The sequence below is a fragment of the Chelmon rostratus genome, chromosome 10 (genome assembly GCF_017976325.1).
Source record: "Chelmon rostratus isolate fCheRos1 chromosome 10, fCheRos1.pri, whole genome shotgun sequence".
NCBI classification, from domain to species: domain Eukaryota; kingdom Metazoa; phylum Chordata; class Actinopteri; order Chaetodontiformes; family Chaetodontidae; genus Chelmon; species Chelmon rostratus.
Genome location: NC_055667.1, coordinates 3,808,878 through 3,877,092, shown reverse-complemented (window position 1 = coordinate 3,877,092; position 68,215 = coordinate 3,808,878). Strand labels below are relative to the sequence as shown.

Genomic DNA, 68,215 nt, shown 5'->3' with positions numbered 1-68,215 from the left:
ACTGGGAATAAAATCCCATCCTGAGTTGATGTTCCCCACTGTATCCTCAAATTACAAAGCAATGTAAAATCTCATTAAGATGTGCTGATGGATATGCATATGTCATGACTTCATCTCAGACCTGATTGGTAAATGAAATATTTAATTGGCTAATTTTAACACTTCCTGAAATAAGATCCAATTAATTCAGAGGAAAGGATCATTTCCATACATGGAGATTGCTGTGCTTTACTTGCAACATAAATGAGAATGCCATCACGTAGATGCCACAGATGGACGTAACATCAAGCCTACAAAGACATTAAACTCAAAAATGCAGAAAACAGAACACCAAATTGCAGGTACCTGTTGTTGCTACTGTATGACCATATAAGATACATTTTCTCCTGGCTGCTGGTGGTTAAGGTAATTTTTAGGTTGTAAGAAACCTGCAACAACATAGCTCCTATAATCACACTGAAGCTGGCTTGTTCACATTGGTAACTCAATTTATAAATTAACTTCTTCAATACAATTTTAAAATTTTCTTTTTGTGCCAAAAATCTTTGGTTTACTTGATATGTATTTTTGATCAGCCTGCCCTTTAACACACAAAACAGTCATGTCCTCTGATGTCCCACTGGTTTACACCTTTCGAACAACCCCTCCTTCCCTAAATCAATGCCCATTCAATGTAAAAAAAAAAAAAAAAAAACACATACTTGTTTGCTGTGCTTTTTTGGCTCAGCAATACTTTTCAACTGTGAGAAGGGTTTTGCAATATTTGGTAGCATTTGGTTCATGTTTTGGAGATTAAAACCTCCAAAATCTCTTTGGCTGTTGACCTTTAAAACTCATCACACGTTGCGGCCTCAGCGTGGTCATGAGCTCTGATTTCATTTTAAAGGACGTTCAGAGGCCTGAAGTGGTGAATAAATCCAGTATTTCAATAAATAATCAATTTTCTGTAACAGAATCTTGCTATCTATCTTTAAATATCTGGTGACCTTTCAGATTTATCTTTGGACCGCTTGGAGGGGGGGTGATGTTGAGGTTGAAAATCACTGCACAACAGTATTTCAAACTACTACCAGCGCACCATTAACCCCACAATGTTTGCCTCTACTGAGAAGCACTCGACAGCCTTCTCAAACCAAAAAGAGGACACTTCATTCACTGCAGTACAAGTTAACTAGTAGCAACAGGATGTTTAACCACTCGTGTATAAAAAGTTCTACGAGCCGTCAAGTTTTGAGGGCACTGCTTTTGCATGAAGTGTATATTGCAGTTTAAAGAGGCAAGTTTAAGTAGAACATTTAAGTTTAGAAAATTACAGACAAAAGCAGATTTAAAATGCTCATAATCTAAAAATAAACAAACACGCTCAAAGCATTTGATCAGCAAATACTAAAAACCATTTTTGTGCACGATCCTTCTTCTCCGTACTACAAAGAAGCTGCCATGGCCATTAGTCCCGTGAGAAGCACAATTACAGCACTTTATTGTTCATAAATGTTTAAGTGAAAAATGATAACATAAAACAAAAACGCACAATTCAAAGAACACATATTGAACACAACTCTTTTGGAAAAAAAAACTTTGTGGATGTCAGCATGGCGGTTACTGTCCAGTCTTGTGGGGTAAAGAAACATCAAGTTCAAATGGTGAAAATAGAACGTAAGTACAGCAGAGCCAAGGCTGATGAGCATAAGGCTGCAAGAGTCGATGAAATGCTCCTTTATACTGTCAGAGGATTGGAATAGGTCAGCGCCACTATTCTTTCAGAACAGAAATCATAAAAAAAAAAGGATAAACTTAAAAAAATAAATTCTAATCAAATTAAAAGCAAAAACAAATCAATTGTTATTTCATTTATATATAGATATATTATTTTGCAAAAAAACTAGGTTTTTTGTTAAAAAATAAACTTAAACATACGAGAAAATACCAGCCACCAAAGCGACACCTATTGTTAAGCATACCAATGTAGAACATATGAGGCTACCTTACACACAGGTAATAGCAAATATTTAAGAGTACATGTACGGCAACATGTGTCCAAACATGTCTAAAAGACTGTACAAATTTACACTACCATCTCAGTATAACTACATGAAAAATTATGGATTATCCGGTCAGCTTAAAAGCTTTAACTCACAACAACTCAATATTTTAAGCCACACGTACAAGTTCAGTGGCTAAATCAACATTAATAACTCCTTATCTCAATGTAATAAAGTATATAGAAGGCAAAAAACTTTTCTATTTGTTTGGTGTAACTTCACTGTTGTCTTTGCACATCCCCTCCAACTCGGGGAAGGAACATTAAAACTTTGTTTACAAATCTTTACATCAATCCTAGCTGCTCGTTGAGTCCTGCCTGTGAATGTCATTGGATGGCTTGTTTTGAGATTTCACTCAAGTAGAGTTCTCTCCTTATCACTCGCTCCTTCACAGATACCCAATGCAGCCGGGCAGTGTCCGTCCATTCAGGCGAGGCAGATTTGTTGGCGTGGATCAAATCTAAAGTGTCTCTGACTGTGTGAGTCTCTTTGATTTTATCAGTCAGACCTGCTGTTTGCCCAGCTGGGCCCCGTCTCTCCCGCCTCTTGCAGATGACGGTACAAACTTGGGAATAATGATTGGTAGAGTGTCTCTTCCTTTAGCAGCATGTCTTCCTGAGCCCTCTGCTCGCCCAAAGCCGTTCTCTACATGCTCCCCCTCGTCGTCATCTTCATCATCATCATCATCATCTTCATCGTCCTCATCGTCATCGTCTGACATGTCATCTAGATCTGAAACGATCTTGGACTCTGTCCTCAGCTCTATTCTCTCCTTAGCTCTTGTAAGCTGTTTGTTACCATGGGGACGTACCTCTTCCTCCCGCTCACTGTTATTCTTCTGCTCCTCTTCCTCATCACTGTCAGAGTCAATGGCAATGGGCTCAGAAAGGTCTAGAGGCATTTTCTGTGGTAAGGTGCTGTTGATTGTCTTGGTTTGGTCTCTGCTGGCACTGTTGGGTTTGGGGGCAGATGGCTTTGCTTTAGTACCTTCCACAGTTCCAGTTGGTTTTCCCTTTCGTGGCAAGGCCACACCACCATTAGCAGCTACAAGCTCCCTGTGTCTTCGGAGAGCCTGCTCTGACACCCCCATATGCGTCCTCGATGTCCGCCTCTTGCTATTTTTGCCCTCGTACGTGCCATCCTGGACGAATGCCAGCGCGTGGCTCACTTTGCTGAGCTCATGCATACTGAACCCCAGCAACACGCTGGCACTCTGGGTTTCACATTCCTGTACGCATTTCCGCCTTCTGTTGACAAAGTGACTGGAAATGTCCGACTTCCACAGCCACAGACTGGCTGCCAGCTTCTCCACCTCCCGTTGTGTGGGATACGGCGCTCGATTGAAATACTGCGTTAGAAATGCTTTCCTGGATTCGTAGGACTCATTTTCGTGTCCTTTGGGGTCAAGAGCCAGAACTACAGGTTCACTGGGATTTTCCACAAATGAGGATGGACCGTTGCTATCCCGTGGGTGGGCCCTTTCCCCCGGAGGTCCTGGCCTCCTTCGTTTTGGCGCACTAGTGTCAGAGCTATCAAAGCTGGCACGTTTGAGAACGCTGCTCTGGGCTTGGCCCACCCGAGAAGAATGAGCTGCCCGGCTGTCCTGGCCGTTCTGGGATTTCCCTACACCTCGACAGTGCACCAAGTGTAGCGTGATGGTGGAGGCAGTCATGTTACTAGTATAAACCCCCAAGCAGTGAATGCACTTGTAGGTCAGTTTCTTTTCTACCGGGTGGACTGTCTGAATCACCTGGTGCCTCTCTCTCAGGTGGTGGGCCAGCGAGTCTGAGATTGGGCCCTTGAGGATAGAGAAGCAAAGAGGACACAGTGTCTTGCCCACATCCCTCTTGTATGGCACAGATGCCTGTGGGGTACTCTTGGTTGGTGCACTGTCAGCAGCCCCTGATGGTGTTTTGAGTGAAGGCTGAGGCATTAACCTCTTGCCTGATATTAGGGAGGCAGACAAGGCTGACGGGACAGAGGTGTTGTTGTTCTGAGCGTGAAACGCCACTGACTCCTCTGGGGCGTCTCTCATGTTGTAGGTAGTGACAATCAGCTGGACATTCTTGGGATTGCCCTGCTGCAGAGTGAGGTCAAAGGTCAATGGAGAATCTGTGCGCGGGCCAACGCTCTCATCTGGGTGCGACATCCGCATGTGGGCCACCATCTTCTCAACATCATTGAAGGTTGCACGGCAGTGTGGGCAAGACAGACCATGTATCAACATGTGGTTTAACAATGTGTCACTGGGGAGATAGCGGTTGCAGTAGAGACACTTGCTGGTGAAGTTGTGGATCTTCATGATGTAATTGGCTACAGCCGGCACCTTCTCTGCTTTGTGCTCCTTCTCAAAATGAGAACTGTACACGTTCTCTGGGAAGAGCTCATTGCAGATAGTGCAGATTTTCCACTTCTGGGTATAGGATGTGCCGAGGACCGAGGAGCCGCTTTTCTTGGCTGTGACAGAGGCTACAGTAGTAGCCGCTGCCTGGACACGAGAACCCAGGGGGTTGGATCTGAGTGAGGAAGAGGCACTGCCCACAACAGGACTCCTCAGGCCACCACCAGAAATAAGCTGCTTTGCTGCATGTGACTGCTGGGGCACAGACACCTGGGCATTCCCCGGTAAGGTAACCCTCACCTGCTGGCTGCCAATAGAGAATGGCTGGGTGCTCCCGGCCTTTAGTCTTACTGCATCATGTTTCATCCCAGATAGAAGACCTGAGCTGAAGCCTGTCTTTGATGCGATGACCACTCTACCCAGCTGCTGTGAGCCAGGAGACCTGGTAGTGGCCATTACCGCACCTTTTGGGCCCATCCCAATGATGGTCTTGTCTCCTTGAGTTTTGGGGGGGATCATGATGATGGGTTTCGGACGGGGGACTATCACACTGGTGTGCCCAATCATGGCAGTCACCTGGTAGCCAATCCTCTCGTGGTCCTCAATGACATGTTGAACAAGTGCCTCGTAGGTCCTTGGGACAAACAGACACTTCTTGCAGTGAATCTGGTTACTGTTAACATTGTTTGTGTTATTACTCTCCGTATTCCCCGTGGCTCCTGCTGTGCCACCATTCTGAGTATTTGTCTTCTCTCCTGGTTTCACAATGTAGGGCTGGGCCACTTGCTGGAAGTGTTCCCGGTAAATATGCTTTCGCACTACATTGTATAAAGGGTCCCTGTAGGTGCACTTCTTGCAGTAGTACACCGCCTGTTCCACACTGTCCCCGGTCCTCTTCAGCACCCCATCCTTCATCATGATCCCTCCAGCTCCCGCCACCATTCCACCGGGGCCCTGCCGCACAGTGTTGTTAGGCATGTGGAAAAGTTTGATGTGCGTTTCCAGAGTCTTTTTGTTGCCATTGTAAGTGCAGTAGGGGCAGTTGAGCAGGATGTTGTTCTCAAAGTCCTCGCTGTGGACATTGCGGAAGTGGCTCTTGTATGCAGAGAAGTACTTGGATGAAAAGAGGCAGCCAGAGCAGCAGAAAGGCTTTGATCTGTAGTCCTGGAGACAGAGAGGTGAGACAAAGCTTAGACTTTCAGAGAATCAAACTATTTTGTTGTGCTTCTGCATAGTTTTTCTGCTTTTGTGGTGTGAGCAAAAGTCATTATTTAAAACAAACAATCAAATTAAATATTAGTGTGATAGGGCATATCTGTGTGTTACACACCTGGACTTTGGTATGTGATGGTTCCCACATGCACACATCTTCCCATGTAGTGTGCTTTATATAAACCTCTGGAGGAGTAAAGTCTTTATAGTCCTAAACAACAAGGATATTTAGATTAATACTTTGATGATGATAAAACAAAGGCACAATCAGTCAGGAGAACATTATATGAAAGATTCACGAGGCAAAGACTGCCTCTATGGAGATGTGTATAAATGATGAAATTATTTCAGTTTTCCTTCTTTGAATGAGACCAAGCTGAACTGTGTTCCAGTGATGAGACACGTTACGTAGGCACAGATTTAAGGGGTTTCTGGGTAACTGTGGGAAACAGATTTGTTGATGTGCACAAATCCAAAATCGGCCTCTGCTGTCCTGCGTGTCAAACAAAAACTGATTTGCAAAAAGCGACAAATAATTTCTTTTCTTTTCTATTTTTTTCTATGCGTCAGAAATATATCACAATCGCACTGCTTTTCCCAGCTTTACTGTCCTCTGGGACACCTGTTTACTTTATGTAAGGGCTGGAAAATAAGTCAATATTTTCAATTATGGACTATATATATACATAATGTGCAAAACAAATCATATGGAGTGTGGCTCATGGTTCTCCTGTCCAAATGAATAACATAATTAATGAATAATAATAATAACAACATGTTGCTGACCTGTCAAACAGTAGTAACTGTGATATGATTCAGACAGTCCCCTTCAAGATCCCTTCAACCCCACTTAACCCCACCAAATCTGTTTGATTCCTTACGTCTGTGCCTACGCCTCCACAAAATCCAGAGAAATGGATGCTGCTGGATTAGGCTGCTTTAAAGCCTAAGGAGCAATTTCCTCCATTACACATCTACACTAAGCAAGACATACCAGAAGAAGCATAGAGTCAATAGGGTAATCACATACTATACGTGTAATGTCATGAGTCCAGTTCATAGATTCCTATCATCATACATTCTCTGCCTTTTTCAGCAGTGCGAGGCACCCTACTGCTGAACCCTTACTTCCCGCAGTGAGCCAAATGAAAGAGCAATCTCAACTCTTAAACTGACCTTATTATTAAATCAAAACAAATTTCCCATGTGTACACCAATGCTACATGTATCCAAACAAGAAACATTCTTAAACCTTAGCAACAGATGAGAATGATGCCGGGAATATGAGTTTGAAGACAATCAAAGTCATATTTGGCAATCTCAAGGAAACTGCAGAATGCATGCGCTGTATGTTTAAGGCAAAGCTATCAACGAGCGAGTACAGTAGAATGTGTGGTCATCATTCTGGAAATACCAAAGGCATACTCACCTCTAGGTGATCTCTACAGAACTCCAAGCCGATGTCTCCCAGGACCTTCTTGACATTTTTCCTTGCTTTCCGCAGACTGCCTAGGTTATTGACAGGGAGCTGGAACATTCTGCCCACCTGAATAGAAAGAACACATACAGCATGTTATCAGCAGGTGAAGTAAAATGTGGACAGGTGTCTGTTAACTGAACCCCAAGTCGGGAAATGGACAGTTCGCTGAAGAGGACCTTTTACTTAACTCAACATCCAAACACCTACACCACATGAAATACACAATGCAATACACTGATGACTTCAACTATCTGTTAAAGTCATGTCCTCTTGGCATTAAGACATGTCTTCAACATAAATGTTCATCATAGGGTCATTCAGTCAATAGGTGTGGCAGCTACTTACTGTCACATCTGTAGCAAGAGATATATGACTAAAAGTGCTAAAATTGTTCCCCAATGCATTATCAAGTCAAAGAGTATCCTCTTTGTGAGGATACAGGCTGAAAAAAGCTCAACATTAAAACACAGTGGGATGTGTTGGTGGGGGCATGTTGTTTTATGTACCCTGAGACAATGATAAAGTCAATTTAAAGGCTCATTAGGTGCTAAAACACTGCAAAAAGGTCTGCAATGCTCATGGACTGGATTTTACAACTCTGTGAAGATATCATGGCAGCAACTATGTTATCTTTTGCTGTGACGACCGACAGGTAAACACTAGTAATATAGCGTTCATATTACAAAGTAATCTACCAGAAATATGCGCTTCTATGCATGTGATTGGCCAACACGGTGCATTGCTGGATAACTTTGTGTTGCAGCAAAAGTTAAGCCTGGTTCAACTTTTGCTGTTTATCACTGTGTTGTTTTGCCGGAGAGCTCTGCATTGGCTGGCTGATGGACTGGCTCACACTGACAGTGTGACAGAGAGCCTGGAACCAGGACCCTGAGCCTATATAACATACAATTTACGTATGCACCTTTCCAACTGTGACGTGCAGGCAAAGCTTCACTTCCCTAACGGAGTTTCAGAGTCTGGAGAGGCTTTAACAAGCAAACATGTTTCCATAATATCTTTAAGACCCCACGACCATGAAACGTAAAATGTAGAGTTTTTGACCTCATGCACAAGATGACTCACGCAGATGACACCATACACATTCCTGCCAATGACTACACAATATTCCACTGATTGATGGGAGGTGGTGATGTACCAAGACACACAGCCATGTGCCAGCAAAGGCAGGGTGGGAGGACGCTGCCAGCTTGTAAACATTGATATAAACAATACAGTTTGCAAAGGAAATGCGCTCAATTTCATGGACCTCAAAGACACACACAACGCATTTTGGTGAGAAACGCTGAATGTAAACATAACTTTTGTCTGTTTACGAGAAATCTCCAGGGCAACAAAGTCACAAGCCAGTGCTCAATGGTTAGCAGCAGAGGTGTTTTTTTTATTTCAAGGTTGTTTGGTTTTGGCATTTCTGCTATATTTTTGATGGTGACAGCTGGAGAAAGACAGGAAAGGCAGGGGAGAGAGAGGGGATGACATGCAGCAAAGGGCCTGGGATGGTATCAAACCCGGGCCGCTGCTGGGAGGACTCAGCCTTGATACATGGTACGCGCTCTACCTGACCTAAGTGACAGGGGTGCCCCCAGCTGCTTACTATTAAAGCTTGTGTACCTGCTATGAATTAAAGCTAAAAATATCCAGTGACAAAAGTTTTTTTTTTGTTACAGCCTATCAAACTTTTGATTTCACTTAAGCAAACCTCACCTGGCTGTCTGGAGTAGAAAGTAATGTTCCTGACATGACGACAGACACGTTGGTTCCTTACAAAACAGTTACAAAATACAATCAAAACACCATCCACGCATTTGTGCTACTATCACTAGCAATAGGTTTAGTAAAGGTGCCTTTTGCCAGAGGAAGTAAGGGCTGTTTAATTCACTGGCCAAAGTGATCAGATGTCTCTATTCAAATCAGAGCTCCATGTAGTGAGAGTCAAAGGTCACTGATGCACGGTGACATAAAGGCAGCTCAGTGACAACAAACAGCACAGTCCCAAACAATTCCTGTGAACACCTCAGCTTATTTCCCTTCTAGAAAACACATTGTGTGTGTCTGTGGTTCCACCAACTGTTGGCCTGGTGAAGAGCTGAGAGAACCTGAGACACCTCTGTCCATCCGCCCGTCTACTGTCTGTCTCCAATTCAGAAATGTGCAAGTCCTGGAGTGAGTGAAAGAGACACACATCCTTGCCCACTTCCCCTCTCTGTCTCCCTTTCCTGCTTCCTCCCATTACTTGTAGATGGCGCTAGAGAGGAGCTCCATTATGTAAGCCTCCCCATACTCTGCCTGCCCCCTTTTTCTCCCTGCCTCGCAATACCATCACAGAATGGCGCCTCCTATTGAGTCAGCAGCAGCCTCTACAATATGTCTGCAGTGGAGGGGGAGGGGAGGGAGGGAGGGAGGGGAGGGAAGGGAGGAGAGGAGGGAGGGATGTTGGAAGGGGAGGGACAGAAGGAGCCAGAGAGATCAGTGAAGGGGGAGGGTGAGTGTGTGTGTGTGTGTGTGTGTGTGTGTGTGTGTGTGTGTAGGGAGGGGGGGCAGCTGGGAGGAAGAGGAGGGTGGGAGAGAGAGGGGAGGGGAGTAAGTAAGCAAGGGGAGAAGGAGTGTGAGGGGAGAGATGAGAGGAAAGGAGAGAGGACAGAGTGGAAGTGGAGGGGGAGGGGAGAGGATGGGGAGGCAGGGAGGTCGGACAGACAGGATCAGAGGAGAGGGGAGGGAGGGAGGGTGAGGGAAGGAGGGGGAGAGGCTGACAGGGGAGAGAGAAAATGGGAGAGGGTGAGAGAAAGAGGGGGCGATGGATAGGCAAGGAGGGGAGGGGGTGGGAGGAAGAAAAGGAGAAAGAAAAAAGCCTAGGAGAGGCTGAGCAGGAGGGAAGGGAGGGAGAGAAGGAAGAGGAGAGGGAGGAAGGCGATAGGAGGCTCTGCTCTGCTGAGGGCTGCTGGCAGAAAACAGGTTCCCCCCTTCTACTATGTTGTGAAAAAGAAAAAACAAGAGGCCTACAAACCTTCAACCACACATTTCCCCACACTCACTCAGTCCTCTACTGGGACATGATAACCCATGTTCTGGTTGACCACTGCCGTCTATCAGCGTGCAGATGTTCAGTGGGGGGAGAAGCTGCTGGTGACATCCACATTCACACCGACAGCAGAAAAGTTTGGGATGCCTAATAGGCTAAACACCTGTCTGCACGCCCTTGGCAGTGAAGGTGGAGGGCTGTTTGCGAGGCTGTGTGTGTCTGGTTGATGGTAGTGACCGCGATCATAACGTGACACTTTGCCTGAGCAAGTGACAGCCCTCCTCCCCCTGGATCAAACACGAGGCAGGAGTGCATCACCACCCCGGTGTCACCTGTGTGAACTCGGATCATGTTCTGATCACCTTTGGGGGGGTTTGGTTGTTCAAAGGGAAACTTACAGAATTCCAGAAACGGTTCTGTGAATTTTATGTCACACGTGTCTGTGAATATGTGGTCTGTCGTGTGTCCCCAAGACAAAACTCCGCACAGTGATGTAGATGCACTTTCAATATTCATGGCATTCCCCGCACTGGAAACGTTCACTCGCAGGATCTGTCGTGGCAGCTTTGGCTGTGCATATCGCAACCAAATCGTGCGGTGTGGTGACATTTAGTGTCAGCGAATCTAATCTCCGATCAACATCTGGCAGCCTCCAGATCGATGGCTTTGGCAGGGAGCTGCCGCCGCCGACAAAGAATTGGGGACACACCGCGCTAAGTTAGCATGCTAAGCTAGCCAACTCGCACCAACAACATGGGCTGTTCAAAAACTAATGCTGCCATTTCTGCCCTTAATCTTCCACACGGGGCATTCGCTTGCATTTTACCGAGGCTGTTATAAACAAACGTACGGGAGAAGTCATTCAACTTGAGGATACGCTGACTTATAGACACACAGCGTTGGCCATATCGACAGCCAAGTTACCTTAGCTGTAGTTCACCACCACCCATCGCATCTCCGCAGGTAGCCACGGCTAACAGCAAACTATCTAGCTTTGACGGTGGTGTCCAACGTTATGACAGACAACTTTACCTGCTTTCACATCCAGTGCTCCCCTCGGAGTGAAATGTGTCACCTCAGGATGACTGAGGCGATGTATAGACACTTTCACTTCGTTCAGATATCTCGGTAATATCCTCTCGGGTGACAACTAGCTTCGTGGGGGAGAACCAGCCACCCCCGGCCGTCGGTCTATCCTCCAAACCCGATTCTCCCTCGCCGACTAGGGCTATCCTCTTCCCTCTGGTCGGCAAACGGGAACAGAAAGCCTCCGAGACTCATTACAGAATTAAGATCTCCATTCTCTGAGGTGGTGCAGGCCGGCGCATGTGCTATCGTTGGGAACAACTACCGGCGTATCCACTCTTTCAAATAAATTGCCCAAGTGTGCCTATGATTGCCTGGCAGCCGATAACGCTTTGCCCATTCTCTTCCCTGACAGACAATACACATCCAGCCTAGAAACTGCCCTATCCAAAATGGCGCAAATAAAAGGGGCGGAAGTGACATCTACTTGATTAGCATAAATAATCTCATTGTGAGATCCTCGCGAGTCCGGCTCATTAAAACTCTTGATTGGTCTGTCAATCAATTTGGCCAATTAAGCAAATGCATGTTTTTAAAATCAACAACAACCTACCTCGTCCCTCAAAAACCGCGGCTTGCCTTTGGTATCTGGGTTCGAGTCTGTGGGTGTAAACAACCCGGCGCAGCAGTGGCGGGATCTGGCCGACAGCGGGCGTCCTTTTAGACTGGGCTTCTCTGATTTGTGCGCATGCGCGGAGTGGCTGCATCTGGCGCCCCCCTCCCCTCCCCTGCGGAGGGTCGGATGCACACGGAGCCTCAGCACTCAGCTGGCGTGGAATTAACCGTTCGACCGACGGTAGGTGGCGCTGTGTTAGTGACTGCACAATTCCACCAAACTGACCGGGACTACTTTCCTGTACGGTGCCTGGTGAAGGGCAGCACCAAGAACAGAACTGTACATCAGCACTAAATCCAGTGTGACGCTGCATTTAAATGGTTAAAGTGGTGGTAAAAGTTCTCCGTCAGCTAGGGTCAATTCGTGCCCTCCTACCCCCTCCTCTGAACATCATCATCACTAATCAAAGTGAGCCAAAACCCTCGCCCCACTTTCTGTGCTTCTACATTTGCTTTGTGATAATGTGATTAAGCATGTTGATGTAGGTATACACAGCATAGGCCTTGATTTGACAGGGCCCCTGTTCATGACTGGGCCTCAGCATCACGACAAAGCAGGACTCACCCTAAGGTGTCAGTTGATGCGTTCAAGATACATATTCGCCAACAAGCCTTCAAATAAACCAGTCCAGACCACAATGAGCCTGGAGCGCTCAGGCTCCCTGGGGCATTTGCCCACCCTGCAAAGATTGCTTTCAATGGCGTAAGAAAAAAAAGTGGGAGGTTAAATATCTATACTGTCTAACTTATGTGAGGGAAGATATCCAAGCTGATACCTGTCAACGTCTACTGCCTCAGCACAGAGTATACCACACCATGTGCTGGGGAAGACCATGACCTCTGGTTAAAGCTCAAAAAGAAGCTGGTAAAATAAGTGGGCTTAAAGGTAAATATTTTTGGGTCAAACTAATTTTCAAGGTCAAGAATGAACACTTTCTTTGTGTTTGGGTGAACCAAAGGTGAGTCGGAACCTTTTATTTTGGTGGTTTACATGAGTGGTGGACATTATCCTAAACATCCAGGATGGGCCTGAGGTCATCTTTGCACTGAAAGCTCTTGAAGGTTAAAAACTTTGGACAGCACTGTGTTCGTTGAGCTGCCTTTGTTCAGAAAATCAACAGTCCCTTGCACTTCAGGTTTGACCTCATCCAGTGAACAATAAGAAACAAGAGGCAACAGTAGAAGGAGTTTAATTTTATACAAACAAACAGAGGTGTTGCAGTCAAATGTGTACTTAAACCCATCTGGCAATCATGCTGATGCAGAGTTCAGTCAGCTGTCTGGACTGGGAATGATGAGACACCATGTGCTTTGCTCAAAATTCATTGAACAGGATGATGGGAATGTAAAGCACTCAGTACCTTCAGTATTCAGGACGGCTAGTGTCAGGAAATAGCTTTATATTTAATGCTAACAGGAGAGAGATGTCTCCCCTGTCATCTGCCATCATGTCACTGTCTGACCAAAGGCGAGTGGAGCTTTCCCCACCACTGCAAGTCTGACAACTACTGTATTAAAGACAGTAACTTTAGGGGTGAAAGAATAACTAAATGACTGTGGGACGTCCAAACGCAGGACATCCCTGATCATGTCGTGGCAAAGAGTGTGAGCAGTCCTTTTGCGAATGACACAATCTCGTTCCCTCCGAGTTTGGACTCTCCGTAAACTCGATCCACAAAGGAAATGGGGACCTGTTGTTTGGGAGAAGAGAGGATAGTTTTTCAGTTCATGAGGCTCACAGCACTGAAGCTTCCCATACAGATGTTAAGGGGAAAGGTAAGGTGAACTAATGACTTTTTTCTTGCCAGATTTGCCACTTAATCTCATCCATATTTGACTAGTCTATGCATAGTGTTTTCTGGTCTGGATGCAGAAAAAGCTGTTTTCAGTTTGTTTTCATAAAAAGAGAAAAGGTTTCACGAATGTGATAGTGTGCTTTAAACAGTCTCTGGAGGTCACATCTTAGTCCACATTGTACAAGTATGATGTTTTTGAGCTAGATATGCTCTGGAGGCACAATTTTTTTTTTTTTTTTTTTTTTTTTACAAATCTGAGGGTGGTAATGCTTTTTCTGTGATTTCTGATTCTTTTCAGACTTAGAGAATCATCATTATTTAAGTTTCCTCATAGTCCATGTTATGGAAAAAAACATTTATGTGTAAAATTACATGCACACTCAGTAAATAAACCTCCCCAGCCCCAAAAAACATAAATATATGAATAAATGAATTAGGGTCTCACTTCTCCAATTGTGTAGTTGAGCTGTCTGGCGCGGACGATCATCTCCATCTGAAAGACGTACCCTTTGGACACGCACCGCTCAACCAGACTCTCCAACACCTTCTTCTTGTACAGCCTGACACCAGTGAGAAAAAACAGCAGGAGTGTGACACACACACAGCCCCATGAATGCACAATTCAAAACTCTTATTTCACAACGCTAACACCACTTACCTGAAGCTGCCTGTGAGGTCTGAAGCACCGGGTCTCAGTAACACTTGAGTCAAGAAGTTGGCCCCCCGGCTGTGAATGAAAAGAAAAGACAATCAAACTTCGGCCGCTTGCCTGCTGAAATCAGGGTCAGTGCAAAACCAGTGAGAGGAAATTGTAGACAAGGGTACTGTTGTTGGCTTGCAGTTACCTGATGAGCTTCCTGCGCAGATCCCAGCCGTATACGCCTCCGTTCCCTTGGTATCGAGTACCAGACACCAGGTCGTAGTCACCATCCTTCTGCTTTCTGACAAACGAAACGGTTTTAACTAAAGGACACATGCACAAGTTCTCTCCCAACTGTCATTTGATGCACAGTAACTAAATATCATTGGTTAAATATTCAGAATATTAGATTTGTGGATTAAAATTAAAAATACAACAAAATCATGCCATAGGAAATTTGAAGACACTTACTCAATAAATTCTGGGATAAATTTGGGCTGAAATTAGAAAACAAAGAACAATCAAACACACAAAGCATGCTGTTTTATTTCACACATTGTAATTACATGAAGGAGTCATTAAAAAACAGGCTTTAAGAAATTGTATTTCTGTGGGAAACTGTAGAGATTCTATTATTTTCAGATATTCTATTGAATAAATGATTTATTGATTAATCAAAAAAAAGCAACTGGCAAGCGAATCAATAATAAAAAGAACTGTCAGATACAGCCTTAAAATCAGTGTTCAAGTGTCCACTCACATGATGGGAAAGATCTGCGTCCATTATGAAGATGAAGTTTCCAGTAGCATGCTTCATGCCGTGGATGTAGGCCGTGCCTTTGAGAGGAAACAGGAGCTCATCAGTAGTTAGCAAAGGCTACCAGAGTGAATACACCATTGGTTTTTAAACTACTTTGAACTTACCTAGGCCTAATTTTTTCGCTCTTGGTCGTAAAAGCTGAGCCACAGAAAAGAGAGATTAAGAGTCTGGATGAAGATCATGTGCACCATTACTGTTAGACGGCATGGTAGATAGCTAAACACTGTAAAGCACTCCTATCAGCTGTTGGCTCTGTGAAGATGCCACAGGATGTTAATTCATTTTAATACATTCTACAGTATTTGGTTCTTCTCAGAAGAGGCGCATGTAGACTTAACCATTGATTGGTAGCGATTCTTCACTTACTATTTTATCCTCTCCATAAATCTTCTGCAACTGCTCCGCCACCTCCAGTGTCCCATCTGGGCTTCCATCGTCGATGACAATTATCTCGTAGTTAAACCCGCTGTTAACACAACAAATGAACACAAGGTTGTACTTTGGTTGGGTCGGTGTTGTATCTGACTGACACACACAAGTTGACAACTACGTCAAGCTACATGGGTTAGCACGAGCAAGCTAATTTAACTCGAAAACAACTCGTTTATACTGTATCTGTGACAGAATATCTTGGCAGTCAATGTTAGGAGCACTGAGCTGACACTTTCTCACTGGTTTAGTGACAGCTCATCACTGACGGGCATTATCACACCAGGAACGTTAGCTAGCACTAGCCGAGAAGCTTTGCTTGCTTCCCGGAACTCACCTTTCACCGAAATATTTAACCAAAAGCCACACTATCAAAGGTAAATTTTCCCTTTCGTTGTACGTGGGCAACAGCACGGAGTATTTGTCCCCACTGTCCCGGTTTTGGTGCGAAGTTTTTCGGCTTGCCATGGCGACGTCAACCTACTGTGGCCACACTGCTTAAAGTTGGGAGAAAGTGTCACACCATATCCTGTTTATGATTTTCAAAATAAATCTTAAACGGCCCTATTCCATCTTTTACGTCAACATCTGGGAAAATGTGGAAACATTACATTTTGCTGCATAACTAGACACAGTTTGTTCCTCTCTTGTACTAGCATTACATTTAATGCATTACATTTAACGTTAATACATAGTACTGTATAGTGTAGTATCTAGCATATTAGCATTGTCAAACTTTTCAATCATAACACACAACGTTGTTCAGGGGCTTCCTCACAGTCTCCTTACGTCCATTTGTTTTGTTTTTTATGTTGAGTAAATAACTATGCTCTGCTGGTTCAGGTATAGGATATTAATCACGTTCCCCAAGGCAGTGACTGAACATTGCTCGCTTTTGTTTTGAAAAGAGAACATTTCTCACAAAACCGGAAAGTGGACGTACTAATGAGGTTAACTTCACTAACCTGTGGTAAGTATTTGCTTACAGGTTGGAACTTCCATTGTGCTCTTCAAAATAGACACCACTGGAAACAAATCTCTCTTCACCATGGTTCCGACAAACGACTATGGCATATTATCATTACTCCTGGTCGTCAGTTTAAGCCTTAGAGCTTCTTTGCATACATTCAGGACAGCATAGAGCAAGTGTGCGGTCAAAGTCCTCCAGCAGGAATAGAACTTCACTCTATTAAACTGACCCCGACACTCAGGACAGTCAAGTTACTTTGGGAACAAAAAACACATCACATTTCATTAAACACATATTCATATGGTGTTTTATTAACAAGATAAAAAAACATATATACATACAAAAAAACCAAACATCTGTCTGACACACACACATGCACGCACGCACACACACACACACACGCACATCATCATGTAATGTTTAATACCCAAACCCCCAAGAAATCAGAAATTGTAAACCTGAATTTTCAATACGAATAGGTGCAGTATAAAATATCATACATGAACTGTATACAGTAAATATAATAAACAATATACAAACGATCATACACATGACAACAGACATTCTCACAGCATCATTTATACCATGGAACAAAAAGAGGCGTTTACACCATGGATTACGCTTTTTCATTATCTTGAGGCAGTTAAGGTTAGAATGGCAAATGAAATAGAAATGTACCACAGATGGCTAACCTACTTAGCATTGATACAGTGCATGAATACATAAACTTAGAAAGAAGGTTTCAGTGCGCATATAGTGTACATTATAAGACAGTACTTGACTGATCCCAATGGGAAAATATTTTCCTTTATGATGCTATCTATTCATCAAAACACTATTCTATATTAGAAAGCTTCTACTTATTCTTAGTTCATTTCTCTGCCTTATTTTATGTCAAAGAACACTGTAATAAGAGGACAGAGAAAGATCCTTCCTGTATTGATTCCTTTTCTCACACTTGATGAAGCTTGTAAAGCTTCCACATCAGTCAGTGGCAAGTTCAACACACCAAACCTCTTCAGTGGTGCTTGTTTTTAAGCTCCATTCCCAGTCTGTCATTGAGCTCCAAAGGAATCATCGTCTTTTCCAACAGTCACCTGACCATTGCTGCATGCTTGTTCATATCCACTCAAGGCTGGTAGCCATAATAAGGGTCTTCTGGGTGAACAGAGCACACACAAGAAAGAGTCAACAAGTAAGATCACTGTTCCACACAGTCAAGCCACACTTGTGACAACTTAAAATTTGCATTTACAGCTTGTTGAGCTGCCTCAAAGTTGCCCATAACGTAGAAAAAAAATCAATAGTAAATGTAAAAGTAATGGTTTGGTATGGAAAATGGACAACATGGACTGTCTAAGATGCTGAGGTAGGTGTTGAGTACTTCACCCTTTTGGAGATATGACAAGACTTGTGAAACTGTGAAATCCTTCACCAAACTATATTACTTTCAAAACCAAATGATTTTTTTCTTGCTTTGACTGTATTAACATCTTAGTTTCATTACAGAGAGCATCATTAATCTGAAAGTCACAGTGGACACTTCAGTGCCAGGCTCAGTGTGTGTTGCCTCCCATACATCTGGCTCATCATATGGTAATATCCCCAGGCTGTGTGTCAGACCTGTCAGATAAGATATCGGACCTTTTCTCGTAGCTAACCTGTTTGCTGAGGGGCTCTGTTGCAGCCTCCACTGCTGTCACATACACCCGGTGGTCCACTCTCGCCTGGCTGTCCAGGAGGTCCGGGGATCCCCGGGGGTCCTGGCTTACCTTCATCTCCTTTGGAGCCTGCAATTCCGAGCTTGGACTCACCTGGAGGACCTGCAAACACACATCAGTACAGGGTTATGCACTAATGATTCATTGGACACTTCATGGATTATATGACAGCGATACATGAAACAACGACTCCTAAAGAGGTACCTGCGAATCCTTTGACCCCTGTGGGCCCCTGGACATTGCTCCCTGCATCACCTTTCTCCCCTGACAAACCTCTCCTTCCTGTAGAGAAGAGACAGACAAATCACCACTGCCCAAAACTTAGAATATTATCAAACTAGACCTTTAAAATTAGAAAAAGGCAACACATTCATAATTTCTCTGACTTGTATGCAACAGTTGCTTGCCTAGCATGAACAGTTGATTTGACTGTTTCCATTTCAACAAACCTAGATGGAGTCTTACCCTGTTCTCCTGGGTATCCAGACCTGCCAGGTCTCCCCCTTGGGCCAACGTGGCCCTGGGTGCCCCTGGCGCCTGGTGGGCCCTTGGGCCCTGGTATGCCAGGCTCCCCAGGTGGCCCCACTGGTTCCTCAATAGGAGCTGGCTTACGATTTATTTCATTAATGAACATGTCGAGCTTCAACACCTCCTCTGAAAAATACACGCAACTCTGGATTAAGTATGTACAAGAGCATGTGTTTGTATCTGGACCTTTTAAAAGTTACATGGAGTGAGTTAAATGTGCAGACATCATTATTGTAACAGTCCCTTTTTTTACACGCTTGCTAACAGAGTGCTTACTATGCACTAGTTGCTCACAGGCCTGTGTGACCAGTTGGTAGATCATGGCCATAGACTGAGGTTCCCCCTGTAAAACAACAGGAGATTCATCAACCAGGGTTTAAATGACAGCCAAAGAATTATTTGGAATGAGACATACAGTAAAAACTAATGGCAAAATGTGTCCCACTGCAATGAGAAGACCTATTGTAAAATGTCAGTATTACAATAAGAAAAAGATGTGAAGCTATAACCCACCTTCTCTCCTCGTTCCCCTTTACTCCCTGGCAGACCCTGGTAAGCAAAAGATCAATGATTATGATTGATTATTTCACACAGTTTCACAGTAAATCAATAAGCATGTTGGAGACAGACACATTGAAAACAGTCTCATATAATATTGTAGGTCAATTAAAGCATCTCTTTTGCAGATAACTCCCTCTGGACCGTGCGCTCTTGACAGTCCTACCCCAGTGTCTCAATCCAAAACATCAGGTAACTGGGGCAACCACTGCATGCCATGCTTTTTTTAACAACTGTATAATTTTTGTGTGCAAAACACTCAAAAATAATTTCAGGAAAAAAAATACAACATGCAAAAAAACTAGACTGTATTTCAAAGTCGACTTTTCATTTCATACATGACCTTGGCCTTATCAATATCCCACATTATCTCTTTGTGTTCATTACATGTGTAAATACTAGAACAGCGAGAAGAAATATATCTCACTATGTTCACTACATTACCAAAAAGACAGATATGAATCATTGACACTGTTCGTTACCGTTGGTCCCACAGGTCCTGAGGGGCCTCTTTCCCCTAAAGGCCCTGGGTGTCCTGGCATTCCTTGGAAACCCTGTAAAATTCAAAAAGTGACCACATTGGGAGAAGAGGCAAAGCTGAGTTTAAATGTGGGTCCAACTTGTGTCCATCCCTTTATCAAACTGTCAGTTCTGACGGTTCCCTTTACTGCAGGTTTACTCTGAGGTTTCATCCTGTGATATAAAGTGCATACTTTGCAATATCTTGTGAGCTGCTGCTGTCTTACCTAATTAGCTCTAAAAAGCACACAATAACTTGACATTTTAAAAAATCTGCTTGTTCTGTTTACTAAAGTACATTTCATAACTTTGCCAGTTTCATAGCCTTTTGTCATTTTGTCTGGCTGACATAACGTTGTGGTGGTGGAGGTGGTCAGCCAGCTGTCAGGAATAATACTTGCTGGCTGCATATACAATACAGGTATATGAAAACATTGCAGGACAGACATGGGAGTCTTTAACAAAATATCTAACCTTTTGCTGTTAACACTATTACAACTCATAATACAGCATCACATCAAGGCCATAATGTGAAATTCTATGACTTTTTCTTTCCATAATTAGGTCAGAACAGATATACTACATCAAAAAGCCCCACTTGTAGGTCATTACATCAGACAATAAAGTAGGGATGGACAAAATGAACCACATAACGATCATTCTTAGAGCCAGCAGCGGTGCTATCTGCAAATGTATTGATGAGAAGAACTCCAGTCACATATATAGTGTTTATTTCATTGCAATCTGATTCTTACTCTTCAAAAAATTGACATTTTGGCCTGAGGGTGGTGCTAGAGGAAAGCTCAAAATGAGTTTAAAGTGGAATGGGTACTTTCTCAGTGAATTCAAGGTGTATCATCGCAGTAAATTTTCATATTTTTTGTGTGTAGGACTATATTGTGCATATTCATCCCCTGAGGACAAAAAATACCCACAGTATATTTCATGGACAGTTTTTCAAACTGTTTGTCATATTCTGACCTACTGGTGGCACCAAAGTAAAAAATGTCCAAATTCTATACATGGTAGCTTTAAAATAAAATTCAATCTTACCCTGAGTCCAGTGATGCCGGGTGCACCGATGCCACCTTCAACCCCTCTAATGCCCTGCGAAACACATTGCAGAGAGATGAGGACACATAAAGAGGAGGAGGATCAGTGCTTTGGCTGAACTGTATAAAGAAGTGCTAACATTTGCTGCTCTGTACTAGCTGGGATCAAGCAGCTCACCTTGGGGCCTGGAATCCCCTCCTCCCCTTTTGGACCTGGAGGTCCCGGTGAACCCTTCAGGGAGAGACAACAAGGAGGTTGGAGAGAGTGCAATGAGAGGCAGATGGATGGATTAAAAGACAACAAGACGGGGGAAAAAAGATGAAAAAGTGAGTGTTTTCTATTCTATTGCTGTGTTTTTGTTCACCTGGACTCCTGGTCGCCCAGAATCTCCCTTTTCCCCTCTTGCACCAGGTGGACCCTGAATGGAAAAATATGAAAACAGTAGGCAAGTAAAGTTTCTAGAATATACTAGATACTTGAGTCCTTGCAGAACAGTTTAGCAAGATAAGTACTATTGTTACTATCATGATACACAGATATGTATTTATAACTAGGAAAGTTACTCACCGCTTTGCCCTGCACAGTCATGCCTCGGGGCCCTGTGTTGCCCAGGGGCCCAAGACCTCCCTCAAATCCAGGCTTTCCTGGAGGACCCACCTCTCCCTGAAACCCCGAGAAAATGATTTGAAGACATCAAATTGATGCTTCAAGTCATGCCTCTAAAAAAAACATGCACTGTAATGTGTAAATGCCCTGACAACTTTAAACAGGAATTCATTTTTTCCCCTTGGCCCCACTCCACGATGAGTACTATAATACGTCAACACTCTAAACACCTTGAACATTTTACAGTTATGGAAAAGTTATGTGTGAAAACACAAGTGAGCACAGTCCACTGAAAACAGTTTGGGTGATTCTGCCTGATGGTGTATTTATTATCTCTTGCCATTAAGTGCACTGACAGTATCCTACGCCCTGAGCTCGTGTCTTCACTGCACTGCATCAGCTTTGAATCTATAATCATGAATCTGGTGAACTCTTATATTAACAGGTTGAGTCGGGTCCAGGTAACTTCAGGTGACAGAACCTAAATCTAACTAAGCCTGAATAAATATTTTCATTTCACCTTTTCGCCTTGATCTCCCTTCTCACCCTTCTCACCACGAGGACCTGGCTTTCCCTGAGAAAAAGAAAACAAATTGAATGTGAACATGTGGTCCAGTTGACCACACAATAATGAGTCAGCCAGTACTCAAGGCCTAATTGAGGTCTCATGCTGTCATACGGTTGGTCCAGGGGAACCGGGAGCCCCGGGGATGTCGGAGGAACAGGTACAGGAGTACGCTGGGGCAGGACAGCTCTCCTCATCTCTCTGACACACACAAACAAATAAACAATAAAGACATGAAGTCAGCCCTCAAAGCCACTAGTATATTTGCTGTTCTCTCATATAGTATCTCTCACTATTGTATAACCATTGGAAAAAAATTTGGAACTGAAAGTGCTGACAGCAACCTGATTGTGTGAAGTGTACAGGCCAATATTCTATGTATGAGTCACTTTCACGCATCTTATGAAACAGTTTTTGAAGACAGAATTAGTATATAATAAGTGTTGACTGCTGAATTTCAAGCGATCTTTTGATTGATCCTAGGAGCTATGTTGTCTGGGGCTTATTGCCCCTGGTAGGGTCTCCCAAGGCAAACAGGTCCCGGGTGACGGGTCAGACTGAGCGGTTCCAGAGTCCCCAATGATGGAAAAACAACAAGGAAGACATGAACTTTGGGTCATGACCAAAAGAACGAGATCTTGGATACAAGCGGCTGAAATGGTTTCCTCCGCAGGGTGGCAGGGCGCTCCCTTAGAGATAGGGTGAGGAGCTCTGTCACTCGGGAGGAGCTCAGAGTAGAGCTGCTGCCTCTCCATGTCTAGAGGAGCCAGCTGAGGTGGCTAGGGCATCTATATCGAATGCCTCCTGGACGCCTTCCTGGGAGGGTGTTCCGGGCATGCTCACTGGGCATGCAGGAGGCCCCGGGGAAGACCCAGGACAGGGAGGGACTATGCCGCTCGGCTGGCCTGGGAACGCCTCGGGCCCCCCCCCGGAAGAGCTGAAAGAAGTGTCTGGCAAGAGGGAAGTCTGGGCATCCCTGCTTAGATTGCTGCCCCCCGTGACCCGGTTCCCGGTAAGTGGAAGAAGATAGATGGATGGATGGATGGATGGATGGCTATCAAGAGCTAAGCAGAGGAAACCTTCACAGAAAGCACTCAGCTCACTGTGCACCAAACACATTACACCTAGAAGATAACAGAGCTGACTAGGGGAAAATGTAAATAGCAACAGACTGACCACTCCAGGCAGATCACAGCACGTATCCTCTGAAGGCCATGTGGTGTTACAGACGATCTCAAAGGACTGCAGCCCAAACTGGAAACAATGAAGAACAGAGGACACGGGCTGAGCACAGGACAGGGACAGAGCCTTCAGAATAGACTAGAACAGGGTAGAAGGAAATGTACCGGTGCGGATCCGCTGTTGGGTCCTCTGGTCTTTACCAGTTTTCCCAGCATCTCAAAGCCGTCAGTCGGTAGGTTGCCTAGTGGGCGAGCGGGCCTCTCACCCACATGCTGACAGTCCACAGACAGGGACACACTCACCTGGCTGACAGACAGGTGAACCTGCCAATCACAGGAAAAAGAGGATTGATCAAATGAAACCACGAGAGATGGAGCATGACATGAAATATCACATTATTTTGTCATATTATGCCAGGTAGTCAGATTTACTATCTTGCAATATACACATGGATGTACAGACAACTCTCACGAGATTACTCTGATCCTGATGAGAACTTAAGGAACTTAAGGAAAGTTGGGATTCTAAAGCAAAGCGTGGAGTTATAGTGAGCTCTCTTTTACGATTTCTGGGCAGATTCATGGACATCTATTTGCAATGGAAATCAGTCATAATCTTACCGTGAGGAAGTGTAAGTTACATTGATCCAAAAAATACAGCTTGCACAAAAAAATGTACAAATCTTGGTGCAAATTGTGGTGATCAGGTGCTAAATGGCTGTAAAGTATCTGAATGAACTAATCACAGTTTGGAAACCCCTGCACGAGGGCAATATACCAATACTGATAATCAGTAACTGAGAAACAAAACTTCTTCGCTGAGCATCAAGACTGTGAAATATTTAAAAAGTGACTTATTCCTACTTAGAGTAAGGTGTAGGAGACAAGGACTACTGTCCCATTATTTATCATTGTAAAAAAATCCATGTTCTCAGTGATATGTTGCGAAAACACGTATGAGTTTATTTAATTTGAGTGAAATCCATCATTTAACCAGCAACATGAGAAATTAACAGCAATCAAATACGTTTATGATGTGTGTGTGTGTGTGTGTGTGTGTTTGTGTATGTATGTGTGTACAACCACATGCAAAAAAAGCAGGAGTCTCAATTCGTGAGCTAAAGCTGCTCTATAGATATTTTGTACAATCTATGCAAAACATGTCTCAGATGGTTTTTACTACTTTTATTTCTCTACTTTTTTGTTGGATCTTTAATTCTATTTTCATGAAATCATTGATTTTTTCTATTTTGTTTGATTTTTAATACCATACTGTAAAACACTTTGAGCTGCATTTTATGTGTGAAAGCTGCTATAGAAATAAAGCTATTATTATCATTGTTACTGACCTGGGTTTCTGTATTGCAGCAACCGAAACCCGGACATGCTAATCTTAACCAACTAAAGAAATACCTTAAGCTCTCTCTAAATGGGTTTTATGTCTGTGAGTAAGAGTTAAAGTGAAGGACTGTTATTTTTATCCTTCACTCAGGTCCGAAACTACTACAGTTGGATAAATATATCACTGTGATTAAGGTACACTGAGAACAACTGATAGCTTGTCATATATAGTAAAGTGCTTTGTGGATTGCTGTTAAAGTTGTGAATGATCACATATCCAGAGTTAACATATATGTGCACATATGTGATCTAATACACACATTCTCTTACTTTGCTGTTGGTCTTTTATTAAGTTCTCATTGTCATGTGACAGCAGTAACAGACCTGACTTTACTCTGCATATGGAGTCTGTTTCAAACCACCACTTTCATCATGCTCCTTCCTCTAATTCCATGTCTCGATATTTCTGTTTTCTTAGAGAGTGCTCAAAAGTGAATGAGTGACACGTTAGATAGATGGAAACAAGAATATCTAAATTGATTGGAAGACATAGCATCCACATTTAAGTGTTTGCTAAATGGCAGTGAAGCTCTTGCTCAGTGTATATTATCTCACCTTGTGAAAGCTGCCATAGAACAGTCTGTGGACCTGCGGCTGGTCAAAGGTCAGTTCCTGCACTTCCCCCCTGTAGTCCAGACTGAAGTACACCAGATGCTTGGTCGTAGCTGTACAAAGCACAAAAATACAGCAAGCTATTCAGTGATCAAATGATTAAAATTCACATTGTGTTCTGCAAAAAACATGGAGCTCTAAAGATGGCAGTGTCTGCTGTGAGCAGTTCCTAAGTTCACACTAGTGGCACTTTTTTAAAATTACTTCTTGAAATCTGTCAGTCTGCATTTCAATAATCTTCCACGGCAGAGAAAGATGCAATCTCAGTTTGCCATAAATCCTCAGAGAGAGGGGCAAAGACAACAGAGGTCAGAAAAACCAACCAGCTTTCCTACCCTGTCAGTGGCTCTCAGCCACAAGTCCACTGTCCAGTACAGAATAACACCAATCCTATCCTTTAATTCATTTACGTCTATATATTTATGATTTTGGCTGTTTACAAAGCACGTTAACAAATGTTACTCACGGTCCAGCACCACTCCCATCTTGGGCTGGAAGTCGTTGTCAGTGAGCTGCCAGAGGGCGAAGGGCTCCCTGGGTGTATCCTGCAACATACGGAAGGCAATGCTGATGGTGTGCTCTGGAGAGAAGCCTGCAGGGTGGATGAACCTGGAAGTAGAAAGGGAAAGATGGATCTATTTAAGTCAAATGTAAAGGGGACCAACTCCATTTTTTTTAAAAGAAACCATTAGAGGTTAGATTAAAGAGACAATGATGATGACAGAGAGATGTGTGTGTTGGAAGATTATGAACTGTAAGGTTATGTTAGTAAACTGCAATCGTGTGCTGTTTAATGTTTGGACAGCTGATCCGACTGGACATTAAAAGCAACGAAAGCTTTACTTTAACATTAATATTATTGCATTGTTGCAATACTGTAGATACACTACCAATATAAACAGTTTCTAACATTTCTGAATTCTGTTCATCGCGATTATTATTGCTCCTTTACATCCGTTGTGATTTCAGTCACACCAACAGACATGTATAACATGTTTATTTCTGTTACACCCTGACACAACAACAGATCTATACTTGGTATTGTTGCAGAAGTACCCTGTTGAGTGCAGCTGAGGCGTGAGAAGAGATGTGAGTGGGGGAAGTCAGGAGCCATGTTTTGGAAAGCAGCCTCTGTTGAGTTGCCATTCTTCTTCAAATGAATTTTTTGGCATACAATGTTCACTCTCCACCGGATAGGGATTTGATTGTTTTGGCCACATTAGGAGGTTGTCATGTCACAAAGGATTGTTTATTCAACTCTGCAGTATGCATATAGCATGACAAACCTCCCAAACACAGCTGGACACAGCTGAACAAACAGCATGGCTGCATCGAAAGGCAGGTTTATTACACTGCGATCTTTATTACCAGCTATATGGCAAAGTGCAAGTCAAATATGTAAGAACAAACAAATATGTCTAGATGGTAATGCAATAGAGATCGACCGATTATCTGCGCCAATATTTTTGAGATTTGACGTATACCAGTATCGGCCTTTTTTAAGTCAAACGGGCCGATATCAAGAAATCAATAAAAACTGGGTTATTTCGGCTCAGATGCATTTCTGTCTCCAGCATTGTTCCGCCCAGGGCGCCATCTGATTAGTTAAGCAAGCCACAGTACACGGCGGAGAGGGAGCTCCCTGGAGTTTTTCCACACAAGAAGTTTTCCCACAAGGCGGCAGCTTTGGTAGCTCGTAGTACCTCCACAAGAAGTGTTCTTGTGTGGAGAAGCTCCGGAGAGCAAACACGCAAGTCGAAGGTATACGCAGAAAACTCTCCCCAAATTGTAATAAACATCCCAGCGCTCTACATCTCACAACTACTAACGTTACAGTGTGCAGCAGAATAACATAAGAGCAGAGGAAACATTAGTGGCACTCTGCTAGCTCGTAGTACCTCCCAACATGTCTGGGAGTAAGATTCAATTCAGTCTTTTTTGCAGGGAAGTACGCTGAGATTAAGGCTGACTAGCTTTTAACATAACATTAGCTTGCTAGCCCTGCTCTAAATTCTCAGCAGACTCAATGGGAGAACGTCTGTTATGTGGAGAAAAGTGTTAGTTTGCGTGAAAGCCACATGAAAAAATTTCAACTCACAACTACTAACATTGCTGTGAGCTAAAATATTAAAGTGAAGATAAGATGCCATGGGCTTTTAGTGTTGTTGGCCTAATCCCTTGCAACAAGGCTGGTGATTATATTGATATGGAAATAGTGATAGTAGCAAGAAGTGTGTGTGTGTGAGAGAGTAAAATTCAGGAGTGATTTATCTGAAAGTCATTTCAGTTATTGTGACATTTTACTTTATTTACTGTGTATAAAATTCAGGGAGCTATTTTATAAGTTTAATTTAACTTTATAAGAGTTGCTGCTGAGCTTGTTAACGCCATGTACTTTTCGTTGTGTTTGACCTTAAAACAAAGTGACGTAATTTCAGTTATATTTAAATGTTACTTTTTTAACTGTGGAAACATTTCAGGTAGCTTTTTATTTGAGTTTTTATTCAACTTTATAAGTGATGCTTCTGAGTCTAGGAACTCCATGCACTTCTGGAGCTATTTATTTTGTATTTGTTTGGTTAAAGAAACATGCTTTAGGCATTTAAACAAAGTTAAGTGTTTGTATTATTCAACATTTTTACACCAATTTTTACACTTTCACTGCAAATGAATATCGGCTCCATATATCGGTTACCGACCTCCTTAACTACTAAAAATCAGTATCGGTATCGGTCCTGAAAAAACCATATCGGTCGATCTCTATAATGCAAGGCTGCATTTATGGATATCAGTGCATATATATATACCGTGTGTGTGTGTGTGTATATATATATATATATACACACACACACACACACACATATGCGCAAAAAAATAATAAAAGAAGTAGAAGGCAAATTGAAAGAAAAGAGATGATCTCACTTAGTGCTCTGTGTCAGCTGGATGTCTCTGTACAGGGTGTAGGTGGGGAGGGTGTTGAAGATAAAAGGCTCAGCAGCCACGCCCTCCACAGATGAGTGAGCTCTCTGAGTCAGACCAAACGCTTCCATCATGTCAAATCCTGAGAAAACCAACAAATGACAGTAAAAGAAGGAGCTTTTTGTTTCAGGTAGTTCAAAAATGAGCCTTTTATAAGAGAGGGAGTTTGCAGTTATGGTTGAGGACAGCTTATCTTACCTTTAACAATGCTGTTCCTGATGGTGACTTCAGGACACACTGAAACACAACAGGGCAGTATTAAATCATACAAGCAAAGCTGAGAAACCAACAACTGAAAGGATTTTTTTCAGAATTTTCAGTCCAGACAAAAATACAGTCTCACTATGAGCTTCAGGTGCTTTAAAACAAATCTGCAATTTGACCAAGGACCATTTGACGGTTATAGATATAACACACAAAAGATGTAATCACAATATGTAGGACCATGTTGTAATAATAGGAAGTGATTTTATGATGGTCTAATTTCATGATTACTATGACGCAAATTTCAAGCACATCACCAACCAGGCTCTCTCACTGCATTATTTAAGACATAAAAATGGTGACGTACTCCTCAGTTTGCTGGGGACCTGCTGGAGTCATTTAAGGACGTAAGAATACAACAAGCCTGCTCAGCCTAAGAAATTACAAAAACAAATTAATGAGCTAATCAGACGCACTTCTACAGAAGAATGTAACTGCGATATGATTACCTTCATTGTGGATGGGGTACATTCGCGGGTGGATGGGAATTCTGGCTGGAGCTGTGGCTGAAAAAGGAACAAGTAAAACCAATCATGACACAGTTAACAAAAGGAAAAAAGACGTTTACAGATACTTGTTTAAGGATGGTGTACTGTATGCATCAATCTATACATACAATTACTTTCACAAATACTGAGTGACAAGCAGCCAGGAAATTATATTACCGACATTTTATGTATAAATAATTTAAAGAAGAAATTTACAAAAAGCAGGCAGAGGTTGGCCTTTGTTGTAAGCCAACTAACTTCAACATCTGATTCTGCCTCTGTAGCTGTGATAAGGTCAGACCTGTTGGATGGAGAATGGAGACGGCAGCGCCCTCTGCTGAGCCGAGAAGTGAGTGCACACTGATGCGAAACAGGGTCTCTGGTTCCAGATCAGTGAAACAGTGACTGCTGCTGGACTCATCGACCGTTTCCTCCTTTGTTTGCTTGTCTATACACAACGCACACATAGACAGGACACATACACATATACACACCAATAAGTAAATTAAGAGCGGTTACCCAGAGTTGTCGGTTACTACAGATTATATTATAGATTACCTTTGACAGACTGAACAACAATACGATATCCATCGACAGCAGACACGGGTCTCCAAGACACACAGATACTGGAGTGGTCTGACCTGACCACACTCACACTGCTGACCCGCAAGCTAGCTGGAGAGATAAAGAGAGAGAGAGAGAGAGAGACAGACTGATCAAACTGAAGGCCCAAAATTAGAAAGGCAAGGTATCACATTGAGCAGAACTGAGGAGCGGGCTACAGAGGTCTGGTAAGCTCACTCACTGACTCAAGTGACATCACTTGAGGACATTTAGGAGACTTCACACCACTTTTCTCACATGTACAGTAGCACTCCCCAACACCTGTAAGCAGACTTTGATGTGGCTAACCATTGCTCTTTGTACCCAACATGAATATGCTGCAATATATTGAAACATACAGGAGGAAATATAAAAGATCTTGTATCTTATAGCTATATATCATATATTTCCCCTCCAGTGCAAAGTGTGTGCCCTCTGCCTCTGCTTTACATTTAGGAACATAATATCAACATCCACCTTCTGTCATCCTGTGCTGCAAGCTAAGATGAAAGCAGATACAATGTTGAGTGATATGATGGGCAATTATACTAATAACTGAAATAAGAGAATGTTTAATTAATTGATAATATTAACACTAAACACATCTACATATTTATCGAGGCTAAATGTAGTGTATGAAGTCTCTAGTCTCACTTGATACTTTAGATCGGGGTACGGAACATCTCGCAATAAGAAAATATAACATTAAATAGTAAGCACGTCCTTCCAGGTGGTTCCTGAAAGCAACACGCTTGTAGCAATGACACGCATCATGACGACTGTTAAAAAAATAGATGCAGAATGTTGTGCTGTCCAAGAGAAAAGAAGCCAAAGTTAGGTGGGATGAGCTCACAGTGATGAAAACGATCATTCATCACCATCATTACGAGGTAGCAAGGACAAATGCTCTTGGATAAAGTTAGAAGCTCTGCCCAACAAGCAGCTTTCAGAAGCCTGTTATGACATCTGAATACGCTGCTGAATGTGAAAACTCCTTCAGGCATTTGGTGAGAGGTTTCAGGACATGAAAAGCAAACAAAAGGACCTGAACATACTTGGCATGCTGTATGTTAAATGTAAATATAATGTAACTCCATGCAGTATGCTGTTTGAGACAATTTACTACTGTGAGCAGTTCCTTTTAAAACTGACTCTTGTAAAGACTCCACTTTGCTCAAGACTGACTGACACAAACCTGAAAAACCAGCTGTGAGTAGCATCATCATCACTACAGACATCTTGACATCTTGCAAAAGAGAAGCAATTCCAGCCATCGCATTGAAGGTGAAATGGCCCGAATAGGAAAAAGGTTCCTCATGCCTGCTTTAGATGTTTCTCTACCTTTACCTTTTGGACATTAGTGCCTGTTAAGACAAAGTCAAATCATTTTTTATTTAAATATAACCTTTCTTAATCTTCCAGTGTGTTACCATTTAACATGAGAACCGCCACAAGTTCAAATTCAATGACTTTTAAGTTTCCATGTAGCTCAGCTTTTCAAACAGCTGTGTGTAGTCTTTTAGTGTGGATGACTCACTGGTTTTGCCCTGAGCTGAACCGCTGCCTCCTTCTCTGTTGCGGTACTCGGCAGTGACCAGGATGCTGTAACGTGTATCTGGCAGCAATGACTCGAGCACCACCCGCTTTTCACCACCTGGGACCAACACCTGTGGAAGACAAGCCCACCTTCTTAAGTCAAGCTGTCATGTAAAATGTACATCTGTTGACACAGAGCTAATTTGCAGTTTTTGGAATTCTCTGTGACCTCTGAGAAGGACTATGATTTACTGTCTCGCAGGATGAAGAACAAAGCAGCTGAAGAGGAGACTCCTACAGTCCACTCACAGTGTTGTCCTGGGTTTCAGCTCCAGTCAGTGCAGTGTAAGACACACGATACTGGAGAACATGAGCATTGGGAGGTACCCAGCTGACCACCATGCTGACCGCAGTCTCCTCTGAGACTGAAACACTGGATGGGCCTCCACCAGACACTGTAGAGACAAAATACAAGGAGCAGATATTTACTCACTGCAAGGAATATTCAGCTGAGTATAAATTGTTACAGCTAATGTTACTGGTGATTTAGTGATTAAGAGTAGGATTTCACTTCCAAAACATATTATCTGTTTATAAAATAGGATAACTGAATGCAGAGTTGTTGAAATGAGCTCCAAATAAGTAATACTTTAAGTGCAGGACTTTTTACTTGTAATGGAGTATTGCTTATACTAATGTATTGCTACTTTTGCACAGTAACCACAACACAGCACTGACCATAGGACCATGTAATGACTCATTTCACCGAAGCAGTGAACAGTGTCATCTGAAAGTTCATGAACTTCTCTATCCTAAAACCGACTCCTGCAGCTGAGAATGAGCAGTGGAGATGGGACACAGCCCTGTGGGGAAGCTAAGGAGGAAAAATGCTGCTAAGACAAAACACACAATTTACCCTGAAGGTGTGAGGTCTGCAAGTGAGGACACCCACAATCCACATGACAATAATAAAAGGAAAATCAAGAAATAGAAGTCCTGCTGGAGTTTCTGCTGTGCCACCAAGGTCCCAAAAGAACAGACACCAGCCTATCTGCCAAGCTATGGCCAGGACCCAAAGAGGACTGAGGGGTTACCATGTGAAATGAATAATATATTAAAAATCTTCAAATCTTCAGCCATCACATAGCAAGTCTTTATTTATATTTAGTGACACAAACTACGTTCCAGTGTTGCCATTAGTATTTCACTTATTAATTATGGATGTGTGTAACTCACAGGTGCTGTAACGTATGGCCACAGCTTCACTCTGAGCTCCATCTCCATAAAGTGCAGACAGAGAGATCTGGTATTCCTTATCATCCTCCACGCCCTCCAGGATCGCCCCTTCACTCTCACCGCTCACCCTCAGCTAAAAGAAAGATACGGGGGCAGAAGAGCAACAACATTATCACACAACAATCATTTTACATTCCACCCACCCATTAATCCACCCCACCTGTCTCAGGTCTCCTCCACTGAGAGAGATCCACTTGATGAGGTAGGACACAACGTCATCAGCCGCAGCCTCCCAGCGCACGGTGATATCACTGCCTGAGAAATTAGTCACCCTGAGGTCTGAAGGGGACGGCACCTTTACTAAGGAAAGAAAAAGATGTATTTTGTGATATTTCTTTGTTTATTTTAATTTAATGTTTTTTCTCTCCTGCGCTGTTATATGAGGTAACTGCCTTTACAGATCAAAGGAAATAAAAGATGATATCTTCAGGCACAAAAGACTTGGCGTGTGCATATGTGAGTAATTGTCTTACGTGTAGTGATGTTACTGGTGAGTGCTGCAGACAGGCCTTGTGGGTATTGAGACTGGACTGAAACCAGATATCTGGACAGAGAGGAGAGGTTCTGCACCAGCACCGAGTTCAGTCCTGTTACCTCAACCTAGAAAGAGATTTAATTTATCAATGACTGAAAGAAAAATGAAAATTTGACACTTTTCTACCATATGACCCCTGCAGGGCTCTGTAGTTTGAGATGTGTTAATTATGCATTTAAATTCTAATCAAGCTCTTATTCAGATTATTAGTGAAATAAAAGGGTCCATTTAGCATGGCCAGGAGTGCCACCAAGGGGGATTTGGGAAAGCTACCTGCTTGACGTCACTGCCGTGGTTGGTGCTGTAGATGATTCTGTGGCCAGGAACGTCCATGGCGCCAGCCACCCAGCTCACCCTCATCATACTGTGCGTGACCATTGGGAACTGAACACTGACTGGTGGTGGGAGAGGGACTGTGGGGATAAGACAAACGATAATTATTATTTTATCAGTGCCATTGAGACATTACTGTGCTAGAGATATTGATAGTAGAGAAGGAAGAGAGAACAGTGAGTTGGGAAGATCTGTCATAAACTGATAGAAGGAACAATGGTAGAAAAAAGGAATGAGAAGGAAAGAGAAAAAAGTGGAGTAAGATTAAAGAAGAAGAGGGAAAAAGTGAAACTAAGTGATGAGAATGTTTGGGTAATGTCTTACATGTAGTGGCAACAGCAGTCACAGGGTCACTGGGCTCCTCATCATAGAGGGCATAAAGAGTGACAGAGTAGTCTGTTGCTGGCAGTAACCCTGCCAGCTCCACCACTGTCTGATCTGCACTGAATTTTTCCTGCATGAATACAAAAACAAAGTGCAAATATGGAGTTAGAGGTTTGTTAATACATCCCTGAATTAGGAGGAGAATTGCATGGTAGGAGAGCAATCATGTGGTAATAATCCTGGTACCACTCCTTACAGTTAAATTATATCACGATGAGTAATTGGAACTGAGTGCTTACATAGGACTGAACTTACATCTTAAGTGGGAAGAACTAAGACAGCAGGGTGTGAGGATGAGACCAAAACACACACACACACACACACACACACACACACACACACACACACACACACACACACACACACACACACACACACACACACACACAGCACCTCACCTCCTTGGCGTCATCAGGTTCTCCATGGTTGAGTGCAGAGTACAGGATCATGTACTGTGTAGCATCAGGTGCTGCACCCCAATTTACTCTCAGTGTGCTATAAGAGGAAGGAGTCACCTCCAGGTTGGCAGGCATGGCCAGTGGCACTTAATGAGGGTGACAGGAAGAGACAGAGGAAGGACAGAGGAGAAAAGGATAAGGGAAATAAGAGGAGGAATGTTAGAAGTGGTTTGTGGTATACAAATATGTTTTTACAAACAAGCCTGTAAACTCGTAATGGGTAGGTTGAGCACATTCTGTGATTTACTGATGAAGTGTTCACAACGAGAAAGAGATATCGACATTAAATGTGATGCTGACAGAATTGTAGGTCTTCAGCTTACAATTTTTAATGTCTGTTTAGTGCGATGTTGGTTTCTTGGCCTGACAAAGAGCCAAAAATATTACAATGATATCGTGTAAAGAGGCAAAGAACATGCAACCTACTCTTTGCTTCTGTGAAACTAACCAGGAAATGTTTGGTATTTGTATTAGATAAATAGGTTAAAGGATGAGCCAGATTTTGATGCAATACTAGACATTAGGAAGTGAGATTGGATATAAACTACAATGATTTAAGGACATTTAATAAAATGTAATATTATCATACTTATTTTTTAAATGTAGCATATCTTTCAGATGGGACAAAAGTATTAAGATGTATTTCAAGTTTAATTTCAGTACTGACTGAGATTCTAGATGTGATAGACAAACAAGAATGTATGACTAATCATCATACAAATGAATCCCTGTACAATAAATTTAGCTGTGATGTCAGTCTTACATGTAGTGACAGTTCCTCTGAGTGCCAAGCCAACACTGTCTTCATACACAGGGAAGATGGATACATGGTACAGTGTCTGAGAGGAGAGGCCTTCCAGCAACACAGTGGACTCTGAGCCGGCCAATACCACCTAGAGACAAAGCATCACTGACAGTCAGACAGAGACATGCACAAAACACTCACACATTGACAGTAGAACATCCTGTAAAAATATGTGTCACTTTTTATATGAACACACTATTTTCCTGTTGCACACAAGACCCACTGTAAATTATGTCTCAGAGATATTCCGGAGCGCAGACTGCATACATACAGTATCATTGTGAGTAGAAAAATGTTTGTGGTGCTGTTGTTTCTTATATTAACGCCCTTCATTTTAATATCCTAAGAAAAAAGCAAATGCCTTAGTGAAGAGGGGACATCAGTTTTAGCATTGTCTGTGCTGAAAGGTCAGTGTTTTTCCTCTTGCAATCAAGCACATTTGTCACAGAGCTGGAATAGAATGTAAAATACAGTACATGTGGGGGCTGCTCGAATCAGCATTCTTCACAGTGAAGATTTTATTTTTGACGTGACATGGTAGTTATTCATGTAAGGCAAGGTTGCATTTCTGACCTCCTGTGGACTCTGACCCTCTGCGCTGTGGTAGACCACTCTGTACTGTTGGACTGGCTTCACAGGATTGATCCAGTGAAGCTTCACTTCTCTGGAGCCCAGTTCAGAAAACCGAAGATCAGTAGGACTCGGGTAGGAGAGGGCTGGGTCTGCTGTGGGCCCAGGCTCCATTCCTGCACAGCAACAAGGAATCAGCAAATCAGACCATACCATACCATCTTCTGCTTAACCAGGATGAAAGCTGCATTGTTCCTCCTAAATCTGAGGTTGGACTATCGGCCGAATTCTCCTCCCCAGTACCCTGGAATAGACTTTACCAGGGAGGCTGAGGAGTGTGATCCCCCGATAGTTATACTATGATAAGCTAACTTCTTTCTTCTTTCTTTTTGCACTACCATATACATTTGCACTACTACATTCTCTTAATGTGTCATTGTTTAGATTGTACAGTTTTTATTTATTTCTTTTTAATATACGTCTTGTCACAGAGGTTGAGAGTAACGTAATTTCGATTCTCTGTTTGTCTTGTACATACTGCAGAATTGACAATAAAGCTGACTTTGACTTTGACTTTAGTTGGAGCACACACTCTGTCCTTAAATAGAGGGACCACCACCCCGGTCTGCCAGTCCAGGGGCACTTTCCCCAACTGCCACGCAACTTTGCAGAGGCATGTCAGCCAAGACAGCCCTATAACATCCAGAGACTTGAGGTACTTAGGGCGGATCTTATCCACCCCTCTGTGCCTTGCCACCGCCGAGCTTCCGAACCATCTCGGTGACTTCAGCCTGAGTGATGGATGAGCTAACCTCTGAGTCCACAGCCCCTGCTTCCTGTATGGAAGCCGTGACTCCTTCTTCAGCTTGACGGCATCCCTTACTTCCGGTGTTCAGAGTTCGGAGATTGCCGCCACGACAGGCACCAGAGACCTTACGGCCATAGCTCTGAACAGCTGCGTCAACAATGGAGGTGGAGATCATGGTCCATTCGGACTCAATGTCTACAACCTCCCTCGGGATCTGCTCAAAGCTTTCCCAAAGGTGATCGTTATGGACAAACTGTGACTAGCACAGACCAATTACAGAACACCACTCGGGTTCAGATCACGAAGGCTGTTCCTCCCAGTCACGCACCTCCAGGTGACAGTGTTGCTGCCCACGTGAGCGTTGAAGTCCACCAGTAGAATGATGGAGCCCCCAGTTGGAGCACTTTCCAGCGCCCTTCCCACAGACTCCAAGAAGGGCGGGTACTCTACATTGCTGTTCGGCCCATAGGCTGAGCAAATCAGACCTCAACAAGCTATTCAAACTTTGGAAAACTTGATGCAAGCAAAGAAAATACTGTTAGCTCTGTACTCAAGTACATGTGTCTGATGAGTTGGCAAGAAAAGACAGATAGCTTACGTTTTGAAATGCCACGATCCTCTATCCTCCCACACAGGATGTGGACCAGTCGTGCCACCAGTTTGCTGAGCAGAGGGAAGTCATTGACATTGTAGACGTTCAGATCCACCGGCTCCGACGCCACCTGTCTCAACTCAGCTTCATCAGCATTCTTTACGCCTGAATAATACAAAGTCATGAAATGGTTTAACCCACTTAGTACAAAAAGCATTTAGAGATTAGAGCAAAGTGTCTCTGAGCCTATAAAAGAAACTGTACTGCATACTAATACAACATATCAGACTACAATTAATTATGCTCCTCTCAAGTCTCAGAGGCTGAATAAACAATGATTCCAGACTGCTCACAGTCCCACCGTGCACAGAAACGCAGGGTATGGATGTCATTACAGATTGCAGAAAACATGAGCCCTAAGAAACTGCTAAAAGGAAAAGGTAGTCTCTACACCACCTGACCCTCTCTTCAATTCAGTCTCACCTACAGCGATGATCTCCACACCGGCATTCTTCAGTCGGTTTGCCGCGGCAATGGCATCATCTTGAGATTTCCCATCGGTCAACAAGACAAGGAAAAATGGTGTGTCCGACCTCGCACCTGCCTCGATCCTCATGTTCTCCTCCATGACATGGAGGAGTGCCTGGCCTGGGAGATGGATGCATGGTTACACACTGACAGACATATTTTACATGCCCTCTACTGTACAGTATCGATATGTGCATATTTTCTGACCGCAGATGTAAGGGCTCAAACACTGAAACACATAACCATGAACAGGTGTTCATGTGTGTTTACCTGTAAATGTGTTTCCTCCCTTATATCTGAAATTCCTTACTGCCTCCAACAGCTGGTCTTTAGTGGTGAAGTTGTTGAGCTGCCATTCTGTGCGGGGATCTCCACTGTACTGGGTCAGACCTGGGACAAGAAAGCATCATTACAAACGATTTCATGATTTTTTTTGAGGGGCGGGCCATTAAAGTTAAAACCATTATATTCTAAGAGGTTAAACTTTTTATATCCTTGTTTTTTAGCTTTGTTTTCTGTCTTGATATTGTGTTACTATAGCGTTATTTAACCCTAACCCATATATTGACAATAAATTGAGTATTATATCACCTTCTAAGAGTAGCACAGTGACCAGTTCTTCACAAGCAAACAATGCAGACTATTTCTTTAACGATGAACAATGCTCTGTTAAAACCAATACAACCACAATCAAAAATGAAAAACAATGTAATGAGAATGAAGATTTTTTTAAGTCTTTGGGAGTTTCCACCCAAAGTACCTGAAACTTTTAGTCCCTGGAAGTACTTTTCAAGGAATGAAAACAGGGGTGGGGAACACTCAAGACTGACCGACCCAAACCTGGAAAATCAGATGTGAGTAACATCATCGTCTCTATCATTTGAGATCAGACACTCCGCCAAAGAGAAGCACCCCTGAACTAAAGGTGCCTTCAGCCCTTTGTTATTTTGACTGCTATCTAAAGACCCACAGAGATCAGGCAAATTAGTCCAGTAATGTAAAAAAAAGCGACAGCTGTTTTTACACATAATTTTGTGTCCAACCATACAAGAAATGACATCTGTGAATATACACTTCATCTGTCGTACGCTTTCTAGTGTAACTCCACGTTGATGTTTCAAAGAACAATGAAGAAAACAAATTGGTGTGCAGCTGCAGATTATTTAAAAATGGTGGTTGAAATAAAATTCTGTGGGTACTCAACCAATCACAGATGCTCAGTGCTGCAAGCCCCACCCGTAATTTTCCTGTACTTTTGGGAAATACAACCCCCTGAGTAGAGATTGTCTCAGGGGTAAAATAATGTCCCCGGAACTTGATTTAGACCCTGGTCCCTGGTTTTGGAGTTCCTAGTCCCTGTTGAAACATGTTTATCTGGAAAAAAAACAAAACATACCCATCCTACATATGATCACTTCTGGTATACCCTTTCAACAGTCTCATTCTCTGCAACATGCAGTATGAATGATGTGAATGAGACAGAAACCCACTGTGTGGCACTGTCTCTACATGAATACAACTCACAGAAGAGATGAGAGATGGCTTCACCACCACTCTTTGACCCTCACCGATCTGAATGTGGTTGGGACCGATGTGGAAGGGTGTCATCAGGCCCTCCAAGAAATCTCTGACCCGTCTGAAGTTGGTGCGCCCAATGCTCCAGGATCCGTCCACCAATAACATAATGTCTGCTGCAGCATCGCTGTCACACTCGAATGGTTTCCTGGGAGACATACCTTAATAAAAGGAAGCATGAAGCGAATAGTCTTGAACTGATGAGTGAGTACATGCATAAATTCATGGTTTTACACAGGACACAGGTGGCTCTATGAATTTATGCATGTACTCACTAACTCGGTATGAAAATACTATGTGTACATGTGTTCACATGGTGCAAACATGAACATGAGTGAGTGTCCATGCATGTGAATGTGTGTTTCCTTGGATCAAGAAGGAGAGGACACATGTGCCCTGCAGCCGAACAGGATGGCCTGTCATTATCCTTTCCTTTACCTGACCCTCCCTTGTGTAAAAACTGTCATCACATTTCAAACCAACACTTACTGCTCTCAAGCCTCTTGTTCCTTAACTCATAAGAAGAGCTACAAATGATGGTGGCCAGATGTTCTTTAAGCTAACTTGCTTAACTTCCTGAGATATCCTCATTAATGCCATTGTCATTTGGTTTATTAAAATAACAAATGTCACTAAAAGACACATTTTAGCCCCGAGTTAATGTCATGTTTTCTGACACTGGGGAGGACAGATTACCTGTCACTGGCTGGGTAGGAAAAGATGTCTTCCGAGGTTTCTCCTCGGCTACTTTGCCCTGTGTCGTCCCCTGCTCCTCCTTATTCTCCACTTTTGAACGATCCCGCTCTTTGTCTTTCTTCCTCTTCCTCTTTTCTTTGGTGCTTTTCTCTTGGGCCCCATCAGGAAGCTGAGACGGGGTTTCTATAGCTGGGAGCTCTGGAGGAGAGAGGTTAGGACAAGCACGAGGATGGGGTTTCAGTAAGATAAGTAAGGATTGCTTAGGGGAAGGACAGGAAATATGTTGTTGACATTACAGCCACCATACTTCAAAAGCATCAAAAGGAAAAGGGAAAGAAAACACAAATTCCCCATCCCAACATTATTGTTTTATGATTCATAGGCTATATCTCTTGCATTTCCTTGATAGAGCCAACATCAACCATTGCTAAAAACCTCTAGGCCCATACTTTCCTTTCCTCCTTACATCTTGTTCCAACTTTTCTTCCTGTATTCCACCTACTGTTACCGGGCTGTCATTACAGTTTGTGTATTTGTCTCAAAGCGTTGTTGTGTAGGTGTCTGTAAATACAGTATTCTGTACACTGGCTGACTTGTATGTGTGAGTTGCTAACATTTCCGTGCCTTGCCCCCTCTCAAATCATGCTATAATGACAGGCCATGGAAGATGAGAGCAAAGAAATCAACTCTTAAAAATACGCTTCAGAGAATTCTGTTGCAGGCTTTTATGTACCATACTAAACAAACTAAAGCAGTGGGTGGTTATTTCTAGACCAGCCCTAAAGTGTTTCTTATCCTATCTATCAAACAGAAAAGGCTTTAATTGATACATATCAACTGTAGAGATAAGATGTAGCATTACTCAAGAATTAATGTCACTAAGACAAAAATATTTTTTTCACATCATCAGTCCGGGTTCAAGTCAAAGGATGATCAAGGTTTTGCTCTTACTGGCAACTGAAACAGTCTTCCAGCTATGATTCAGTCTGCTGGCAATGTCTCAGCCATGTGTGGTTTTAAAGGGGTGGCTGGGACAGCCAGTGCCAACCCTACATCTGATTGGCCCTGGTTGGGTGAAAATTACCTCTTATTTTGCCATATTACTGTAATAACACCAAGATGTGTGAGTTTGTGTGGATGTAGTATTATCATCTAGTAGCATGCACTACCTGTAGTAGGAGCAGCAGTGGTGGTGGTGGGGTCTGGATAAAGAATTGTTGGCAGGCCCAGGAAAGCCTCTGTGACATCGTCCAGGTCTCCTGACCCTGAGCCGCCTGGCAACAACTTCTTCCTCTGCTCTCGGCTACCGCTGCGGATCATTTCCTCCTCCCGCAGACCCTCCACTAAAAGAAAGAGAGTGTAGCTAAGGGATTCACATATAAGTAATCAATATTAATTTATATTAAAGTGAATAACATTACTGCCAGTGGTGCAGGAACTCTAACACCTTCCAGATCTTCCAGGAAGGTATTAGGGTGGGTGCCAGTGATACAGCTGCAAGATTCAATTTACACTTACACACTGATACATCAATAATTGCAATCCAATATGAGTATGAACAATCTGCATAAATACTTTTACGTTTGTTACTTTGGATGCAAATACTTCTGTACATGAAATTATTCAAAGCAGGACTTTTACTTATAACAGAGTATTTGTACTCTGTAGTATTACTACTTTTACTGGAGTAAAAGATCTGAGCAGTTTGCCCACCACTGGTACTCAGACAATGTCCTTCGTATATGCATCAGTCACAACGGAACAAAACATCATGTGTCATGGACCATTGTTGCTGTCATTTCTGTTACCTCCTATTACATAAATAGTTGTAGATGGGTACTGATGATGAGTAAGCAGCAACTGCAAAATAACACTGCAAGTGACTGTTATTCAGAAGTGGCATTTGATCTCTACTTTCTGTGTGGAAATACTCCAGGGCCGTCTAAATGCTGATGATGCAACAGCATTACTGGACTGTTGATTATCTGGAGAACATATCTATTTGCAGATTGGATTTCAGTACAAGGTATGCGTGAGATCAGACAGATAAAACTGAACATGCCTGAGGTGAAGTCAGAGCATGCTTGCTGTATGCTGAATTACTTCTCTGACTTGACTCTGGCTTCAATGCAGTTGGCAAATCCTTGCCTGGAGTTTAGAGACAAGGTCAACAACAGCAAATTGAGGGTGAAATTGTAAGAGGTGCGTCGACACAGTAACCTGCTATCACTGGCGTAGCTGTAAATAAGTACTAGGCCCAGAGGGGGTTAAAGCAGATGATAAAGGTGAAGACGCATCAGGAAGGAATTCCCAGACTGCCATCATTCCAGCATGACAGCCAGTGTTACGGATTTCCAAGTTGACATGTTTCTCAGAGCTGCCTGGACATGCCTGACTCGACACAGTAACCTATTATCATGAGCACTGTTCACAAGCAACCACGGGCTACATCCACACATTATACAATCCAATACGAGCCCCAAGAAAGTATCCATCAGAGTCCAAAAACAAATGTCAGAAGTTAAAGAGGGAATCAGAACACAGACAGCTGTGACGGGATTCACTGTCAATGTCGTAGGAAATAACAGTGCTGGAGCCAGAGACAGACATGTCTGAAATAACCCGAGGGAGAATAAGAGTGCAAATAGGCTGCCAATTCCCATGCAGAGACTAATCCAGGAAGCGCAGGTGACGCTTCATCAAAATGTTCCTAATCTACAATTTGTTCCCTCAGAAATTTCAGTGGAACTCAACTTTGAAAAAAACTAGTCTCCTTTCTGCAAGCTGCTTGTCCTTAAATACAGTTGCTCAGTGTGGGTAGAAAGACACCGCTGACCGTGTCATTTTGCCGGTAAGGCTGCCTGTGTGAGCCATAAAGTGTTGGTGGGCAGATTTACAACCCAGGAACACACTTATGTAAGTATACACACTAAGTTCAAAGGCAACCCACTTTCATCTTGTAATCCAGCTAGAGTAGTATTTACACCCACACACCTTGAGTGTGCTTGGACACCTACTTGGTCGGAGGGGGTGGGGATTTGGAGGAACCGCTGCACACACCAACAAAGTGTAAGAATGTCAATGCCAATGTTATCTCACATGACCAACTGAGTCAACAGCAGGATCAATGGTATTTCTTTTTTTCTTTTTTTTAAATCACTGGTCAGTGCTGTATAACACGTCTCTTGCTCAACCCACACAGCACCGAAGCTTGCTTTGTTATTTCCAGTTAATCAGAATTAAAATTTATGGATCAGATAAGAAAAAAATCATGATGTGAGATAGCCCATCTGCCGAGTCTGCTGAAGGGTAACTGTACATACAGTGAAAATACATTTATGTTGCAGTTCAGCTGAAGTGCTTCATGTCTTGATGATACATTTTCCTTTGGTACACTTTGATCTCAACAAGCTGTTAAAGTCCATTAGTTGCCTTTGTCTCCCTCCGTCCTCGATTTTTTTCTCTCTCCTCAGCCAACCTTTCTAATTTCTCCCGTTCACCTCGCTGTGTTTCTTACTGGTAAATCGTCTCTTTGCGAGAAGTTTCTCTGTCGTCCCATTGAGCATGAGAACTTGGAGGGCATATTCCTGATTGGAGTCCAGTCCTGCCACTGTTGCCCGGCCCCGTGTGGTGGTCAGCATCAGCTCTGGCTGTGGCACCTCTGAAAGAGATGAGCGTTTTGGTTGAGAAATGACTGCCTGGGTCTAAAGGAAAAATCAGGGTTCCTGACATCACCTGACATCTTTTTTGCCAGGAACGTATTAGGAATAAGCAGCAGCAGGAGTGGAGTTAACTTCATTGTCATTACAACAAAAATTGATAGGAACTTGCTTTGATGAGCACATCATGCAAGACAGACAACAATCAACAAAGCACACTGATGAACAATAATGTACATAAAAGCATATACAGAACACCATGAATTTAAAAGCTACACTAAAAAGGGGACGTTCTTCTTTTGACTGGCTCAGATTCAGGCCTCCTCTCTCCTGAAGGAGATCAGTCTAATGATGTTCTGAGCCTTTCAGTGAAGCTAGAATTTATAAACTGAAGACAGAGATGGGAGGGAGGACATTTAAACTCCATCATGTGTTCTGCTGGTTTGCTGGCAATGTCAAGAGGTAGTTTCCCACATTTCCCTCTCCTGAAGTCTGTCATCATCTTTTTAGTTTTTACAATATTGAGCTGAAGGCTAGTCTCACTGCTCACGCTTAGAAGATCAGACACTTCCCTCCTGCTTGCTGACTCATCTGATCTTGTTATTAACATAAGCACTGCAGTATCATCAGCAAATGTAAAGATTTCAACTGAGTCGTCATAAGTAGTCCAATGATTTGAAGAAATAAAGCAGTGGAGAAAGGTTGTAACCCTAGCAAGCCCAAATGTGTGTTTAACCACTTGCTTCTAGTTCTGCAAGACGTTTTGTTCCAAATTTCATATTATTTCATCATTTTATCCTTAAACCTAATGTTCCTAATCAAGTTCTTTGAATTTCTAAATGCTCTTGTAATAGAATAATTAAAATACACAGTACAGCCTCAGTTATCGTCTTGCTCTGATATTATTTCACATCTCTCTTCAATTGCTCTCTCAACTTCTTCTTTGTACTGTGATAGTAAATGTCATTCTATTGTAACAGAATATTTACATTACATTTAAAAATCACTACCTCGTGATGTCTGGGTCACATCCACCTCTGCAAATGATTTTCCCAAGACATTGGGGTGTAAAAGTCTACATGTAAGCAATAAATAAGTGAGCCAAAATGTTTCATAAGCCATGTTGCAGAGCTACTGTTGGTCAAAATCATGAGGTCACCTAATTATCAGCTGAAGACTGAGATCAGCTGATTAAATGAGGTTGGAATGAAAACCTGCAGCCACACGGCCCTTTATGGAATAGTCTGGACATGCCTGGTCTAACTGGACTGGACTCTAAATGTCTCTGCTACAGTATTTCATTCTTACTTTTACAGTGGCATAGACAATACACGTATCATAATGCACAACCAGCTTCAACATCCACTGAAGCAACCTACTAGATTATGCACATTATTTCCAGTCATTGTCTGATCAGTCTCAATGTAACCCTTACAAACCTTAACAGTGAAATATGGAGTGTGTCCTTTATATCCATGCAGATAAACCCAATGTTAAATGAGCCTTAAATGCAAACTGTATTCACATTTTGACGAAAGCTAAAGCGAAGTCCCTCTTTCTTCTCCATCTAGTCCTCAACATTTTTTCTTTACTGTAAGTGATACACCCCTTCCTCCTCTGTCCACCAAATGGCAGACATATGTCTTAACCTGCAATTCTTTTTAATGCATTTTCCAGAGTGGTACCCTACACCTCGAGTCTCATGTTGGACTGAATTCTTCCTCTAAGCCCCCCTTTGTCTCTTTGGGACGTGCCTGGGCTTAGCTGCACAGTGTGGAATGGGAGATAAGAGGGTGACAGTGAGAAAACAATGTTAAGGAAGAAGTTAGAGGGGAAGGATCTCAGAATTGCAGATGTGAAGGAGGAGGGGAGGAGAAGGAGCTGCATTCTTATCCAAACCATCACCTGTGAAGCAAGACAGCCGACACGTTCACTGCAGAACTGAGATGAAAGACTTTTTCACACCACATTCATATGCTGTTTCAAACCAGAGGAGGGGGAATCAAGGCTTGTTCTTCAGACACATGCTGATATAAAGGTCAGATCAGCACTTCAATGACTTACACAATTTACTGCATCATCTCTTCTGTAGAGCATATGCAAAAGCACGGTATAATTTGCTCATTCTCTTAACTAGTTCTAACAACAGCAGACAGGTTTCTCAGAAGTTTCAGGCCAGGTTTCTCCAGAACTCCACAGGGTGTGATGTGTTTTGAGAGGAAAAAAATCACAAAGCATTTTATCTAATGCTGCGATGCAATCTTTTTTCTTTCTTATGTTTTCTTTTGTTGCTATCAACTGCGCCAGGGGGCTGAGATCCTCCTGCTTATGACGGAATGCATGACTCCAAAACCACCTGACACTTCAGGGCTCATATACTCATCAATCTCTCATGGAAGGAAAGTTATTCTGCTCTGCCCCAAATTCTTAGAGTAACAGATTTCTAGGAACCTGAGTAAATGCACTTAATCAACTGTCCAGGATATAACTTAAGTTTAATGTGGACTTCATCTTACAAGAAACAGTTACAACAGTGATAATTAGGGTCCCACGCAACTGTGATTGTATTTGTTGCACATGAAAGCTCCAATGTTGTGCAAGAATTTACTTTAATGTGATAAAAATAATAATTATAGCATTTACTTACTTTGTTGGATCTCTCACATTTGTCAGTTTGATAAAGAAGTAAGTAAATGCATGAAACAACATCAGTCATAGATAACTGGTTTTGGCTGCATGGTATCAAGTTAGATTTCACACACAGTGGGTTTCACACACATATTATTCATATTATTGTGCGTTAAAAATACATGTAATAAAATGCATTATTCTGCTCTGCACATGGTATTTTGTGTTGGTCTCTTGGTAAATAAAATACTGAAGGTCTTTGACATGATTATAATTCCAGACTTAGGGCACAGACTAGTCCTGATTATTCAGAACCATTACACAGTAAGAGGGAGACAGAAGCATGATACTTACACCTATAATTTGTCAAATTACTTGTCACTTAAAAGAGACATTAAGTGGCTCTAAGAACAAAAGGCCCTGACAAGCAAGCAATTTAGCAATCAAATAGTATTTTTAACTTGTGTGTTTTTAAAATTGACTCCACCACCTCTTCAATATCTGAGTGGTTTCTGTGAAACATGAAAAAAATTAAGACCCACTGCAACCAGGTCAGTACAGGCCTGTGGGTCTAATCAGTGTATTAATGAAATATGGTAGCCCACCAACCAATTCATTCTTTTTTCATAAATGCATCATTCCACAAGATTTGAAACGGCCTGTAGAGATTTGGGGAACAGAAATGTTGCTACCCTGGTGTGGCAACACAACACGGGAGTGAAAATCACAAATGAGCTGTGGGTGTGCATGGAAGCAAAGAAATTCAAATATTTGCTTTAATATTTTCTCCCTCAAATGTACAGAATACTTTCTTGTATAATTCCAAAGTGTCATATATCTTTACACATTGATTTATTGTAAATTAATATTTGACCTTTGATGAACTGTTTTGTTTATGTCATCAGGTCATTTTAGCAGCAGGGTAGTCTCACCTGAGATGGGCCGCACTCGGACCTTGTAGCCCTGAACAGGACCGTCTGCCTCCTTCCATTTCATTTGCAGTCTGTCCTCAGACAGGACCGTCAGCTTAAGACGACCTTGACATTCACAGAGACAAAAATTTCAGGTTTTAAAATGTAAGTGTCTGCAAGACAAGACTGAAGAGAGAGAGGAGAGCTTGACATTTGCAGGCTTTCAAGATCAAAGTAACAAGCTCTGAAACTTTCTTCATTCCTCCCGTTCTCCAGAACAGCCTAACCCCTCTCACTTCCTTCTCCAAAAGTCAAATCCATCTCTTGTTTCCACTTCATCTGCATAATTTCCAGCAGGGGTTTCCCAACAAGCAGTGCCTTTCATGTTTCTATCCTCTGGCCCTCCATCCATCCCTCTTTCCAGCTGCCCCTTCATCCATCAAAGCATGCCCTGTCCTCTTGTCTGGTATAGAAACAGGAACAGGACGCTGGTTGGGGACTTGAGGGTCAAAGGTCGTGTCAGAGGAACATCACAGAGTTACAGTGTGTCAGGGATTTGTATGTACTATGTGGCAGGGTAATAGATGGAGAGGAAGATGAGGGGGGAGGGGAAAACGGAAGCAAAGAAGACAGAGGATTGTAGACATGAACAGCATGAATCACAGAACTTTGTCTTCATCGCCTCAGTGGACATATGACCCGCAGCACTCAACACATCCTTTTCTGACTAGCATGTATGTATGTATGTGTGTATGTGTGTATGTGTGTATGTGTGTGTGTGTGTGTGTGTGTGTGTGTGTGACTGTGTATTTGAGCAGGGGGCCTCTGGAGGGTCCTCATCTTCTGGTGTGCCTGGCAGAGGATCAGATAGGGTCTGATGGGGATTTAGAGAGACTGAGGTCAAGGTCTTACGGACCCACTAACAAAAACAACTTTTCCACACAAGCAGGCAGATATGCAGACAAGCAGAGTAGTTGTGTTGTGCTGTCTGATTTGTGGGGCAAGAGCAGCTGGTCGTGGCCATCATTCTTTAGTTCAGCACTGAAATAATAAGTCCTTTGAGTCTTGCAGATTGTTTCTTTTGTGAGATTTTGTATGAAGTAACCACGAAATAAATATAGAAATCCAGCACTAGACAATATATCTTAAAAATAAGCATATCAATTAAATATGCATTATTAATTGATAAAAATCAAATTTTCATGATAATGAAACTGTATTCAGTTGGTCAGAACTATAGTCTGTGTATTGGTATGAGTGACTGTTTTAGTATATAGGCTTTGCTCACTGGCCCTCTCGCAACAATGTTTTCATGTTCTTATTCTAAACCTCTCTCATTCTTGAGTCCCCAGTCAGACTCCCCAGCTTTTGTGAGATCTGATCAATAGCATAATGAATCTAAAGTTGCCATATCATGCTTTGGTTCACAAAAACGATACAAAAGAGTACCTCCCATGAAGTCCTGCCGTCACAAATCAGTAGACAGACAGATACGTTTAGCAGAGTCAGTGTGGCAGGAGAGCAGAGTGAAGACCCGAAACAGTAGGAAAATATTTATAGTACAGCTGTCAACCACATGCGAGCAGGGTTGCAATATGACAGTCACAGACACAAAGAGAGAAGAAGAGTCTGTGTAACTTCACCATCATCTCCAGCTGTTTAGGTGACATACTCTTCTATTAGCAGTAATTAAATGGTTAACAAGGGGCATGAAAGGCACTCTACCTTGCCCATGGACCCCAGTGGACAGCAGCAAGAGGACACTGAGTATGAAACACAGCATTAGCCCAGAAGTTGATGATGATGATAATGATGATGATGATGATGGTGGTGGTGGTGGTGGTGATGATGACAAAAGGAGGCGAGGAGAGTGGAGCCTAGAAACATGGAAAACAGCGCTATGAATACTGAATATACTTATTCATTTTTATATTTATTCATAATTCAGAAACTTTTATTGATCATATATACAGTGGTCCATTGACCCAGTAGAGTCAAATAATCTGCATTTAATAGGTAAGAAAAACAAAGTGCAGCAGTAGAGGTGCCATCAAGATGTGTTTGGGTTTTGTGGGAAAACCTTATATCTCCTGTCAATAGACAAAAAAATAATCTGCAACAATTTATTTTGATAATCTATTCAGAAGTTATTTGTTGCAAGTTGCAGTATTATTCACTATGCTCTGATATGTTATAGCCCACAACAAAACAAATCAATTGAGAAAATCATCTGCAGATTAATTGACCATGAATATAATAAAATATTCAAATTTTCATTTTCATCTTCATTTTAATTTCTGAAAAGATTCAGTGGCTTCTGAATAGCTTTCGTGCCATCATAACAGATGGTAGAATAAATCTTTTTGTAAGATACCATTTTGGGAAAAATAAAAATAAAAACAGGCCCCAACAAATGTAACCTTCAACTTTTCCCATGGGAACTCTTTTATGGCTGACTCAGACTACAGGTGCTTCAGTACTTGTCCCCATTACAGACCTTCAAACTTCACACAGCTAATGACACACACAGGTCTGTAATATTAACAAACACACAGCACTTTAAGAGGCCATAAAACTAACACGCCTCTGTCTGAAAGGTCCAACATTTAACAGTACACTACATGTCCGCTAAATGTCTAATTCTGGATCCTTTGACTGCGTGCACTACGTAATTAGACTGTTTGATGCTTATTCTCGCTTGAAGAAAGATTGTTTGCAACCTTGGGCTGATATCAAGCACAACAGCTGTCTAGAGCCATTATTTCCACTCTGTTATAATACATCTGTGTACAGACATCATGATTAGGTATCATTTGCATTTCGTGAAACACAAGGTTGAATGACCTTCTGTTTAGCTTTTCAAAGGCCTGACTCCAACAAAATTGAGCTAAATGTAGCCTTTAATTCTGAAATACACAGGAAAACTGAAGGAAAATAATTATGCATTGTGTAGGCAGGTGCTCTTTTGAAAACAAGAGCGAAAACTCTGACATTTGTTCTCTGTCAATAAGAACATTGTTCAACAAAATGCGAGCAGAACAATGCTACAGTTAACTGTCTGCTAGCTCACAGACCTGTGACCGAGCATGAGAGAAGTGTAAAAAACAGAAAAGATCCCACGTTGTTTGGCAAAGTGGCATTGAAACATTTTTCACTTTGTCAATGTACTTTAATTTAGCTGCATTTCACTAAAAATCATGAGAAAAAAACATTCAAAAGGTGATTTTGCAGACGGCTTTCAACTCAAGTACCTCAGCCACATAATAATTGATTCGATCATGACGGAATTTGAAACTAGCTCTTTAAAGCCGTCCACTTCACTGCTGCGGCACTAACAAGGCACATTAAGGTGCAGTCATTTCACATCTCTTCAAATAAGGACTGGAATGACTGGAGACCATTCATTTTAGATTCAGTCAATATGGTCTCCAACCCTGCAGCTCATTGCTTGATTAAAATAAATGCTTTAGTTTCAATGGGCAGAGCTAGCCTTTGAAGTAAATTCGAGAAAAAATTACTATACTCTGACATCCCTGTCACCATCAACCACATTTTGTATAAAATTAACATATATATATAGTCAGCTTATTTTTTTATTTTATTTTTTTTATATTTTCTCTTTTTCTGTTGCTATTTTTTTTCCAACTGCTATTACCTGCTGCCTGTAATACCCAAATTTCCGCAGCTGGGGATTAATAAAGTCTTATCTTATCTTAACCTGTCTCCTTAACTCTATCAGGGGTCTGGCTCATGCGGCTTGGCATCACAGTTATTTTGTCAATCTCACATTTGAGACCTTGACTTTGATAACATGGAGAAGACTTTTAGGGCAGACATAGTTTGCCAATTCATTAATTAGTCGACCAGCAGTCAATTGGCCAACAACTATTATGATAACTAATTTATCATTTAAGACATTTTTCAAGCAAAAACTGCCAAACATTCCCTTGTTCCTTAAAAGCTTCTCAAAATTGAACGTTTGCTTTCTTTGTCTCGTGTGAAAGCACCTGAATATCTTTGGGTTTTGGACTGTTTATGAACTTATGATGGGCTCGTTAAAACGTTTCACATCATGACACAATATAGAATAATATCTGCATATGTTAGTGTCGCTTCAATTCATATCTTCATCTGTCCCTGTCTGAGCATTACCTCATGAACACAGGCCACACCTGAAGAGAGCTGAAGAGAAACTTCTAGTCTGCCTAAAGGCTTTACAGACCACCTGAAGCACAGCCCTCATGTGCAGTATGTAATGTGACTATGTTGCTCTCTATGTATGTTTTCTCACGTTTCACATGTACCTGCTTGCCTGAATGTTGCCAAGTCTGAGTTTAAACTTGAGCTGTATGTCGTGCGTGCCTATCTGCCTGCCTGTCAGACAGACAGAAAAAAGTGGGTGCTGTTATGAAATGCTGGTGGATCTTCATGCAGGGAGAATTGTCGAGTCTCTTCTTCTGATGACCCCCTTTTCAAATTCTGGGTGCATACAATCAGGTTATACAATGAATACAAATCAGAATGACAGCACTTTACTGTGGACTTCGCTGCCTCTGCCAGTCTTACCACCACTCACTTTTGAGTCATCTGAAGTCTTTGCATGAACTCCTAGGAGTATATGCAATAGACATTTATTCCACAGTGTGTATTCTAGCATTTGTGCATTGGCCTTTGGAATTCTAACAACCAACATGAAAAATGTTCTATTAATTATTCAGAGGTGATGTTGGTGCAATTTTGCACACTGGGTGCATCTGTAGATTACAACAATACAGTGAGATGAAAGTGGTCTCTCAACTTATGTAGGTCTGCAAGTAACAATTATTTTCACTGTTGATTAACCTGTTGATTAATTTCTCACTTAATCGATAAGTTGTTTGGTCTATAAAATGTCAGAAAACTGTAAAAAATGTCAACCGGTGATTCCCAAAGCGCAAGATGACGTCCTCCAATGTATTGTTTTGTCCACAACCTGAAGATATTCAGTTTACTGTCATAGAGAGGTCCAGAGCAAGACACTTCACATTTAAACAGATGGAATCTAAGGCTTTTGACTTTTCTTTTTATTACTCAATCTGATTAATGGATAATCAAAATGTTGGCTTTACATGTTGCTTCATGGGAGTGCCATCAAATGGAGAAAAAGACACCAAGTGCTCAGGTGGCCTACTGATGAAGGCCAGAATAAAAATGTGCAGCACTGGACAATCTCTTATTTTGAACTCAATAATGTCTGGTGGTTGACTGGCAGTTTTTCATGGTCTGGGGTGTAGCGGGTGGCGAATACAGCTGATATCAGCAGGTCCTCATTTATCTGTATACATGACTTGACCACACACAGTCCACACACGGAGCATGAAAGCGGCGGTTTGCAGACACTCACTGCTAGCTTAACCGATTAATTAGCAGCTAAAGGCAGAGTACATTAGCTTGTTGCTTGAAGTTAACTTTAATGCGCTACAGGCAAGATATTTCAATGTGTGCTGATTTAAATCAATAATAACTGAAAACTGACAATTATTTTTAATGTGTATATACTTGGCAAACAGGCAGCAAATAAACTGTCCCTTCCTCTGGCAGGCTAACGTTATTTTACAAACGTTTCGAACAATGGAGGCAACTAGCGTAAAGTTAGACTCTATGTGTGAACGTTAACCCATGTCTGTCGTTTACCTGAGACCAGACAGAGAGAAGACCAGGAACAAAAACTATGCTCAAACACCATGACAACTTCTTTTTCTCTCCTTCTCCGAGGAGCCAGGTGAGGTCTTACCTGGCTGCCTGCTGAGTTCACGTTATTCCTTCAGAGAGACTCCGCACGGCATTCCAGAGGTGGGATGTCAACAAGCGCCAGTTCCGCTGAACTGAGATCCAGCTCCGCGCATCAGGCTGGATCTGAACTCCCCCGCGTGAAACCCGAGAAGCAAGGCCCTCCTGCCGCCGCGGAATGGGCGTGGCTCCTCAGCAGCGCGAGCAGGGCCAGGGAGCACGAGCGGAGCACAGCGCTGTCCTACCTGCGCGCAGGGACTTATGGGATGGAGTCTCCATCCAACTGTAGCACGGGACTTCTGCCACATTTGACACAAGTAACGTGGGCCTGGCACTACTGACCACATTGTACTCCATCGATGTCCACGGCTTGCAGATGAACACTGTCATATTTTCCATGAAGACCGCATCGGCGGAAGTAATTTCCAAACAGCTGTGCTGGAACGTGACCATACTCGGAGGGTAAACTCTGACTGTGGCTGGCACGTCAACCAGGTGCAGGGCTGGTAAGTAGGAAGTGATTTGTGCAACTTCAATGCAGTGAGCACAGGCACTTTAAATGTAAGGCCTTTGCTGAAGTAAGAGTACACAGATTTTAGTGCTCTTTAAGGTACCTTTTCCAGCCATAAATGTAGAAGTATTCCAGTAGTAGAGTTGATATCAGGCTTTACTTCCTGCAAGACTACAGCTAATCAAGTTGAGTATAAATAAGCTCACTTCCAACAGTGATTGCTGATGTTAACATGGCATGTTGACCATGGGTAAACATAATTAATATAATCAAATGGATGGCCAGGATTGCAATTACATCAAAGCTGATAGGGAGGACTGTGACAGTTGTGCCATTTTAAAATGTGCTTCACGTATTAGTTACCACAATTTGCAGTTTTCACTTTATTTCTCAATGTATTTTAACAAAGCTGCATTTCACTGAAAATCATGAGAAAAAAAAACATTCAAAAGGTGATTTTGCAGACGGCTTTCAACCCCAGCTCCTCAGCTACATTACTGATTCGATCATGGTGGACTTTGAAACTAGCTCTTTAAAGCCGTCCTCTTGACTGCTGCAACGTTAACAAGGCACATTAAGGTGCAGTCATTTCACATCTCTTCAAATAAGGACTGGAATGACTGGAGACCATTCATTTTAGATTCAGTCAATATGGTCTGCAACCCTGCAGCTCATTACTTCATTAAAATGAATGCTTTAGTTTCAGTGGGCAGAGCTAGCCTTTGATGTAAATTTGAGAAGAAATTACTATACTGTGACGTGTCCCAAAATCACATAAAATCATGTTCAAAGGGCCTCATTCTGACCTTTAACTCAGGGGTCTGGCTCATGCAGCTTGGCATCATAGTTATTTTTCACATTTGAGGCTTTGACTTTGATAACACGGTGTAGACTTTTAGGGCAGACACGGTTTGCCATTTCCTTAATTAGTCGATCAGCAGGCAAATAGTAAACAACTACTTTTATAATTAATTCATCATTTAAGACATTTTTCAAGCAAAAACTGCCAAACATTCCCTTGTTCCTCAAAAGCTTCTCAGAATTGAAGGTTTGCTTTCTTTGTCTTGTGTGAAAGCACCTGAATATCTTTGGGTTTTGGACTGTTTATAAACTTGTGATGGGCATTTTTTCCAGACATTTTTTTACACCAAACAACTATTCAGTTAATCAGGAATAACAGAATAAAAATGCAGCATAACCTCCAGATAGTAATTGTAAGTTGCAGCTGGAAAGACCCCATTGATCTATATGTATTAACTTGTATTGTTAGCTTAACTCTGCCCACAAATGAGAACAGTACCACCATCTGCAAAAATGTGCAATCTACTATGATCTCATTTTTACACAAAATAAGTTAAGGATGTTTCTTTCTGGGAATCAGGCAACACACTTGAGGGAAAGAAATAATGCAATCTGAAGTTAGGTTCTCACTATGCATTATGGGATACCAGGACACATCGGATTCTAGTTGATTATTCCTAAGCCAGACACTTGTAACCTCATGAAAGAGTTTGTACAATTGTCCTTCACTTTTCCTCACAGTCTGTTCTATAGGGCGCTGAGCCATTTCACATAATGCCTTTCATGTTATTTATACTACTGTATGTAAGTATATATAACAAAATAAAAAGATATGTCTACAGTGTGACAAGCATCTAGCAAAGAAAAATGAGCCACTACAAATCAAGGTGTCAAAGTATCCCTTTAAAGCTTTAACACTCTCTCTCACCATACATCATACTTTGTTGACACTCGGACGAATTAGCTACATTTCTGAAGCTCCCCTAAGGCAAAAGATCATAACTTGTGTCAAGTCCACAGTTAATATACAGCTGACAATGAGGCTGGCCTGAAGATGTGATCGATGGAAGGAAGGAGCTGAAGAGGCTGTTCCCTCTTGTTGTAGTGTGCCAAGCGTAACAGTTTGTGCACGCTCTAGAGCTTTGATGTCACTGTTCAAACCATCTGATGGAAGAAATGTATAGGTATGAGCAGTATGAAGACAGTCCAGACTTCACTGGCCAGTATCCTGTGATGTCAGTGCAGAGTGATTTCCTGAGTCTCGTCTTCGTCTTCGTCAGCTGCTGAGTCCTCTCTGTCGTCTTCGTTTTGCCACAGTAATGGCAGCTCAAGCTCTGGGCTCTTACTGTTGAGCTGCCTTAAAGATGGGCCCTTATCTGAGGGAACATATCACAAAATGACCACATTACTACCACTTCTTAAAAGTCCCCCACCACTCAACCATTTTGTTTATTGCTACTTGATGTTTGAGCTTCACTTTGCAGGATGCTGTATGTGCACAGTTTGACGGCAGAAGACTGTTTTCACATTCACCTGCTGACAGGAGAATGTTTCTCTGTTAACCTTCAATCTGATTTTAACGTGTACGTATGGGCAGGATTTTTGGACATCACAACTGGTTTTGAAGTTGTCCAGTAACTTACATGAGCATAAGGTGGAAACTCACAGCCTAACAATGGACTTTTCATCTCATGCACAGCAGTTAAAGTTTGAAATGAAAAATATTTGCACATTCATAGATTTTCAAGTTATTATTAGTTATTATTCAAAGCAGAATATTCTATAAATCATTCAAAATGTCTGGTGTTTTTATATATTTAAGTCACTTAATTTTAACAGTGTACTGAACAATAACTCTAAAATGAACACTTACTTTTGGAATAATATGTTTTGAGTCCCACATGCAATGAAATGCCACACAGACACACAATGAATCCCAGCCAATTAAGCGCGCTCATTTTGTCTCCCATCAGAGATGCTGCCAAAAGCAGAGTGCACACCTCCTACGGAAACACAAGACATTAAAAAGAAAGCATAAAGGGTGTATTAGAAAGAAGACCAGAACACTGGAGAACGTATGAGGTTTTACAAAGATGCTATACTCTTCATGCAGCAAGAAACAGACATTGTTGGATAAATGAAAACTGGAGACAACTTTTGATATGCTTGGATCTTTAGCAATAGCAGAGCTGCTGACGTTTCCAAACTTTCCGAGATAAAATTCTGGTACAGTTTACAATTTACAGGTTCATCAGGTTTCCTGGCTTTGTTTGACCAACTGATTCCACAAGAAAATCATAATACGCACACAATTAAAAGGTACCTTAAAAATCCCTGATATGGATAAAGTGAGGCTAGAGGTCCGGGAGACGAGCAGGAACTCTGCGAAGCCTAAACCAAAGGCCAGTGAGCCGCCGATACTCAGCGTGAGGAGCGAATACAGGAGAGGTGAGAGCTCCGTCACCCGGAATAACTTTTCTGAGGTGCTGAGGCTCAGCCCTGGAAAAAAGACAGAGAGGAGAATCTACAATGAAGTTTCCATGGCTTGCTTATAGGACTTGCCCATTGATATCCCACTGCTTCAACCAGCAAAGGTTTACTTCCAAACTTGGGGGCATTTGTAGGTGGCGATACATTGGAAGAGACTCAGAGACAGTGAAAACAGTAGTGACACTCTGATATGGAGTCATAATTGGATTAAGGTGCTCATATGGAAACATTTTGCATTTGGTAGTCAGACTATATACTGGGATTACGCGACATATCTTAATTGAACTGTCCTCACTCTGACTCGGGACATAATCGTTTTAACACAGTCAGGTTTTGGCATTCACACAGGCTCTACCTCACTCTCATAACTGCCAAAAATCACATTACCACTGGACTATTATGAGACAATATTGTGTCTGTGGCTACTTGTTATATTGGCTATCCAACATGCAAAGCATGACCTCTGCACAACACAACTGACGGTCCCAACCCCATTGATAAAGCAAGAAATTCCACTAATTAACCCTGATAAGGCACACCTGTGAAGAAAGGGTGGCTATTTTGAAGAAACTAGTGAGAATCTATAATGTAAATAGTCATGAAAAGTCAAGAAAACTCATTGAATGAGAAGGTGTGTCCAAACTTTTGGCCTGTACTGACAGACCTTATGGTAATCAGTTTTATGAAGAAAGGATTAACCATTGGTCTGTACAGAGGGGACTCTGAAATACCATACATAGTTTAGTTTACTGCAGTGACAAGAGATGAGTGCAGATGACAAACCACAGTTTAAGGTGATACTCACCTTCATTATACAGGAAGAGGGGAAAGAGGCCAAGGAACATGAGAGGTTGGAGGTGGTACAGGGCATCTATTGGGTTCTGAAGGCCTGGAGGAAAGTAAAACATATACAAAACACAAATTTAGATATACCGAATAGTGATAACAGAGGTTACATTATAAATCTTCTCTCAGCTGCATGTTAAGTATATGTTTTGATTGGGGTGATATTAAACAAAGTATTTAGAACTTTTCAGAAGTGAGAAGTGAGCCTCTTTAAGAGCCGTTTCCTGAACAGCTAAAATGCTGGATTGTTTATGTCTAGAATTTTTTAGCACTGCCAAGCCTATATGTGTATTATGTAGCCACAGTGCCCACAAGCAATAGCAACAACCCTAGCAGGACTGCTCCACATGTATTTATCATTTTCACTTTGACAGTGACTCAACACTGACCCAGCTCTGCCTTCTGCATGAGGACCTGAGTGAGGGTCCAGCGGATCCCCCCTATGAAGGACGCCAGCAGCACCATGATGAAGCCCTCCAGGTTGAATTGGGTTGACTCAAATGTAAACATAAAGAGACCACTGGAGATCAGCAGGACCACCAGGATCAGGAATGGGTTCTGCTCGAAAGAGAGAGAAGAGACAGCGATAAAAAAACGGGAGGAAAAATTAAGATGAGAAATCCAGAAAAAAAGCCCACAGAGGACAGGGAATGGAAATAGAAGACAAAAAAGGGGGGCCCTGACAGAAATAAAGACGAACCACAAAAAAATGGATGCAACTGAGGATATGGCAAAATGCATCATTAGCACCCTAAACTTTTTGATCTGCTGTTTAATATGACGACAATTCTGTACAAGGAAAATGCTTTAAATATCTTTTATATATACAGGCCCATCCTGTAGCATTTTGACAACACTGAGTTTGAAATCATTCATATTTGTGATCATACAAACTTTACAACAGGCCATGTTGGACTTCCTTAGCTCTCTTCCCTTCTTGAGTAGGAGCTGAATTTGCCACCAATATAGTGATCAGGTTAGGTTTTATTAGCTGCATAATACATTAAACTAGGTTCTATATGAAACCTATTGTACAGTATGGAAAAGTTAACTACTTAGCTTAACTACACAGCCCACATATACATTTCCTGATGATGTAACTTTTTAATATTAAACTCATGCATCAGGAGACAATTTAAATGATAAAGTGTGCATTTGGAAAATATTTTACCTGTCCAGAAGAAGCAATGAAAGCGTTTTGCTAGCAGCTCTGTGAGGCTACACAGCACTGGTTAGGCCTAAATGCTAAAGTCAGCATGCTAATGTGCACACAATGACAATGATAACATGCTGATGTTTAGCAGGAATAACATTTACAGTGTTCACCATCTTAGTTTAGTGTGTTAGCATGCTAATATGTCCTAATTTTAGAGCTAAACACAAAGTACAGCTGAGGCTGGTGGGAGCATCATTAGTAGCTAATTTGACCTGATGTTGGCGCTAGATTACAAGTCACAGGATCACCACAGTTATTAAAATTAAGAGGGGTGAGGGGTGCATGAATGTCTGTAACAAATTTCATGATAATCCATCAAGTTGTGGGAACATGTAACTAAATATCACCTGTTATGTTTGACCTGTGTGGACTTACTGTAGCACACCACTCAAATTACACATTGTAGCCTGAGAGGGAGCGCATGTATCATTATCCCAGCTGTGTGCTGGTACTTGAAAGGGAATGATCTCATAGATCTTACATTCTTACTAAGTAAGTAGAAAACATCATTTTAAAAAATGTAAAGAGACTCACATCCTGAACATCCGATGAAACATGCGGGCACTAGCTGTGGTTGCTAGGGGACTTGTGGGGTCCTGTCGTTTGTCGCTGCCTGACCACTCACTTTTACTGTTGCTTGTGCAACAAATGGATATGATTAAAAGTTCCTTTGTTACAGCCATCATGCATTTCCTCAGAGTTGCTAAACGTTCTGGTGTTCTATTTGTATGACTGTAAAATCCAGAAAACAGAACAATAGCATTTCCTCTTGCATGCACATAGAGTCTGCATGATAACTGCACTTCATTCTCTAAAACTGTCAGTATGACGAGGGAACATAAATCACAGAAACAGTTCTATCATTAAGCAATGATAGGAATGTTTCTGTCATGCCACTGTAAAAATGTATGTATATATGTGTAGTTAGGTCACTCACCGGCTCCTCTAGTTTAAAGACCAGGGAGAAAAAGAGGATAAAGAGCACTGCTGAAGACTTGGTCATGGTGTACCTTGAATGCCACAAAATAAGAGCCACACAATAGGATGGAACAATCCAATAACTAGTTAAATACAATACTGGTCATCTTAAATGTGTCAGTTCATAGTGAAATAGTATCTTCTATTTAAAAAGCCTGAGACACAAACTTACAAGCTAATGGTGATGAAGAGGAAGCTCCAGTTGGAAAGGCCAATATCCAGTGCTGTTGCCATGGCTGAGTAAGAAGGACAGAAAGACTTTTAGAAGACAAACATCTTGCAATAAATGATGTTCTCGTATCACTATGTTTGATGTATAAAGCAAATATGCTCATTTGTGGTTATGCTGTATTTTTATTACAACCTTCAACTATTCCTTCAGGTGTGATGTAATGTTTGTATCAATATGGACTTTAGTCAGAGAGCATGTGTTTACTCCAAGTATTCTTCACTGAAAGCTTAGTCAGTTTGTGAACGTGATAAGAGATGACTATCTGTCCCTTTCTGTCATTCTCTGTTGTCTGAGTACTTTGCAATGTCTTCAGAACAGTTGTGTAAAATTCCCCAGACTCCAGACCACTGACATCTCACCTGTCGGAGCTACTTTATGTAGGTAGTCTGTCCAGGTCAGGGTGATGCGGGGCTTCCCTGTCCAGCACTGCATGGCCTGCCGCGTCAGAGCAGAGAGGCAGAAGTTGATGGTGAGGTGAACCAATGTCATGAAGAGGGGATAGTGGAAGCCCTGAGAGACAGATGGACAGGGTCAGAGTCAGGGTCCTGGAGGATGGCCTAGTGGAGGTACGTGGTCCAGTGTCTCAGGGTATTCTCAGGGTCCTGAACCCTCAGGCACTGCTAGATGACCTACTTAAGACTTCTCCCAGGAGAGAAACTATACAGGTTACCCTTGGTGCCATGACAACAAGAGAAGAAATATATCTTAGATTATTTTCATTAATCATTCAAAATAAAACCATGCATGTCCTCAGCACAGGATGGGAAAAAAAACAATAGTGCTTTCTGGTCTTCTTCACTTACCTTCATCAGCCATTTGTTATAGAAGGTGATTCCTATAGAGAAGCCGTAGTAAAGGAAAACTAATCCAACTGTACGAAGCCCCCGACAAATGAACTGGACCGGGCACGCCATATGGGGCCGCCAGGGTCAGCGTCCAGGACAGACAGCTACTGAGGAAAGGTCATCTCCAAACTGAACCCGCACCACTTCCTACACACAGCGGAAAGAGAAGCAGATGGTGAGAGGGATATAAGGTCGGGCTTGGGTTGCATTTGTGGTCAGTCATTTTAGAGCTGAACAAGTAGAACACAGTTTGCTTTCAGAGTTGTAAATAAGGCTACGGCGATGTTACCTTGATCGCAACGTTTGTGTTAGCTCAAATTTGACAGCCACCATCAGCTAATGCTAGCTGTTAAACCACGTCAGCTAGTGGTAAGACACTATCAAGATAATGTTAAACACAGTTACCCAACAAATTATCAAACAGGAACTGAGTTACTTTACTAATACTGAGATAAAACAAACAGACTCGGCTAATATTAACTGATGAACTCACCGGTAAGATAACGGTGGCACTTACCAGATGGTTGTTTGGCTAAGTTTGACAGGTCCAGTTGTTTTATTGGCTCACTAACGTTCTATCCCATTGCTGTTAGCTCACATTAGCTTGCTATCCAGCTAATTCAATATCATGTTGTCAAGTTAATGATAGAAGCTCACCACATAAAAAATAAACAGTTACAGGTTATTTGTTGACGTAGAAAGTAACGCTAGGCTCCGCTAAGCTTGCGGCATCACTCGCCTTCTGCAACTTGTGACATGGGTACACAGTGCGTTCCCCCGGTACGTGTCCGGCGATACCCTCACACTGAACTCCATTGATCAATATCTATATTGACAGCGGCCATGTTAATTTCACGCCTACAAGACACATATGTCACAATCGAAGACATATCTCGAATCAGCGTGAGACATTTTTTAATTCGGCATGTACACAGCCCAACAACAAGTTGCATGATTTAATATATTCTGACTTTTTGTTTTGGTTGTTATTGCTCGGTACCGCCACCATTGAGATTTCCACTAAAACAATACGCACAAAAAGCATATAAAATGAAATTGTGGATCAATCAAGTTTGTAACGCTACACTCGCGGACTTGCTTTACCAGTTAACAGTAGCGCTATATAACGTTCAGACGTAACGTTAATCCACAGACACAGCGGTTTCAAAACGTCATCTTTTTTAAATAGAGTTTGGCTTCTGCCCGAATCCAACAAAATTGTCTTTTAAAGAGGCCTACCGTCAGTCATGTTGACTGTATGGCTGAGTAAAATGTGTCCCCTATCAAACTTTTTGATGTTAGCTGCCGTCACGCAATTCACTACTGGGGGATGTTTGTGTTGAAAGGAAACTAACCACAGGGGGCAGTATTTTCTATAGCAATCCTTTTTACTCTCCAAATCACTTCCGCAGTCGAGAAGCCAAAGGCGGAAGTCAACAGAGACCGCGGACTGTTGTGAACCTCTGCTGAGCTAAAAGGTAAACCTGTTTTGCTAGGAAGCATGTATTGATTTTAACTCAACATAATAACAAATTAGATTTAATGTTAGACACGTTACTGCTCAGCGGCGAAGTGCTTGTACTGCTCGTTAGTTAAAGCAGCGTGTTCCTGTTTTATTCAGCAGAATGGCGGATGAAGAAGACGAGACTGGCTTTGATGAGGAGGTGGAGGACGGATCCAGTGGAGTAGATGTCGGCCACGGGAAGAGAAAGAGGCTCTTCTCGAAGGAGCTCCGGTGCATGATGTACGGGTTTGGAGACGACCAGAACCCGTACACAGAGTCTGTGGATATTCTGGAGGACCTGGTGATCGAGTTTATCACGGAAATGACCCATAAAGCTATGTCCATCGGACGCCAGGGCCGCGTCCAGGTGGAGGACATCGTTTTCCTAATTCGCAAGGACCCCAGGAAGTTCGCCAGAGTCAAAGATCTGCTGACCATGAACGAAGAGCTGAAGAGAGCCCGGAAAGCTTTCGACGAGGCAAATTATGGATCCTAACCTGACCAATCATATCAGACACTATTTGGACCTTCACCTAATTTGGCATTTTATTTCTTTTTGATTGCTGAAACGTTCATTCACTGACTTGTGTTCTTGAGGAGTTTGTTCACACCTGACTTGTCAGTGTCAGTGTGTTTATGATGTGTGATGTGCATCATTTTATATGGAGTAACCGCTGTGTCCGATGTCATGCTGTGTGGGACTGTTTCAATAAAGTTGCATATTGGCATTAATGTTAATTTGTGTACCAGAAGAGACTCTTCCTTACATGTGCACTGTGACATTTATAGCTTAACATCACAAGCACAAATACACCGAAGCTTCAGTATGGCAGCATCATAGTGCACTAACTGTAGATCTTTAATGGCTGTTAACACACTTTCAGTTGCATCATGACACCATAGCTCTTACAATCAAACTACAGACGTCACCCTTGACTCTGGGAAAGTGTGTTGGAGAATCTTTTGCGATGTTCTGACATTTTGTAGGCAAAGTAATTAACTGAGATAAAAATCCGCACATCATTTGATAATGAAATCATTAGCTGCAGGGCAAGTGGTGATGTTTGACATTTTTTGGTGAAAGCAAATTGGCTCCTCTTGGTGCTGATAATTCCGCATGCTGGAGCCCTTATTAAACGGCATGATGCCGCCACCAATTCTGGGCCTTACAAGAAAAAAAAAGAAAGATCAGTGTCCTTTATTGAAAAACTGGTGGGGTTTTTGTGTGTCCTTTGCAGGGACCAGTTGCATAAAACTATGAAGAGCCATCGCTAAAAATGTTTGTCACCTCGTCGTTACGCGCAATAATTTCGTACGGCTCTAACTTTTTATAGCGCCCAAAGTGCTTCGCAACTGATGATAAAAAGACCATTAAAACAGGGATGATGATGGCTCAGCTGATAAAAAGAATGCTGAAATGAATCACTTATAAATCCTTTAAATGCGCCTCTGAGTCACATTGTACAGGACGCCGTGTAGACACAATCAGTGAAATTGGTAAATAACCTAAACAGTGTTTAGATCAGTGTACATCTCGTATGTTATATCACCCGCAGTAATCTCCGGGGAACTGCGCAAACCTGGTCTGAAGCATGCTTGAGTTGCGCGCAATCTCACCGCACACTCTTCTTCTATAAATACCAGTTTATGTGCGGGGAATGGTGCGCGCATGGTTTTTGGGCGTGCGCATCCTTTCTACATTTAGCCCCAAGCGTGGCCCTAAAATTGGCACCACCTTACACGCCACCTGTGTCAGCAGCAATGCCTTCAAAGTCTACAGTATGATGAGCGCAAAAGCAGGTGAGGGCGCCAAGACGGATGTGCTTCAAACAAAATGGACAAAAAGAAGAAACAAACAGATTTTATTGATATTCCTCAAAACAAAATTTTTACACAGACCACAAATATGACAGACCAACTACAAGTGAGCATGTGTTTGTTCATTTATTCAGTTCAAGCAAGTTTACTTATTTGTACAGTGAAGTGGTTGACTTAATTGGTCTAAGCAGCAGGTAACAGGCTGCCGTTCTATCTAGACTAGATTCTAGATCAGAGCTTTTCCAGCATGACGGGGGGGTCGATGGTGACATGAAATGCACACCGCAACTTGCAGATAATTTCCTCATGGCATTTGTGGCCTGTCTGCATTCACAAGCGAGCTGGGGAAGAGTTTAGCCCAGCCAACGACCCCCGCCGGGTGCCCTAGCTGTCTGTTGAGGTTGTCTATAACGATGGAGAAGAGAGCCAGTGAACCAGGTGGACAGGAGGGGGGACGGGTGTGTGGGGGTGGTTTGAGTGGATCAATAGGGGGTCGGATGCGTCCAGAATGGGGCTTCACAGGGGGAAGGAGGAATGTCCATGAGTCTTTCTGGTTTTACTGCACATTCTCCATCATCTTGAGGAATTCTGGAAAATAGAGATGGGACGGCGTTATTTAGATGGAAAGTTCCACTTGCCTTGATCATCATCAGCAGCAAACTTAATAACTTAAACAAATGAAAAGCAAAAGCAAAAGCAAATGAGCTGCTTTCCAATCAAGACAGATTGTCAACTTCAAATGAGTAGTTCGGCATCATCATCATCATCATCATCGTGCATGTACCGTCAAAGTCCAGCATGCCGTCGGCGTTCTTGTCTCCATCCTTCATCAGCTCATCAATCTCGTCCTCTGTGATGGCCTCGCCGGTGCTGCGGATGATGAGGGCGAACTCCTCTCTGTCGATGTAGCCGTCGCCGTTCCTACGCAAAAGACAGAAATGTGTGAAATTACAAACACCAACAAAAAGAAAACAAAACGCTGTGTGTACAGCACACCAAGTAGCCTAAACCACTTTAAAACTTCTTTGCAATAATAGTGTGCACGTACTTGTCGAACACACGGAAGCACTCTGCCAACTCTTCCTCGCTCTTGCCGGCCTGGTCCTCCTTTAGCAGCCTCACCATCATGACCAAGAACTCCTCGAAGTCAATGGTACCGCTACCTGAGTGTGACACAGAAGCCACATAGCTGATTAACAATGGTCAGCCCGACGGAGAGCACAAGGCCCCCCGCTCCATGTGTGACACAAGTGCGCTTATCTTTGCGCACAATTTTGCGCATGAAATTATGAAGAAAATGTCATTTTAGAAAAGCAACTCCTGCAGTGCCGTGCAGCATTTAGGATCAACACTCTCTCATTGTGCACCTGACCAACGCCCAATCACAGAGGTTCCAAGTAATGTTAAAAAGTTTCTTGGTTTATTTGAGCTGATGTGGAAACATAACGTGTCGCAGTCTTGCATCGCGTTTGCGTTAAATCACTCGTTGCGCACAATAGGCCTACTGTGTTGGAATCACTATTATCCATCGCTCACCGTCCTCATCGACCTCCTCGATGATCTCATCCAACTCCTCTCTTGTCGGGTTCTGGCCCAGCATCCTCATCACGGTGCCCAACTCCTTGGTGCTGATATCACCGCCGCCGTCGGTGTCGAACATGTCGAAGGCGGCCTTGAATTCTGGAGAGATCAGAGTTGACTGAATGTGACTCAAAAACCGGGCTTATTTGTGCGCAATATCTACTTGGCTGTTACTACTGGTGAGCAGCAATTCATCGCAGTAAGACAAGAACGCTGCACAACTAAGTTTCTGTCTAAAAACAGGTGAATCTGCCTCCATCTTAGCCTATATAATAGTGCTGGGAATTAGTCCAGGCAGAGGATCTAAAACTGTGTGTTTATTCTAAAAGACCTCATTCTGACAGAAAAATTCTAGGTGGCGGAATTGGATGACTCACTTCATTTTAATGTGTCGTGATGTGATTACGGAAAACAACGAGGCCGCTAATCTCTTGATTAGTAATCTGCTACATTACTAGTTCCTGGACAAAGTAACGACATTACTTAAGTAAGGCGTACTCACCAGCCAGCATTTCCTCGCTCAGGTAGGAGCGGGCCTCTTGTTGCGCGTCAGTCTGGAAGAAAACAGGACCAATTCTTTCACTCCATCATTCACTGCGTGCTTCATTTAGACGTCATTAATCATTCCACTTAAAACCCTGCACACTAAGCTGATTTCAGGCCAAGTTGTCATGGCGACAGTAGCCATTTCCTGACCAGAGAGGCTGCTCTTATGATTTCTTTTTCTAAATATTAAAATTACTTTAAAGACCACGTAAATGTCTTCATTTACTAATGATACCAGGGAATCATAAAATATCATTACGCACAGTACAGAAGATACATTTTGGGAATATGACGGAAATGTGAGGATTATTCTATATTCCGTTTTTTTTCTTTTTATTTCTTTTTTTTCTTTTTCTTTTCTTTTCTTTTTTTTTTTTACATCACTGTATGATTCATTTTTGTGACATTAACAAGCTCCCATTAGTCAAGCCTTGCAGGACATAGCGGCTGAGCCTCAGATGGATTCTTGAGCTTGGTGAAAATTAGTCCTGCTATTTGTGGCTCAACACCTCAGGTTCTCTGTATAAGGCCTGCAGACATGCAATCCCCGACGATCTGTCGCCTCAGCAGAATCCACACCTTCCCAGCTGACACCCACCCAACTCCTCATCTCAACTTTCAACTAGGATCAGTAATATTTGCACTATTTGCTCACTAAATGTGAATCTCGAATTTATTCAGAATTTTATTCAAATGAACTCAAACTATTTCAAATGTGGAAATTAATAAAATGCAGAATTTAGAAAAAACACATCTGATGTAGAAATTTTAAGGGAAAATAACAGATAGACATCTATAGCTTAACAGATACAGATACTTAATCACGAAACTTCCAATTCACAGGCTGTCATTATTATGGGTTAATAACTAATGGCTGTTTGACTGACCAACTTGGACTAGTCCAACGAGTCATTTGCACAATTGATTTTTCTTACCATGTTTGTGGATTAGCTTTTCCCCCCCAAATATCCAAGGAAACAAGAAAAGCCCAAAGGAGTGGTCAATCCGCGTGCACCCCAACAGAGAGACTAGACGTCAAGTGAAGGGTCAGACACACTTTAAACGGCACAGCCAGGTCCCGCCCCCTGCCTCCCACAGGCCTCCAGATTTAGTACCCTGAACTTTTAGGGTTCTGGGCCACTACGAGCCAATCACACTTTGGAGTGGAAAGCTCTTGTTTCTTGAAGATGCAGGTTTAAGAATGTAAAAGAGGTTGAAGCGGAGGGTTTAGCACTTTTGTGTTCCAGGTCAAGGTAGAGAAATGTACAGTAGGGAATGAAGATGATGCAAAAAAGAAAAGATGCAGAGAGCATTTCACTGTCTGATAAATGTTTTGTTAAAACTGAATCTATCAGATGGAGGATGTCAGAAAGAACTGTGACAATTCATATTCATTCAATTCAATTCATATACTGAAAAGCAAAAATGCCCACAAAAAGATCTAGTTAATGCATTAGGTTTCCTTAGAAATGGCCCCTTAGCAGCTCTCTGTGGTGATCTCTCTAAAAATAACTCAACTAAAATGCTAATGAAATAGCAGTAAGGCTAAAGATCTCACAGCTGGTCAGTAAACACTGCTGATTTCTTTTTGGGCCTTAAGACAGTGGACAAGGAGGGGGAGTCAAAGATTTTAAAGTAGGTTATGGGTTTTGTGATGATGGTATTTCAATCTGAGCATGAAATTCAAAACCAGGAGAAAAATGCTGTGTGACTGGACCCCACCTCACCCAACCCCCTCTCCCCCTGCCTCCACCCCTTTAGCCGTGCCCTGAATAGCAGGAAGATATTAGGCTGAGAGAGGACGGGGATGGGAGGCGAGCACCCACACAGCCCGGTGCCACACTGCCTGATAAACACAACCTGATGCTCCTTATATGGGGGGTGGAAGGGAGGGCCCGAGGCGAGAGACAGGAGGGGAGGATAGGATGCTGAGGAAGGGAGCAGCCATGAGGAAAGGGGAGGGATGTTGCTTTTGAGAAGTGGTGGGGGGCTTGCAGGCTATATACCCAGACAGAGACCTGCATTTTCCAAAGGGGGAATTAACTCATTGCTCTGTGCAGCCTCAAGCCTGTGGTGCCTTCCTCGGCTTCACGGCTCACCCTGGGGATGAGCCGCTGGGGGCACTGACTCGTGTGCTGGGAGACCGCTGCGTGAAGATCAAGAGAGTTGTGACAGACTTAGGCGGAGAACAAATTGGAAGAGATAAATTTAAACCAGA

At 42.4% G+C, this 68,215-nt stretch overlaps 6 protein-coding genes across 9 annotated transcripts; 1 reads left to right on the top strand and 5 right to left on the bottom strand.

Moving 5' to 3' along the window:
• Nucleotides 1–1,451: 1,451 nt before the first annotated feature.
• On the bottom strand, nucleotides 1,452–11,569 carry adnpb (activity-dependent neuroprotector homeobox b). Its single transcript, XM_041945741.1, has 4 exons — nucleotides 11,145–11,569; nucleotides 7,025–7,141; nucleotides 5,714–5,806; nucleotides 1,452–5,547 (listed from the first exon to the last, which is right to left on the bottom strand). The coding sequence occupies exons 2-4, from the start codon at nucleotides 7,130–7,132 to the stop codon at nucleotides 2,545–2,547; spliced, it is 3,204 nt and encodes a 1,067-aa protein (XP_041801675.1). The 5' UTR covers nucleotides 7,133–7,141; nucleotides 11,145–11,569; the 3' UTR covers nucleotides 1,452–2,544.
• Nucleotides 11,570–12,987: 1,418 nt separating this feature from the next.
• dpm1 (dolichyl-phosphate mannosyltransferase subunit 1, catalytic) lies at nucleotides 12,988–16,002 on the bottom strand. Its single transcript, XM_041946228.1, has 9 exons — nucleotides 15,836–16,002; nucleotides 15,436–15,535; nucleotides 15,174–15,207; nucleotides 15,010–15,086; nucleotides 14,721–14,746; nucleotides 14,455–14,550; nucleotides 14,268–14,336; nucleotides 14,055–14,169; nucleotides 12,988–13,504 (listed from the first exon to the last, which is right to left on the bottom strand). Exons 1-9 carry the CDS (start codon nucleotides 15,964–15,966, stop codon nucleotides 13,400–13,402), a joined length of 753 nt encoding a protein of 250 aa, XP_041802162.1. The 5' UTR covers nucleotides 15,967–16,002; the 3' UTR covers nucleotides 12,988–13,399.
• Nucleotides 16,003–16,761: 759 nt separating this feature from the next.
• Nucleotides 16,762–52,750, bottom strand: LOC121612257 (collagen alpha-1(XX) chain). 2 transcript variants are annotated; one of them, XM_041945015.1, is made up of 42 exons: nucleotides 52,634–52,750; nucleotides 48,586–48,737; nucleotides 46,882–46,986; nucleotides 43,180–43,323; nucleotides 40,832–41,005; nucleotides 39,663–39,860; nucleotides 38,960–39,127; nucleotides 37,662–37,781; nucleotides 37,347–37,511; nucleotides 36,870–37,028; nucleotides 35,467–35,639; nucleotides 34,852–34,981; nucleotides 34,029–34,174; nucleotides 33,571–33,700; nucleotides 33,187–33,326; nucleotides 32,852–32,978; nucleotides 32,539–32,678; nucleotides 32,319–32,451; nucleotides 31,392–31,537; nucleotides 31,084–31,213; nucleotides 29,502–29,618; nucleotides 29,245–29,391; nucleotides 28,905–28,961; nucleotides 28,390–28,428; nucleotides 28,135–28,273; nucleotides 25,679–25,821; nucleotides 25,156–25,265; nucleotides 23,365–23,523; nucleotides 23,195–23,272; nucleotides 22,133–22,219; nucleotides 21,974–22,027; nucleotides 21,415–21,510; nucleotides 21,212–21,265; nucleotides 21,025–21,078; nucleotides 20,848–20,901; nucleotides 19,758–19,829; nucleotides 19,231–19,266; nucleotides 18,994–19,060; nucleotides 18,655–18,843; nucleotides 18,394–18,471; nucleotides 18,130–18,291; nucleotides 16,762–17,626 (listed from the first exon to the last, which is right to left on the bottom strand). In XM_041945015.1, the coding sequence occupies exons 2-42, from the start codon at nucleotides 48,641–48,643 to the stop codon at nucleotides 17,598–17,600; spliced, it is 4,707 nt and encodes a 1,568-aa protein (XP_041800949.1). In that variant the 5' UTR covers nucleotides 48,644–48,737; nucleotides 52,634–52,750; the 3' UTR covers nucleotides 16,762–17,597. The 2 variants fall into 2 exon arrangements, with proteins under 2 accessions (XP_041800949.1, XP_041800950.1); XM_041945016.1 differs by having other exon boundaries at nucleotides 16,762–17,623.
• Nucleotides 52,751–53,508: 758 nt separating this feature from the next.
• Nucleotides 53,509–61,898, bottom strand: slc35c2 (solute carrier family 35 member C2). 2 transcript variants are annotated; one of them, XM_041945017.1, is made up of 10 exons: nucleotides 61,788–61,898; nucleotides 60,507–60,695; nucleotides 60,063–60,213; nucleotides 59,644–59,707; nucleotides 59,431–59,503; nucleotides 57,667–57,835; nucleotides 57,237–57,320; nucleotides 56,265–56,440; nucleotides 55,815–55,944; nucleotides 53,509–55,317 (listed from the first exon to the last, which is right to left on the bottom strand). In XM_041945017.1, exons 2-10 carry the CDS (start codon nucleotides 60,615–60,617, stop codon nucleotides 55,178–55,180), a joined length of 1,098 nt encoding a protein of 365 aa, XP_041800951.1. In that variant the 5' UTR covers nucleotides 60,618–60,695; nucleotides 61,788–61,898; the 3' UTR covers nucleotides 53,509–55,177. The 2 variants fall into 2 exon arrangements, with proteins under 2 accessions (XP_041800951.1, XP_041800952.1); XM_041945018.1 differs by lacking the exon at nucleotides 61,788–61,898 and adding an exon at nucleotides 61,066–61,745.
• Nucleotides 61,899–61,942: 44 nt separating this feature from the next.
• On the top strand, nucleotides 61,943–62,790 carry taf13 (TATA-box binding protein associated factor 13). 2 transcript variants are annotated; one of them, XM_041945020.1, is made up of 2 exons: nucleotides 61,943–62,026; nucleotides 62,170–62,790. In XM_041945020.1, exon 2 carries the CDS (start codon nucleotides 62,174–62,176, stop codon nucleotides 62,546–62,548), a length of 375 nt encoding a protein of 124 aa, XP_041800954.1. In that variant the 5' UTR covers nucleotides 61,943–62,026; nucleotides 62,170–62,173; the 3' UTR covers nucleotides 62,549–62,790. The 2 variants fall into 2 exon arrangements, with proteins under 2 accessions (XP_041800954.1, XP_041800955.1); XM_041945021.1 differs by having other exon boundaries at nucleotides 61,945–62,026; nucleotides 62,173–62,790.
• Nucleotides 62,791–63,898: 1,108 nt separating this feature from the next.
• On the bottom strand, nucleotides 63,899–67,038 carry tnnc2 (troponin C type 2 (fast)). The gene is made up of 6 exons (XM_041945275.1): nucleotides 66,933–67,038; nucleotides 65,954–66,005; nucleotides 65,407–65,550; nucleotides 64,919–65,033; nucleotides 64,655–64,791; nucleotides 63,899–64,458 (listed from the first exon to the last, which is right to left on the bottom strand). The coding sequence occupies exons 1-6, from the start codon at nucleotides 66,933–66,935 to the stop codon at nucleotides 64,427–64,429; spliced, it is 483 nt and encodes a 160-aa protein (XP_041801209.1). The 5' UTR covers nucleotides 66,936–67,038; the 3' UTR covers nucleotides 63,899–64,426.
• Between the last annotated feature and the right edge of the window lie 1,177 nt (nucleotides 67,039–68,215).

What these genes read in the sequence shown, in the direction of transcription:
- adnpb (XM_041945741.1), bottom strand. Translation starts at nt 7,132, where the DNA reads ATGTTCCAGCTCCCTGTCAATAACCTAGGCAGTCTGCGGAAAGCAAGG. An exon ending in TCTGTAGAGATCACCTAGAG is followed by an intron (nt 5,807 to 7,024) that starts GTGAGTATGCCT and finishes CTTGTTGTTTAG; the next exon opens with GACTATAAAGACTTTACTCC. An exon ending in CATCACATACCAAAGTCCAG is followed by an intron (nt 5,548 to 5,713) that starts GTGTGTAACACA and finishes CTCTGTCTCCAG; the next exon opens with GACTACAGATCAAAGCCTTT.
- dpm1 (XM_041946228.1), bottom strand. Translation starts at nt 15,966, where the DNA reads ATGGCAAGCCGAAAAACTTCGCACCAAAACCGGGACAGTGGGGACAAA. An exon ending in TTTATCCCAGAATTTATTGA is followed by an intron (nt 14,551 to 14,720) that starts GTAAGTGTCTTC and finishes TTCGTTTGTCAG; the next exon opens with AAAGCAGAAGGATGGTGACT. An exon ending in CTGCGCAGGAAGCTCATCAG is followed by an intron (nt 14,337 to 14,454) that starts GTAACTGCAAGC and finishes TTTCATTCACAG; the next exon opens with CCGGGGGGCCAACTTCTTGA.
- LOC121612257 (XM_041945015.1), bottom strand. Translation starts at nt 48,643, where the DNA reads ATGCTGTGTTTCATACTCAGTGTCCTCTTGCTGCTGTCCACTGGGGTC. An exon ending in AACCTGATGACGCCAAGGAG is followed by an intron (nt 33,701 to 34,028) that starts GTGAGGTGCTGT and finishes GTATTCATGCAG; the next exon opens with GAAAAATTCAGTGCAGATCA. An exon ending in CTGAAACCCAGGACAACACT is followed by an intron (nt 31,214 to 31,391) that starts GTGAGTGGACTG and finishes TGTCTTCCACAG; the next exon opens with GTGTTGGTCCCAGGTGGTGA.
- slc35c2 (XM_041945017.1), bottom strand. Translation starts at nt 60,617, where the DNA reads ATGGCGTGCCCGGTCCAGTTCATTTGTCGGGGGCTTCGTACAGTTGGA. An exon ending in CATGCAGAAGGCAGAGCTGG is followed by an intron (nt 57,321 to 57,666) that starts GTCAGTGTTGAG and finishes ACTTTCCTCCAG; the next exon opens with GCCTTCAGAACCCAATAGAT. An exon ending in CAAAACATATTATTCCAAAA is followed by an intron (nt 55,318 to 55,814) that starts GTAAGTGTTCAT and finishes ATGTTCCCTCAG; the next exon opens with ATAAGGGCCCATCTTTAAGG.
- taf13 (XM_041945020.1), top strand. Translation starts at nt 62,174, where the DNA reads ATGGCGGATGAAGAAGACGAGACTGGCTTTGATGAGGAGGTGGAGGAC.
- tnnc2 (XM_041945275.1), bottom strand. An exon ending in CGAGGAGGTCGATGAGGACG is followed by an intron (nt 65,034 to 65,406) that starts GTGAGCGATGGA and finishes TGTCACACTCAG; the next exon opens with GTAGCGGTACCATTGACTTC. An exon ending in CGGCATGCTGGACTTTGACG is followed by an intron (nt 64,459 to 64,654) that starts GTACATGCACGA and finishes TCTATTTTCCAG; the next exon opens with AATTCCTCAAGATGATGGAG.